Source organism: Trachemys scripta, chromosome 10 (genome assembly GCF_013100865.1).
Source record: "Trachemys scripta elegans isolate TJP31775 chromosome 10, CAS_Tse_1.0, whole genome shotgun sequence".
In the NCBI taxonomy this organism is placed as follows: Eukaryota; Metazoa; Chordata; order Testudines; family Emydidae; genus Trachemys; species Trachemys scripta.
In genome coordinates, this window is record NC_048307.1 from 8,472,529 (window position 1) to 8,540,716 (window position 68,188).

A 68,188-nucleotide genomic window follows, 5' to 3' on the forward strand; every position below is an offset into this window, starting at 1 on the left:
TAAATAAAGTGGGGAGGGATGAAATGAAACTTCTACAGCAGCAAAGCCATGTTTGCCAGCTGACACTTCCAACCATGATGGTGAAAGTCTAAATAAGCAAGGGAGAGTACATGGTTGTCACTTAAAGAAGCACAGCTTCGATAGACTCGGGACCACCTACATTAACAAAACACATCAGTAAGTAATGATGCTACTGTTCAGAAGGATGCAGGGGCCAGTTCTTTATGGATGAATTACAAGAGGCTGTTTGTCTAAAGCTAACAGTGATAAGAGTGTTTGATAACAGCTGTTAATGGTGTACAGAGGCCACTGCCTATTAAGAACCTGGTTAGAATAAAGGTCTTGCTGGAGGATGGCAGGGGGCACTTCTGTGTTCAGCAGTATTATAAAGATGAAATTACTGTCTGGCTTGAAAAAGCTTCCACCAGCTGACCATACTCTCAAGCAGATAAGCTTTAGTTCACTAAGTGTAGACAGGGGTAGTTGCTTAGAGATGCACAGTCTCTAACAGCCCTGTGCTGGAAGCACAAACACAGGTTTGGCACTTGTTTATAGACTTCAGGGACAGAAGTCTTGATGTGTGTGTTCTGAAAAATGCAGAATGAGCAATGCTAGTCAGCCAACTTACAGCTGTGGATTTAATTTTAACTTTTAAGCCTGAATATCCCACTGTGTACTTACTAAAAGGAGTATCAGTAAGTACAGCTTCTTCTACAATTTTTTTTAAAATCAACAGTCCTGTGTAATCGTTTAAACCAACACAGGGTCCTATCGCTTCCTAGGCATACATTACCCTTTTCCTGAAAAATCACAACCTAAGTTTCACAGAAAACTTTAAAAGAGGAAGGAAAAAACAACGGCAGATAAGCACATGTAGATAGATGCTCGAGACTAGAAAAGGCTCACATATTCCAGATGCAACAGATGGGTTGTTTTTTTTTTTAAATTCTCTTTGTCATCATTTCAAAGGACCAAAGTCTTACAAAATTAAGGTGTTTTGGCTTGGAAAAACATGCTCCTACGAGGATACTCTAACACTCAGAGTCCAATTTAAAAGCAATCTCAAGAATATATAGTTCCATTATTTGTTTCGAGAGCCTGTGAAGATACTTGTGCAATTGACTGCTTGTGGGAATGCCAACTAACTTCATCTGTTGGTATCCATATAGTGTTACACCTTCAAAGCTACTTCAGGTCTGAGTTCAGGGTTGCCATGGTGAGAACAGACCTGCGCCTCTTCTACAGCCAATGCTTTTGTGATTTCAGCTAAAACCATAAATGTACGTTCATTCCCCTACAAGTGGTTTTCACATACAAGGACCAACTTCTCACCCCGCAGAACAGCAAAGGGGAAAATGCTTCCGGCCAAAGCATACAAACTTTTATTGCAGTTGGACAAATACTTTACATCTTGGTACACCACATGTTATGTGAGCCATCAGGTTAAGAAACCTCCGATTGAATAAGGGAACATGGGGCCTCCTTTCAAGAGCTGCATGACAAGCTCCATCACTGAAGTGGGAGGCATTTCAAGTACTAGTTCTTCCAGTCTGTCTTCCTCCTTGAACAAGGATTGCTGAAAGGTTGGAGGTTCCCAAAGGCTATCCTTTACAGAAACACACTGGAGCAAGATGTGTATTATGCTGAATGTTGCGTTGGTGGGGATTTGCACATCTATTTGCCTTTAGATCTACCTCCCAGCTAGGCTCAGTGAAAGAAGGCAGAGGCCAAGATCTATTTTAAAAAGTTAAAACATAAAAAATTGGACAGTTACAAAAATGTTTATCAGCAGCCAGCCTCTGGCCACAGTTCTTTCACTAATGGCGTTTAAAAAAAAAACAAAACACCTGATCAATAGTTCAAGAAATAGTGCTAGGCGGAAACCTTTCCCCAGTGTAAAGAACCTCCTTGCACTCTCCTCCCTCTATGCTGTCTCACTGTCCGCTTAGAAAGGCCAGATGTCCTTTGGTGCATCTGTTGGCGTAATGTCCTTTTTCACCACACTAGGAAGGAAAAAAGGGAGGAGTTATTGTGGCTTTTCCCAACACTGCCTTTAACAAATCAACTGGCAAGTAGTTCTAGTTTGGAAGCAATGCCATTTGTACACGAGAGAAAATATTCAGCAAATTAATGCATTCTGTGCTATACCATAAATGAGATCCTTGCCACAGACCCTTTTGGGGCCACTTGACTGTTAGGACCAGAACTTGCCTGCCACTATAACCTGAAGACCCGGGTTCCATCTGAACACTGGGGTTCTTGGCACTACCAATGGGAAAGGGCTGCAATAGAGATACTCAAAGCCCTGAGGAGATTTAACTGCATTACTCCGCTGTAGAGAAAGGGGCTTTTTACCTGCTATATTTCAGCACCTGAAGTCTCAAGGACTCTGCTCTGACCAATGTGTATGATGAACATAAACGTTCAGATGAGTCTCCTTGTCAGCCACCCTGGACTAAAAGGGTAAAACTCAATCTGAACAAAAGATGCTTCCTATGCTCTATAACAGCTTTCTAAGCTGTGAAGCCATGACATATCGTAGTCTGACCCTCCTACTTTCTCCAGATGTGCAATTTATTTGAATTACTTCCTTAAATCCCAGCCTGATAGCACTCTTTTATTGATGACTATGCAGAGAAACTGCTTAGCCTTGGGTAGGGTAGTGACTTTTCAAAGCTTCAGCTGCAGAAAAATGGAAAGTCACGCATTGATAATAAAACCAAACAAATGCATGACAAGAGTCATGGGGTAACTAATTGAAATCAAAATATCTTTTATTTTCCAATAAAAAAATGACTAAAATGTTAGAACCTGTTAAACATACAATCTCGGTGCCTGGTGGGGAAGCTCTGTGGTGAGAGAGAGAACGGGGAAGGAGGGAGGGAGAAGAGAACTGCTGCTGCCCCTATATCCTCTTTTGTGCTGCTTTCCTGCTTTACCTTTGACAAAGGCAACAGCGTTGCATAGATTAGTCATAAAAGAGCATTGGAAGCATATGACTTCTCCCCTGCCCATTTCCCCCCCCCCCCCCCCCCCCATGACATACAACTAGCCCCAATTAGAGTTTCTGCTACAAAGGAAGTTAAGGGCAAGACTCACAAGGATAACTTTAGTGGGTAGGTTTAGGCCCTTTGCCTTCACTGAAACCCAAATCTTGCATTAAATTGGAGCCTTAGAGGTTCTCAGTTAAACTGATTTGGATGTTTATAATCATGTAGCCAGAATAAATGTCTAGTTATAGAAGATAATGGTGGAATGAGTCCAAAAAACAGTCTTAGTTGTATGTTTAGATTATTAAGAGACTTAGTTTTGAATAAAGAACCGTTTAGGTTCATTATTAATGCTAGTGCTCATCTTGGTCCGACTTACTGAAAAGAGTGGCTAAGAAGATCCTTTGCTACCTACAGTAGCATGTGGGGATGTTTCTGCAAAATGTTAATGGAAATTGAGGTTTCGGTTTAATGAGGAGCTGCCTGCACCACGAACTGAGAAATTTGGGTTTGATGTCTTGTTCCTCGGTTTGGCAGGAACTACGCATGCTGTGGCAGAACCATCTTCAGCCTTTCTGGATTTGACTGTGTATAGTCACTTTCCCCTGTTTGGGTGAGTTTTTCACACAGCAACAGGGGAGAAGCCTTTTTAAAAATAGGAAAATGCAAGGAGGAACATTCAGGGGCAGGGGTAACATCTGAAACTACTTCTAAGACGGTTTTTGAAATTGGCTCAATTTCGGGTTGACAATGTCCTTTTAACTGCCACTAGTGGGGTTTTCTGTGATTAGCAAGTGGATCAAGTGCATTGAACCATTTCATACAGGCCACCGAGGAGCCATCTGACAGTCATTGCCAACCCACAGACTAGGTAACTGGTAACCCACAGGCTCCATAGCGCAATACTAACTTCCTGATCCCAAGCTGCACCCACTATCCAAAATACATGTCTAATAACCAGTGCATACATTTCAATACTTTTCTTTACAATGTCAATGCTTCTTCACAGGCCCTGCTGCCCCAGCAACTCAGCCACCTGTTCCCTTTACTGCAATCTGCACCAAGTTGAAAAGCAATGTGACAGGTGACTAGCAGCACAAAGGATGCACTAGTCAGTTTAGGTGACTTTTACCTTGCATTTTTCAAATGCCAACACCCTCTGAGAGTTACCTTGTAACAGGTGACCTGCTCCAGTGGCCGGGGACCTCTGTTCCCCACATTGTTGCTTTGAGACTGCATAACTCCGATGACTTGTGGGGTCCTCTGCTGGTTGGGAGAAGAGTTCTGACTCGTTAACTGGATCAAGGATGATGACCTTTGTAATGGCGGATTGTTATTTTGCTGGGAGGGAAGAGAACATCCCACACATTGAATGATAACCTTCTAAATAAATTCATAGGAAAATTTATCTGCCAGCCCAAGCACCAGAGATGAAAGTTCAGAAACAATAGGGCATACAGGGCTTGACCTAGCAACCAAGACTTCCCTCACAAAACAGATCTACAGAGCTGGGCTAGCTTGCCAGATATGTCCATTAGAGCTCCATGACAGATGTCAAGCAGATTTATTTTTTTAAATCTGGCAGATGGTTGCTTGGAATAAAGAAAACACAGATGTATATGATATACTATGTAACATGGTAGTGCTCTGTGACCAAGGGCTTACACTGCAATATACGAGTGATCTTAGGACTTGTGCTTGTCAGTGTAGCAGAGCTCAGGTGCACTGCTTAATGCTTACACAGTGCCCACCTTCCAGACAGTCCACGGAACAGAACTGTCACTACTGGCCATGCATTTGCCCTCTCAGCTGAAGGAAGGTGGCAGCAGCAGAATGGTGACTGTGGAAGAGGGAAATCAGGGGTTCAGTTAGAAGAAAAAAAAACAACCCCAGAATGAAGGAGGCAGCAACTGTGATCAATGCCAGGAGTAAGAGAGGAGAGGAAAAGGATAATACTTTGCATTTTTATGGTGGATTTCCTCCAATGATCTCAAAGTTTTTTAAAAACTTTTGGTCAAGTTTCAATAGGGCTCTGAAATAGGAAAGGATTATCCCCATTTTACAGATGTTTTCCCAAGACACGATGAGTAGGATAAGAGTCCTGATGGCTCGTTCCTGTTCTAACCACATGCCCTCTTTAAAAAGAGAGTCAACTTTGTTTATCTATCTGAGCTGTGCTTCGAATGTGTTGTTTCTGGGAGAGGCAGGGAAGTCGTGTACCTTTTGCTGTGGTTGTGTCGGCTGAGGCAGTGGTGGTTGCTCTGTGGTTCCCATAGGCAGTTCAAATCGAGGACTGGTTTATAAACACACAAAGAGAAAAGACACATATAGAGAATTGAAACTCAAACCAGAAATTGGCATATACTACCAGCACAGCACTGAACTAATTCCTTAAGAGACAAATAACGGTCCAGAGAGCAAAGCAAACCTTTAGTTATTTAAACTGTGCTTCACAACAAGTGGACCTTCTCTCCTGCGTTCTGCTGCTTAGCCTTTATAAACTAAAGTGGTTGGGGAGGTACTGAGACAGTAAAGAGTATTTCTGTATGCAGCTGTGAAGCATTCTGGGATATATACTCATCGAATCTGCAGTTGTCCTCACAACCTTTGTTTGATGTCCCAGAGTTGTGTGTGTGTAAATATCTAAACAGCCACTTTAATCTGATATTTGGAAAATGCAATGCAATATAGTAAATGTCCATACCAATTTTGGCCACTGAATGAACTACTCATATGCAAGGATTAAAAAAAAATATACTATGAAATAAAACAGTTGTGTAGCTGAAAGCGTTGGAATAATGTGTCTAGAGTTAAGAGGATCAGATCAACTGTAATTAATTAAATTGCTTTGTACAAGTTGTATTGACCATGTAAGCATTGACTGACATTTTCAATGTCTTCTTGGGGAACATTGGTGTGATTTGCCCAATCTCTTTTAATCATCCTGACTACAAATTCTTTTCACTTTTAAGAGGTAAACTCAAATATGAACAAAACTTCAGATGTGTGGTACAGTACAGTTATTGCATCAGTGCTGCAAATGTTCTACACTGATGGGTGCAATATAGGTAAGATAGACCTGATGGGTAACTGATCAGAGAGGAAACTACGGATGACAGAAAAGACCCTAGAACATACTCACTGCATGAATTTACAAGCGGGCCCCTCCGGACAAAATCCCACCAGGTAATTCACACAAATGACTCTTCGAGTGTGTCTGTGTCTGCAGAGGGGACCTACAACATAAAACTTCATAGATCACATATATTACACACATACCCCAGCACCTACCAGTAGCACATATGGGAGGTGGATTACATTAGCCTCATTTTTATAGTCACAAAAGCAGCACCTATGCACCATACATACCGTGTTTACAGAAGCCTCTGTCATACCAGGGGCAGTCTTTGATCTTAGACTCCGGGTCAATGTGCAAGAACGGACATTCTTTGTTACTGCACTCTCCTGTACCAAAGCCAAACACACACTTTAGGAAACAGAGCATGTGTGAGGTAAAATCCCCTCCCAAAACAATTCCTAGGTCATCTAGTCCCAGCAAAACTGACATGAATATTTCTAAATCCAGGCACAAAATATATTTGCCTGCCCTTTACCAACAACAACAAATACTCACTGCAGGTGAGTAAGATTTTGCTAGATTGGGTTATTTAGATGTGCATTTAAAAATAAAGTATACTGGAAACGGAAGCAATTACAGCAAAACTAAACATTTAATGCAGCAAAAGTGTGGCGAAACTACAAATTACATGCTAACCTTGATCCAAGGAAACCTACAGGACTATAATTTTCTAACAAGTTGCCTCAATATGTTAATTTAATTTAGCCCAGGTCTCCAGAGCTGAAAGACTGAGGCATTCAATTTTTGGATCCTTGAGCCTCCTGTCACTCATCATCTGCTGAAAAATTAATTCATGTAGAGACCACCTATTCATCCAAATCAACTCTGATCCAAATCAGCATAACAGGTACAAAACCCATTAAAGTCATGGGTCAAAGAGTTCAAGTTAGGGACAATGAGACAAAACTTTAAATGTGCGAAGAGTTAAGGGGGTAAAATACAATGTGGAACTAAACAGATCTGATCAGAGCTCATAAATTACAATTTAACAAGCATCAGTATCAGACATAGAAGGGTAGAGAGAGCAGATGAAGCAGAGATGACAGGTATATACCAGGGTCCTCTTTGCCAATCATATTCCCACTCTAGCAAGTGAAGTCAATGAGAAACTACAACACCCCTTACCAAATTTGGAGTAGAAATAACACTCAGGCATCTTGGTCATGTCATACTCATGAAGGAACTCACACTGGTCTCCCTTCTTGCACAGCCCTCGGAGCCAGTGTTTGCAAACAACTGTCTTTTCTCCACTGATGTGTCGGAAAGGACACATGCCTCCTATGGGTGGAGAGGGGAGAAGTAAGAATGAACATTTGGAACTTTTAGTGCAAGAAGCTTCGTGCAGACCTACAGGGCAATAGTGGTCCTTTGTTTGAATCCTGGAAGAGGAGGAGTTTCAGAAGTCTTTACATTTGCATATGAATTTACCATTTAGCACCCCTGAACTGACAGCCCTAGAAAAGGGAGGTCTTCTGTTTATCCACATAGATGGCTAGAAGTTCAACAGCCAGATCCTCTGCACGGCAGTCTATGGGCTGGTCTACACTGGGGGGGGTGTGGGGGGAAGAGAGAGAATCAATCTAAGATACGCAACTTTATCTACGAGAATAGCGTAGCTGAAGTCGACGTATCTTAGATCGACTTACTTCCCGTCCTCACAGCGTGGGATCGATGGCCGTGGCTCCCCCGTCGACTCTGCTTCCACCTCTCGCCCTGGTGGAGTTCCGGAGTCGACGGGGAGCACGTTTGGGGATCGATTTATCGCGTCTAGATGAGACACGATAAATCGATCCCCGATAGATCGATTGCTACCCACCAATCCGGCGGGTAGTGAAGACGTACCCTAGTACTCAGTGCCTAGCACTACCACTGCCCAAACCCCTCAAAAGGGTTTGTATGTAATCAATTCAAGCCTCACCCTCCTGAATTTCTTAGTTCACACATCATCCACCTTATAGGGATCCCACCAATGCATCTTCACTTTGGAGAGCTCTAGTGCGTGAAACATAGTCCCTCTTGATCTCCATCTCACTGTTTCACTCCCCAACCCCTGCAATATAACTAGGGTATTATAAATTAAGATAATATAATTAATGAACTGCCAATACCCCTATTTGTCCTATTTTTGTTTCTGTCAGAATATAGTATTAGGGATGTCACTTGCCTTTTCCACAGGCAGCTCTTAAAAAAAATTCACAGACAGCAGCACCCGATTCTGTGGAGAAAAAAAATTCACAGTGAAGATTTCTGAAACTCTGCAGCCATGTTAAAAGTGTTTCCTTCCATCTAGAGATGAGCTAGCTCTGGGCATCAAAAGCAGTTGAGCAGTATTAAAAATCCCCCTGGCAAACTGCAATATATGAACTTTCTTGTGCTGGTCTCAGCCATTTGGCTCTTCAGAGTATTTTTTGTTACTTTTAAGTCAGTTTCACATTGGTGAAAGAACCTGTCCAGTCCTGGAGACTGAAATCTCATACAGTATTTATCCACCAAACAAGTACAGTGTGGTCAGCAGCACACTGCCCCTTGTTATGCTCGATGATCCCGACTTAGAGCATCTGCGGTGTGCAAGCAGAGTCAAACACAGGGACACTAGGCTAGCCAGCACATATTGTTAACCGACGCCTATCCTCCCACTACTGGCGTCAATCATCAGAACACAAGGTTTTGAGGCTCAGCCACGGACCTGGTGCGACCAGGGACAAGTCACTTCACCTCTCTGTCCAATTGTTTTCTCCATCAATAGGGTGGGCATACTGATGCTGACCTACCTCACAGTAATCTGGTCCCTAGTGTCCCTTAATTAATGAGATAAAGTCTGTTTTCAAGCAATAATCATGCAGATCAGACACCAAAATACAAAACACATTCCATTAGGCCATGAATGAGAACCTGTGGGGCCATCTGCCCAATGCTGGGGTTGGGGGGGGCGGGGGAAGTTAAAGGGATGAAGGAAGCATCTCCTCATGGCCTTGAGAGGAGCTTTCCCCTAGGAAGAAAGATATGGAGGAGTCTCTCACACAAGAGTGGGGTGAGAAAGGGAAGGAGGGAGTTTTCCCCATGAGGGGGGTGTTCCCTCCTCAGGACCATGAAGGGGGGGGTCTCCCAGGAGACGGGGGTGTTCCCCCCGGGACCATGGGGGGTCTCCGGAGGGGAGGGGGACTCCCCGCGGGGGCTGTGAGGGGGGAGGTCTCCCCAGAAGGAGGGGTGTCCCCCCCGGGACCATGGGGGGACTCTCCGCAGGGGAGGGGTGCTCCCCCCGGGGGCTGTGAGGGGGCAGGTCTCTGCAGGAGAGGGGTTCCCCCCCCGGGCCCCGGGGGGGGGTCTCTGCAGGAGAGGGGGGTGTCCCCCGGGACCATGGGGGGAGGTCTCCGCAGGAGAGGGGGGTTCCCCACGGGGGCTGTGAGGGGGGAGGTCTCCGCAGGAGAGGGGGGTGTCCGCAGGGGAGGGTGGCTCCCCCCCGGGGACCGGGGGGGGGGGTCTCCGCAGGAGAAGGGGGTGTCCCCCCGGGGGGCGATGGGGAGCGGACTCCCGGCCCCTCACGCACTGTCCATGCCGGGGAAGGGCAGGGGCTGCGCCCCCAGCTGCTGCTCCACCGCGATCTCCAGGTCGAACTTGATGTGGTCCACGCTGGCGATGAGCTCCTGCATGACGGCGGCGGGGAGGGGGCCTGGGCCGGGGACTCGCGGAGTTGGGGGCCCGGCGGGGCCACCGGCTCAGCCGCTCCGGACCGCCCGCCCGCGGGATGCTGGGATCTCAACCCTCACCCGCCGCCACCTCTGACCCCCCAGCTCCCAGCATGCACCGCGCGGGGCCGCCTCCGCCAATGGGGAGGGGAGCCTGCCATGACCCCGCCCCTGAGCGCGAGCTGAGGCGAGGGCTGCGGGTGAGTGGAAGGGGGTTGTGCCGCGCGCGCTCTGGGGCTGAGGGGTGGGAAGAACCATGCTCCCCTCCCCCCCCCCCCACCCTTCCCCCCCCCCACCGCAGCCCCCCCCCCTGGTTCCCGGTAGAGCCCCCCCCGGGGGCAGGGGCGCCTCGTGGGGCCTGGCCCCAGCAGGCCGGGGCTGGAGGGCGGGGAGAGCAGATCATAAGGGCATGGACACCCCTCCCCCCCCCGTGGGTCAGGGAGCAGCCAGGGGCTGGGACTAGCCCTGACAGCATGTGCAGGGTCCTGGACTTTCTCCACCCTCAGGGGAAAAGCCCTTCACCCCCCCCCGCCTTGCTAGTGCCTGTCCCTGGTGTGTCTCCCGCTCTCTCCGAGGGCTCCCCTCGCTGACCCCATTCGGGCTCCTCTCATCGGCTCTCTTTTCTGGTTGACTTTAGGAGATGGACGTTTAACCTCGTAGTGAAGGGGAGCGACACAAGAGGTGCATCATGAGGTTCACGCAGTTGGTGTCCCGCCAGCTCCCTGGAGGATTGTTCTCCCTGAAATGCTACTATCCCTTGGTGTGTCACAGTCGAATGTTTTGGGCAACGCCAAAGAGCTTTTCAGGGTGTCCCAAAAATATACCGAGTCTGCTCAGATTCCTGGGCCAGAGACTGCAGTGCATGAGGCTGAGGCCTTTCAGCTCATCACAGGGTCTCTGTAAGTTACACAACCGAGACTTGAAACCGATTGACCCTGCCAGCTCACCTGAAGCTGTCAAGAAACATGAAGAAGAATCAGAAGACGGTGATGCAGATGTAGGCTTTGGAACACTATCTGATAAATTTTCATCTAGAAAATATTTTCACAAAACAACATCAGAGTTGCAGAACTTAAGATTTCAAGCAGAAGAGGAGGAAAAAGTGTCAGAATGGAAACCTAGACGTGGTCCTAAGAACACACCATACTGGTACTTTTTGCGATGCAAGGCACTGATAAAGGAAGACAAGGTTGGTTTCTCAAGTCATGTAATCACTAGAGTAGTTAACAGCATTTGATAATTGAGGGGCAGTATGATCTATTAGATTGGTTGTGGGACTGGGAGAAAAAAATTCAGAAGTAGAATTAAAGCCCGGGACAGTCTGGCTACCTCCTTATAAGCCTCAGTTTTCCCAGGAGTAATATCTATCTATCTAATTCACAGGGGTGTTGGAGAGCATTAATTCATTAAAGAGTGATAATTGCTCTTAACCTCTGAGTGGGAAGGAGAGGGCCTCTCACTACTCACCCCTTTGGGCAAAGGAATTGTGATTACATTTCTGTGGCTTCATAAGAAATGGAGGGGTAGTGGTTTCCATCCCAAGATGAAATATAAACATGCACCCCTTGTCTCGTCATAGTGTGTCTCCATATTTATTTGTATATGTATCTGCTTTATTCAATGTTAGTTAAGGAACTGCTTCTCTTACCTTCTCATCTTTGTCTCTCCTGTCTGTAGCTGGCAGAGGCTCTGAAGCTGTTTGAGGTGCAGATGCTGAAGGAAGAGCGTCTGCAGCCAGAGGAGAGCAACTACACTGTTCTGATTGGTGGCTGTGGCAGAGTTGGCTATGTGAAGAAGGCATTCAGACTTTACAATGATGTAAATATTATAGCTGTTTCCCTAAGAAAGGGGCCAGGGTCACCGGCAGGTAGTACAATGGGGGTCTTTCATGAGTTAAAGTATACCCATTCGCGTTCTGTCCCATAGAAAGAGAGAATTCTGGAGATGCTTCCTCCAAAATGCCTTTCCATGGGTGTTTCCACTTTGCTTGGGGACTCAGAAGACTGGAGCTCAAGAATTTACTGTAGCCTTGAAGCTTACATGTTGTATCTAATTTATTTTAGGTTTTCCTAATGTGCCTATCGCCAAGATATCTGTACAAGGTGGAACTATTTTTTATCTTAATTCTGGGCTCTTTATTTAATATAATTTATTTCCTTAACTTTTTTTCCCCCTGAGAGTAGATGAAAAAGCGGGGTTTAATCCCCACAGACGCTACATACACAGCCCTCTTCAATGCCTGTGCTGAGTCGCCATGGAAAGATTCGGGTCTGCAGAGTGCGTTCAAACTACGGCAACAACTAAAGTGCAAAAATGTGGAGCTGAATCTGATAACATATCACGCTCTGCTGAAAGTATGTGCCATCTGCTCAGATCTCAGGACATGCTTTGATGTACTGAAGGTAAAGAGAGTATCTTCTTGTACTATACATATCTCCATCTCTAATCAAAGCACTTTAGGGGGAAGCATGTGGCTTTCCTTGCAGACAGGTTGTAATTATGCATTATTATATTAGCCTTTAAGCTTGGGGGAATAGATTGAAATTTTTTTTTTTTTTTTTTAAGGATCATTCTTGTGCTTGCGTTGAGTTATGCAATCATACTGGGTAGTTCGATATCTTAAGTATTCAGTTTAAACAGACAAGAACAGGATTTTGCAGGCTCAGACTTAGAGGTTTTGAAATTCTGCTCTCAAGTATTAAGTGTTGTGTAAAGGTCAGGTTTACGGTCCCTTTTTTACAAACATGTATTCATCTAAAGCGGTTGCTTTTGCCTCTACTGCAGCTCCCCCTTGAAAGGCTGACAGTGGAGCAGCTGAGCAGTTCCTTCCTATATCCCACCCAAATTTCCTACACTATTCCCTATAGCACCTTCTGCTGAGACAGGCTGAGATTGAAGTAGCTGTCAGATGTTGTTTTTTCTCTTTTCTGTAGCCATTATTCTGCTTAAAGTACTTGGAGTCCTTAGACCTCCCATGCAGTTTGCTGCAGATGTGTCTCAAAAAAGTGATTCCATTGAGCAGCAAGAAAGGCAGTACTTTCCATTAAGCAATCAGCTTCAGAATAAACTTCCTTGGTGTAACTGTCATCTTCCTTTTCCTTCTCTAGGAAATTGTGCATAAAGGCCATGCTGTCACCACAGAGACCTTCAGCTTCCTTCTCATGGGCTGCATAAAGGACAAAGAGAGTGGCCTCAGATATGCCTTGCAGGTCTAGTTCTATCCTGTTTTGCCATTCATGTAACTGTTGTATCTGTAACTTGGGATTGGAACCTGCGGGAGGGGCCTTTGGAGCTGATGGAGGTGGAAAGTGCTTAAACTGTAAGCTCCTCAGTCAGGCTTCTTATCTGATGCTCATAAAGTGCCATGTGCACTACAGGATTGTACTAATAATAGTTTGGATGGGTGTCCGGTCTGGGGTGTGGAGGTCTTTTCTGTTAAAGAAGTGTATTCGTTCCCATTTGTGCAGCTAGAAACCCTGATGGTGGGCACCTAAAATGTTACAATAAATTGGGTCTAAATATGACAGATTACTTCTAGCTAAAAATACCCCACTTCTTTAATGCTGTACACATTTCACATACATTAACTCTAGCTAAGCATCTCTACATTTTTTTTCCTTTTCAAAACAGGTTTGGCGACAAATGACTAAATTGGGAATTAAACCTGATGGTTACATTTACAATTTGATGCTCCATGCTGCAAGGGATTGTGGAATAGGTGACCCAGTTGTGGCTTCTGACTTGTTGCTAAGAAGCACAGATGAAAACCCTGCTCAAGTAAAGCTCATATCAGGTAGGCGGGGTCAAAAGGTGAAAAGTCAGAAAAGGAAGGAAGCAGACAGTGGAATTGCTACCCAGTTGGATGTGGAAACCATGGAAAAACAAATATTTCAAGAAGATTCCAGAGGAACTGAGGAACACTTAATCAACAATGAAGACAAAGACGTGAGTGAGGTTCAGACTGAGCCAGGAACTGGATTGGCTGGCCTCACTAATAAGACAGTAGAATGCAGTACGATTGGACACTTCAGAAGAAACCAGGCTATTTCAGATCCACCTCAAACAAACCGAGGTCAATTTGTTGAGCCTGCTTGCAACCTGCCCAATTTGTTGGACTTAAAAATCTCCAATAAGAACTTGGTTTCCTTAGGGACAGTAGCAACGCCCTCCGATAGGCTGGCTTTGATGGGGAACATGGAGGGGTTTTTGAATAAAATGGAAGAGGACAATGTGGCACCCAACATTAAGACTTTCACACTGTTGGCTGAGCTGATTGAACCTTTGAGCCAGTCAGAATCCTCTTTATTGACAGTCCTGGATGAACATAAAGTGAAAGTAGATGTGACCTTGTTTAATACTTTGTTGAGAAAGAGGAGTAAACAGGGAGACCTAGAAGGTGCAAAGGTAAGAATAAGAGCCCCTAAATGATGACTATACTGCAAACTTTTATCGTCATACTGGTGTCATGTTAGCTGCCTTTTAACCTTTGATGAGATCAACTCTCCATCACAGCAGAAGGCACAGAATCGTATATTCTCTTCCCCCTCCCATAAGGGACCCTTAAAGTACTTATTGGAGCTCTAAGGATTCTGTTGCATTCTCAGATAGCAGCCTTCTGTCTAAAGAGAACTAACTGGAACTTCTTTTGGAAACAGTCAGTGCTGCATCTTAAAATCATCTAGGATGGTCTGAGTACTCAAGTATTTGTGTTTTGCAGGGCATGCTGACCGCTCTAGTGCAGAGGGGAATATCACCCAACATACAGACGTTTTGTAACTTGGCAATAGCCTGCCGCAGAGAGAAAGATGGACTGCAGTTACTTTTGGACATGAAGGTACAAAAACTACAGCTCTGGCTACTAGAAAGTATTATTACTTTATTATTGGGACAGCAGTAACTGGGGGATTCCTACAGGCAGTGATCCTGTACCTTTCTCTACATGAGCTTTCACTGAGGCTAAAGTAACGGAACTCCCTCTAGTCAGATCTTCTGCAACTCCTCCTTTGTGGTACAGTAGTCTAGCTTAATGCATGGGTCATAGGAAGGAGGATTGGATTGTAAACTTCACTAGTACTGTACAGGTAACCAAAACCGTAACAGGAAAGGCAGCTGCACTCCCTAGGTAATGGGCCCTTCCCCCTTATCTGCAGTGGAGTTGTGACACACACGTCCCCCAAAGTGCGTGTTGGTAGGCAAAAGTATTTATGCTTCAGCTCTTGCACTCTTACCTTAAGTGGTGATGTGACTTGCCAGCACTGAGGTCAAATAATAACATTGGTCAAAGATCCTCAGTTAGGATGTGCTCATATCTCTCCGGCAGAAAGGTCTGCAGAGATCAGCTCTGTAGTAGATAGCAGGCACTAATAATTCGGACACTGATGTGTTTTCAGAACTCTGGGATTACTCCCAACACCCACATCTACAGCACCCTTATCAATGCAGCTGTGAAGCAGTTGAACTATACTTACCTCACAGAAATCCTACGAGACATGAGAAAGAACCAGGTCCCCCCAAACGAAGTTGTCATACGCCAGCTGGAGTTTGCAGCTCAGTATCCACCTCAGTTTGACAGGGTAAGTACCACAGTCATTTATTAGGACCAGGACCAATGTAACTGATTATGGCTGAAGTGAACATTGTAATGTGGAAAAGCACAGATGAGACTAAGCTGTTTTGGATAAGGACTGTGTGTTTAAATAATGCCTAGCAGGAGAGTGAAGTAATTTTTAAGATCTCTACCTTTCCTCCCTGCCCCAATAAAATTGTATCTTCCTCATCTACCACCTGTTTAAGCATTGGCTGAAATGGTGACAGTTAAGAGTACAGTGCAGCTGCCAAATATTTTCTGTAGCGGCTTAGTAGGAGTATTCGGTCTTCTTCCAATTTGCAGAATCAGAGCAGCCTAGTTACTCTTCCATAGAATAACACGGACTGTTGGGTTTTCACTTGCAGTATAAGTCAAAGAACACCTATCTGGAGAAGATTGATGGGTTCCGAGGCTACTATTTCCGCTGGCTAAAAGCAATGGTAGCAGAGGAGACTCCACACCCATGGGCAAAATACAGAACTAAGAATTCAGCAGCCAAGGGCAGTGCAGAGGACACGCAGCCCCAGGGCACCAGGGAACAGTAACTATTGAGAGCAAGTCACTATTCTCCATGTGTTGAATGTGCACGACGTCAGATGCTGGAACTACCTAGACAGAGGAATTTGGAGGGTTGTTTCCTTCAGGTGCCGTATAGCTGGCAGCACTGTACTTGTATGTTCTGACTGTTTAATAAAGTACCATCTCAACAGAAAGGAGAAATAAGAACTAAAAAGGACTAGGTGGTCATCAGCACAGCGTCGCTTCCCACTACTATTAATAGATGCTTTGTTAATAAGTGGCAAGCTTGTGTTTGATTTTGTAAGAGGTTTGAATTGCCAGAGCTGTTAGAAACAACTACTCAGTGGTTCTCTAATTCATCTTCAGAGGTAGTTCATAAGGCAGTTTTTGATTCCATCTGCCTCTCTGGGTCCAGGCATCACTGAAGAAAAGGGCCTTTAGAGCTGAACGGCAGCCAATGTCTGCTGGTCCCTAGGAGAGGAAACTAGCACCTTCTTAGGGAACTAACATCACCCCTAGAACACGAGTAACAAGTAAGAGGCTTCAGGGTAGCAGCCGTGTTAGTCTGTATCCTCAAAAAGAACAGGAGTACTTGTGGCACCTTAGAGACTAACAAATTTATGCTCTAATAAATTTGTTAGTCTCTAAGGTGCCATAAGTACTCCTGTTCTTTTTAAGTAAGAGGCTTATCTTTTTTTCAAAGGTCAAAACACTTAGTAGATGCGTCTGTAGAAAATTAATAAGAAAGCATTTGCATTTCTGGCTGTTTTTAGAAGGGCTACAATGTAATCACATGTGGCAGAGGAGATGGAGTATATGATAGTGTTAAGCATTTTAAGTTCCCAATCTAACAGCTGCTCATGGAATAGAGGTGCTAAGCATTTGTATCATTAATAACAACCTCAGGCCAGTTTTTGGCTCAAAGAGGAGACAATACACATTTGACCCTAGGTTACTTTCCTTTGTGTTTGCCAAATGGTACGATTATCCATGAAATTAAGTACTCAGTTTGTACCTCCATGCTGTCCCACTAAACTTACAATGCAATTCATATTAAGCAGTTTATTGAAAGGTACCTTCCCCTCCACCACAAGAAGTGTTCAGGGCTTGAAAGCTGGCAGTCTGGGACTTGCTAGATTTAGTAACAGACAACAATTCCAAACCCCAGGAACTCACTCCTAACAGAAAGCTGTAACCCAGGGGGAATGAGGAAGCTTGACTTTCCAATGGTACAACACCCAGCCAGGCCAGCTAGCTTCACTAGTACTGAAATTTGAAGTAACAGAAAACCTGTACATGAGTTTCTGTATACCTGCCTCACTATCTTGCTTTAGGGAGTCACTTTGTAAGTAGGACACTACTATTAAAGACAAAGGGATAATTGTACAGGGATAGCTTCCTGGATATGGCATAGAGTTGTCACTTGTTAAGGATTACATCCCATTCACAGGTGCCTCTGCTACTGACAATACAGCTCTGCTGCCAGGAGCCATATGCCATTGTGAATATGTGTAATCAATCTTTGAACTGCCTTGTCACAAGATTATGCCACTCCACTCTGGGGGGGACGTAAGATTTTATTTTAAAATAAAATGGTTATACAAGACTAGTCAAAATCATTCACTACTACATTTTATGATCTAGGTGGGCACGTTGCTGTTCAGACTGATAAAGAAAGCTTCACTCACTGCAGAGTTTATACAAGACAATTCTAGCAGGAATAGTCCATGATGTGAAATCAGCACTTTTTAGAACCCCAAAAGTGTCCAGTTTTTAAAGATTTCACCCAGAGCAGCCTCTGCATCCACAGTGCGTGCACTCAATGATTCTCCCCTATAAAGCAAAAACAAGCATTAGTCACCACATTCCGGATAAGAATACTTGTTCTTGATATAAAGTAACTTAATAAAAAGCTAGTGCAGTATGCTACATCTCAAACAGGGGAAGCCCTCTGAAGCTCCCATGGCTCCAAGTTTCCCACCACCACTTTACGCAACATTATGCAGAGGCTACGCAAGCCCCACCTTCCCTCTGGGGGTGAAGCAAGAATCAGGCATTACTATAAAACCAAATGGAAGTGAATATTCCACCACGAAAGATTATGGAATCCTACAGAACTAGATTTGGCCAAGAAGTGCATCAGTAAGACTCTGCTGTCTGGAACTATGAATAGAACATTCGAGGGACAGTCATGGGACCAATTAACATCTAGGATTATCAGTTTTCCTTCCTACTATTACAAATTTTTATCTAAAGCAGTGGGAACTTCTGCACTATAGCTATGTTACAAGCTCAAGTTATTAAGAAGAAAGGGAACACATCAGAAACTAGACAGTTGTATTTCCTTTTGGGTATTTAAAATTCCTTTCACTGTACTTTGCCACAGTCAAATCCCTCTCAAAAATTCCTCAGTCTGACTTTCAGGAGACAAGGACCATTCTTTGTTCTGTGTTTGTGCAGTGCCTAGCACAATCAGGTCCTGGTCTATGACTAGGGCACTTAGATGCCACAGTAATACATGTAATTAGGCTCAAGGCACTATGTATAGGAAGTCAGTGCTCTGGTCTAAGTGTTGTTCTAGCACCCTAAACACTGCACCAGAATTTTAGTTGGCTAAGTGTGAAGGTAACTGGGACAAGTCTATATTAGCCCCTTAATGTCATTTTCATGGGCAAATGCTTCAGGAAACAGGAAAAACAGAGGCTGGCCACTTAATAGCAGAATCCAGTGGTAAGGAAAACTAGAAATTGATACTATTGTCAAAGGTAGCAGAGGAAATACAATTATGGTAAGTCATAACTGCTGGCTCAAAATTCAAGCAAGGAAAATAGCATCAGAGCAAATAAAAAATTCATACCACTTCCAGCTTGCTTTTTGGGACCCTGCAAATGCAGTTAGTTCCAAAGTTGGTATCCCGAGTCTGGATACAGCGCAGGCAGCAAAGGTTCTCATAACCCTGTTTCTTCCACTTTGCAATCAGGTTTTTGTCAGCGTATCCTTCTCTGATACAGTACTCATACAGTTCTGCACGAGAGAGGTGACTGGTGAGCACCACAGAATTCTCATTGGGGCAGATAAATGAACAGTTTATTTAAAAAGTTTTAGTCTTTCCACTGAATCTAGTTCTCATTGCTAGTTCCACTTGCTAGCAAATACAGACAGAGGGAAAGTCACTTTTTTTTTTTTTTTTTTTTTTTAAGAACAATTATTTAATCCTTTCCCATCAATAATCTAATTCTGGTTTACACTCACTGGCTAATGATTCAGACACTCCGTATGGAAACTGTGATCTCTTCACCACAAGAGCAAATATTTAAGCTTTTTACCTCTGCTAATAGCTTTTCTCTTATAGAAGAGATCAAAGATGTAGCGCGTTTTCTGATGATGAATTCTGAAGATGGGCCAGAGGGATTCCACCTTCCTCTTCCCTTCATGAGGCTCAGTCTCCGCTGAGGGAAGAGGGCACAGAAATCAGATTTCACTTGCAGTGGCCTATAAGTTATTACAGCACTATATATACTAAAAAAGCACAATTGTTCTGAGAAAAAAAAATGAAGTTTTAAAAGGGTGTGGGGAGATAGTCAAAAACAAAATTCACTGGAGTAAAAATACACACAGAAGGTCTTTAACTCTCATGCACTCCCTTTGGAAAGGAAGTCAGCGCGCTAAAGAGATGATGGTAAGGAAAATGCAGGTATAATGATTGGATAGGACAGGCACATCTGAGTACCAAGAGTGACAGCACAGACTAGAACCAAACACTGCTGGCCTTTGCAATGCAAGCTTCCCCCTGCACATAATTATACCAGCATGCTTCAACCCTGGCCTACAGTAGTCCTTAGAGCTTGGGTGGAGTACTATGGACTCAGAACAATATTCATTTCATTTGCAAGTTAAGCCATAGATCCAGAGATGATCCACGTAACTCATTCTGCCATGTCCCAATTCCATGTGTCCTAACTTAGAATTAGGAATTTGTCTTCTAGGGGTAACTTTTAATGCAGGAAATTAACACACTAAGTTATCATCATCAAAATGTTTCATCTTCATTATTAGCCCCTAATGAAAACAGATTTAAAAACCCACACTTGCTGTCCTTTTATAAAACGTGTATCCTGAAGCTCTTAAGGACTATACAATCATAGGGTCACATGCTAACCAGTATCTGGCTTCATAACTTACCTTCTCTCATTTTTTGATCCAGCTCATCCAATGTTGGTTCGATCAATTCCCAGCCATCCGGAGGAGCTTTCCTGCTTCTCTTTACTTTGGGCATCTTCTCAAAAAAGGCTGTTATAGGGATAAATGCAGGTCAAGTTTCAATAGTACTTATGTTTCCAGATATCATAAGGTCATCATGCACCCCCACCCCTCCAAAAAAAAAAAGCATAAGGAAGCCCTTGAGATTTTTCAGCATTATTTTGAGTCCCTTGCAGTCATGACCCCTTTTTCAATGATAAAGATAGAGGTGGGTTTTTTATTTATTTATTTAGAGATAAATGAAACTAAGGAACAAACAAATTACAAGTTTTTTGGGGGGGTTTGTTTTGTTTTGTTTTAAACAATGAATAAGTGTTTAACATGTTATCAGTGTATACGAGGGAGGGAGCCTTTCCTAATTCCCGTTTTAATTCATAACATATTCCTTCACTTTTGAGGGCCGGTTTCCCAGTTAATAGTACTTTACCCTTCTCTAATGTCTTAAATCCAAAGACCTATCTATTATGCATCACAAACTACTGAGAGATACATAGGCATCATAACTGCCATTGTAAAGACCAGGCAGCCAAATATCACCCAGCAAGTCAGTGACAAAGCTGGGAATCGCCGACTCTTAGCTCCCCTCACATTTGCTTTTAACCACAGACTATGGCCGTAACCATTATACACAGATATTGTGAAACCACCTAGCCAAGTCAAGGAAAACCTGAGTTTAAACATCCTGGGCTGGGCTGAAAGCTGGCAATATTGACCCGTAGTTGCTGCGTGTAGCTAGGGGACTATCTCTGTACGAGACCCAGACCAGACACCCCGAGGGATGGTCGAAGCGGGCTGGCTGGAATAAGGTGCAGGCCAGGCGCAGGTCTCTCGTTGCTAGACTCTAAGGGAGAACACGCCACCTCTCACAATAGCCTGCCTGTGGCCTAGTACCCCCTGCCCTACTCTCACCCCGCCCAGCGGCGTGTCGGGCAGTGCAATGCGACCCACCGCCGCCCCGGGGAATATCGCTCTCCCGGAAAGAAAGGAGCTCACCTGCCGGGAGAGAAAAAGACGATCACTATTTACAGCTTCCGCCTTTTCAAATCCGTCGCTCCCCTATGGCGTCACAAGCAGCTGGGGTCCTTCCGCTGCCTAGTCGCTTTAATGACTAAATTCACTCGCCGTTTTCTGGGTGGGGAGCGCGAGTTTCACCGCAATCCTCGCGTGCATTTGGTGTCCCTTGTAATGCCTGTAAGGAATTTCCCTCTCCTCCCCCGCCCCGGGTGCGGAAGGAAGGAGCAGGGACAGGCCTCACCACTGGTGCCGTGAGTGAGGGGCAATGGGAAGGTAGCGGCTCGGTTTGTACTCAGGCAGTGCTGCGGTTAGCCCTTGTGCTGGGGGCCTCGTGCTCCAGGGCCAGGCTTGGTGACTGGGCTGAGGAGGGAGCCGCGCGCTGGGGCTGCTGTTTGCGGCTTCCGCTTCCGGGTCGAGGAGTGGGGGACTCGCTGCAGCTGCTGCCGGAGCCGCCATCACCGCCGCTATGCCGAAAGGAGGTGAGGGAGGGGCGGATGAGAGGAAACAGGCCCCAGGAACGGTGGGGCTAAGGAGCGGGGCCCCAAGCCCTAAATCCCCGGGGGGGGGATATAAGCCCCCCCCAGGAGCGGTGGGGTGGGGGGGGGCAAGCCCTAGGTCCCTGGGGGAGGGGTATAAGCTCCCCAGGAGCAGTGGGGTTTGTCGGGGCAAGCCTTAGGGCTCTGGGGAAGGGGTGTAAGCCCCACAGGAGTGATAGGATCAAGGGGGGGCAAGCCCTAAGTCCCTGGGGGAGGGGTATAAACCCCCTGGAGCGATTGGGTTGAGAGGAAGATGCAAGCCCAGGGGAATGGAGTGATGGGTTATGGGGAGGTGCAAGCCCCCATGGACCGATGGCAGGTTCAGGGGAGTACCAGCTTGAAGCCCCTGGGGGTGATGGGAGAAGCATGAGGGGGCAGAAGCCCCTGGGAACTAAGGGGTGTGTGCAAGTTGTAGGGGTACTGTGTGCAGGGGAAAAGTAGTGGGACTGGTGGCCCATAGCAGATCTAGTGCCAGGTGATGGGTTTTGTTCTGCACTGGGGAGGAGGCTGGCATCTGTTGAGCATGGAGTGTATGATTGGTGTTGTACAGAATACATGAGGCACTGAGATCACAAGCTAAATCGGGCACAGAATGCAGTTCACATGTACCCAATGTACTGACTGATGGGGCCTGTTTCAAAGGGATGCTGATGGCATGTGGTTCTTTAAGATTCTTCCTTCCGTGGATTAGAGGCCTCTGGGGATAAGTAGAAAGGATCTAAATCAGGGGTTCTCAAACTGGGGGTTGGAACCCCTCAGGGGGTCGCAAGCTTATTACATGGGGGGGTCGTGAGCTGTCAGCCTCCACCCCAAACCCTGCTTTGCCTCCAGCATTTATAATGGAGTTAAATATATAAAAAAGTGTTTTTAATGTATAAGGGGGGGGTCACACTCAGAGGCTTGCTATTAGTACAAAAGTCTGAGAACTACTGATCTAAATGAAGAGAAGGTGGTTACTTGCTGTATAAGAGACAGTCAGTACAGAAGAAGACACAAAGATGACTTTTAATGTCTCATTTTAGAGTTTTTAGTGGCTCTAAACCCACCACCATAATAGCTTCACTCACAGCATCTTGCAGTTATGCAGTGGGTACCAACCTGCCTGCATGTGGTACAGGAGAGCTAATGAGGGAATGAGAGTCCATCAAGTCTGAGCTGGGTCTACCCAGATCATTCTCTAGATTCACTAAATCTGTCCACATAATTGGCTCTTTCATGCTTTCTATGGAATCAAATCTTACTATGTTAATGTAAATTATTATTCCCCATTCTACCCTTCCTGTAGTCTCTGCCAATTTACTTTATTAGTGTCCATTAACTGAGTTTGTGAACTGTTGCCAGACTGTTAGAGAATTCTTTAGGCATCAAATACAGTATTTCCCCCCCCCCCCCGCCCTCCACGGTCTTTAATATCATAAGATTTGTTTCCCAGTTTTTTAATACAGGTTCTTTGATATCTTGATCTAGGCCAGACATCCTTCATACCAGTTTGTACTATATAAAACTATTGCTAGACCTAGGAAAAGGCTCCAGACTTATTTATATTGATGCTCACAATTATTTTTGTAATGAAAGCTCAATAAATTCAATTTTTCCTATTCCAAATTCATCACACAATTTTAAACATACCCCTCTCAAGTTTGTCTGTGGCTTTGCAGGGTGAAATCCTGGCCCCAATGAAATCAATGGGTGTTTTGCCATTGACTTCAGGGGGGCCAGGGTTTTGCCTGCAGTGTTTGGTAGCACACTTGGATTTAATCCTGTCAATAATTAAAAAAAACAAAACCCGCAGCTGCATATATTACAAATACATCTTGCTCCAAAAGGATCCAGTCGGTGAATGCTCTTCTCTTTTCTGTAAGGTGTGTGTGTAATTTTTTTATAATCTATGTTCTGTAAAGAAATAGTGCTATTGAAGAAGTAGTTCATAATGTGTTGGGAGAGAAACCCTTTCTGCTGCACAAATATGAGCTTGTCTGCTAATACAGAACAAGTGTTTCTGAAGTACTTTTTGATTTTCTGTTTAGAGGCTGTCAAAACCCGTTTTCCCAAGGTTTTTTTTTAAATTCATAGCTCCATAAAATTCTTCTAAGCTTAAATTCACATTAATAGTAATACTCTTATAGACTGAAATAAATATGTATTTAAAAACATGCCTATCTTAGTCTGTGTGCCTTTACCATAATTTAAAAATACAATCATCTGTGGGTTTCAAAGTGCTTTGCAAAGGAGGATAAGACTCATTATCCCTATTTTACAGATGGGGAAACTGAGGCACAGAGGTGAAGTGACTTGCCCAACGTAATGCAGCAGGTCAGTGGCAGAGCTAGGAATAGAACTCAGGTTGCATAACGCATAACTCACAGCCCAAAGCCCCTTACAGTCCTGCCTCCTTACCATGAGCAAAAGGCCTTCCCTATGCCCTCCTTGATTAAATATCTGCATACTAATGTGACTCAAGTCTCATCTCGTTCTAGTTGATGAGATGATGGTAAAAGTATTGAGCGGTACAATACTTAATTCTTTGGTGCAGGCTTCAGTGTAGAATGGGTAAAACTTAGAACTAATAAGCTTTGCTCTTCGTATCTATTGCTTTTGACAACACCTAATGTGAAGACCAAAGGGGGTTACAGGCTAGTTTTATTTTTTGAAAAAGTACGTTGAAAACTGCTGTTATAAGCTGACCTGACACATAAAGAAAACAAATGCCTGAAAATGCATCTGCCAGACACCAAAGAGCCTAGTTACCCTGGTAGTATTGTAGCAGATCATTGTTTTAGATCATGTAGCCCTTCATGGGGTAGAATAATGCATAAAGTTTACAGCATAGTAGTTACTTTGTACCTGTATCAGTCATGCCACACTTTTTTTAAATAAGTAACCAATTTTGAATTGTAACGCTACTCTGGCATCTCTATAAGCTGTGAGAAAAAAGAGTGGTTTACTGGGGTAGATAAGTCCTTTAATGTACAGCACCATCTATCAGTGGCTGCAGACACTGTAGTTGAAATCACAACTGAAAATCTATCCCATGCTTTTTGAAGGCGGCAGGCACATGTAAGTTCTTTGAGTGACTATCCCCTTTCAAGGCCACTAGTGTACAGAACCTCACCTCCCATGTTAGAAAACGAAGAAATGCAGAGGTGAAGGGGCCGTGAGGCTTCTTAAGATTTGTGGGGAGGTGGCTCATTGAGCTCCCCAAGATTGGCTGGGAATTCTCCCTTCAAGCCTCCTGCTTTTTTCATTCCCCCCCCCCTTCAGATCTTCTAAGAACTGCATGTTCAAAGTTCCCTTCCTAGAGACATTAGAAAATCAGCAGTGATAAACAGTGTGAGGAAAGAGGACGAGGGGAGCGGGGGAGGAGGTATGTTGGAGCTACTGAGCTATTGAGAGCCCTCCTCATGAACAGTTGTGCCCCCGTAGGTTCCTCAAAACAACTCCACCCACAGTCACAGTAAGTGGCTCAGCTCTGATCAAGAAAACGGGTTGCCTGCCTCTGCTGGACCAACGTACTAATGCTGGTTGACAAACTTACAGCCAAAAAAGGGACAATTTTTTCATGAACATTTTCCAATTATTCAACCAGCTCAACAAATTAGGTTAGTTGGGCACTACTGAACCTCTGCAGGGGACCTGGTGCTCTCCTCTCATACAGATCTCAGGAAGAGTGTTCCCTTGATCTCTCGCCCCCAACCCCTTGCCCCCAAGGCTACCTACTGACATCAGGGAATAAACGGGGGGCGGGGGGGGGAGGTAAAAGAGGTCAAAGGGATGTCCCATGGCTCCTGCCAGTGGCCCTCCTGAGATCTGCAGGAGGAGAGAACCCCCTCATGAACTGTTTGGCAAAAAAATAATTGCAAAGTACTTTTAGTGGTCAGATTGTACTTTGAGCTCTGTGTCTGCAGGGAAAGGGGTAGAGACTGCTTAAAAAAGAAAGCTCAGGTCTCCAGCAGTCCTTGGATGTCTTGTGCCGAGACAACTGGAGCTGCCATTCTTCAGGAAACATTAATAGTTTCAGTGATTTCACATCAATCAATTTAAGTTTGGCGATAGGTATTAAAGTTTGGTGGTAGGTACCGGATCTCAGCTAGGGCAATGCATCCAGGGAAACTGATTTCATCTCTCATTTTTCTGGATATGTGTGTAGGGGCGGCGGGCAGTCAGGAAAAATCAGGGTTATAGTAGAAATTCACTTACAATTGCTGTCACTCCCTAGTGTTTCTGTGGCAGCATAGTTAGAGCGCAGCTTCCTGCTGTGTAGTAAATGCAGAGTAGGGAGTGGTTGTGGGATTTATATTTGGTTGCCAACCCAGGAAGTGAATCAGAGGCAACTGTGGATGGAAGGGAAGGATGGTGTCATTCCACTATCTGAGCCCTTGGAAGCGTAATTCTCCTCATCCTTCTATAGCCTGACAGAACCGTGCTGCAATGCCTGGTGTCTGTAGTAGCTGAGCGATGGAAACAGTAGTACCTACCTTGAGGAGTGGTGAGAACATCCCTAGTGAACTACAGGAAAAGTTGAAATTGATCAGCGCTTTTATTTGCTAACATGATGTAGAGAATCTTATGGAGATGATGGGCTATGTTCTTTTCTGGTGATGCCAGGTATAACTGGGCCCTCTCAAATACAGACCATTGGATTAGATGGTCCAACTGGCGCAGGCTTCCCTAGAAACTGGAGGGGTTAAGCTAAGTCTGAAAGTTTTTCTCTGAACACTTTTGTGGTTCAATAACAGTTCTCTGTGTATTTATCTAAGGGCTCGAAGTGCTTGACTAAGGTTGGTGAATTATTGGGCTACTTCTGCGTTCTTTTACTGGAAGAAGAACTGGTCTGTACTATGCACAACTACAGCCAAGAGAGAATGGGGGACAGGCTTTTGAGTTTGTGGAAACATCTCACTAAATCAGCTACTGACTTAATTTCTCATGCAGGTAGAAAAGGAGGCCACAAAGGCCGAGCAAGACAGTACACAAGCCCTGAAGAGATCGATGCACAGCTCCAAGCAGAAAAACAAAAGGCCAGGGTATGTGTTCTGTCTGGTCACGTGCTTAGCGAGATAAACTGCGGCTCTTATACTCAATTATTTTGCAGTTCATGAGCAAAGGCAGCTTAGAGTCAAGTGTTGTAAATCATTCTGTCACCTGAATTACAATATGTGGAAACGCTTCTATGTTGGGTTTGATAATCTGCAATTCTCCAGATTTTCTGTTGGTGACATAGAGTTTTAGAGCTGGATCTAATTCGTAGTAATGTTTAGGCAGTTTCTATCAAAATCAATGGGGTATCGAGCACTTGAAACCAAAGTCAGAATGTGTCCCTGATTCTCTTCCTCTGTGGGAGGTAAAATGTGAAACTCAGACCTGGTCCACACTAACCCCCCATTTCGAACTAAGGTACGCAAATTCAGCTACGTTAATAATGTGGCTGAATTCGAAGTACCTTAGTTTCAACTTACCACGGGTCCAGACGCGGCAGGCAGGCTCCCCCGTCGATGCCGCATACTCCTCTCGCCGAGCTAGAGTACCGGCGTCGATGGCGAGCACTGCCGGGATCGATTTATCGCGTCTAGACAAGACGCGATAAATTGATCCCAGAAGATCGATTGCTTACCGCCGGACCCGGAGGTAAGTGTAGACCTACCCATAGAATATGGTGATCAAGTTACCTAGCAATGGATATCATATTGTATATAGAAAGCAGTGGAGTCTCTTATTGAGGACCCTGTTAATGCAGGTGATGTGACTAATGGGACACATTTAGGGGACAACATGTATCTTGCTCTTGAATGCAATAAAAATAAAATTGATTATAGGAGACATACCAATAATACTGACATTCTCGGCCATGCAGTTGTATCCCTTGCCTATTAATGTTTTCACTGTGCTTACTTCTTTTAAAGAGTCGTTGCTAGAGGTTGCAATTTCATCAGTTTACATTTTTTCTTAATCTCCTGTAAACGCATAGGAAGAGGAGGAGCAAGAAGAAGGGGGAGAGGGGGCAATAGGAGATCCCAAAAAAGAGAAGAAATCCTTAGATTCAGACGAGAGTGACGAAGATGACGAGGACTATCAGGTACCGTAACTCCCAATGCATTTAACGTAGATGAACACCCCACATTCTCAAGGCACAACCAACCTGCTAATCCTTGATTTTTATTTTCCCCATGTATTTGTGGGCTCCTGAGCCCAGATTTATAAGGATGGTGGGATTTTTTTAAAGTTAAACGTAGTGTGTGTCTCCTCCCAGTTAATCTTCACTCCATTAATAATTTGTTCATTGCTGTATGCTGAAGTGGAAGAAACAGAAGTGGTAACGTTCACTGTTAACAGTGGGGTTGAAAACACATGGTAAAGTAAAATATGATGTGGCAGCAGATATATTCCCTGGTAATAAGAATTTTTTTAGTGTCTGTCTAGGTTTGGTTTCAGAGGTAATGACCACATGAGTGAACTTTCTCCACTAGGATGCATGTGAAGAAGACTCTTTGAGCCTTGACAGCTACAGAACTCATTGATAACATGCATGTCCTTTGTTTCTAAACTCCAGCAAAAGCGCAAAGGCGTGGAAGGGTTGATAGACATAGAGAATCCCAATCGAGTTGTTCAGACAGCCAAAAAAGTAACTCAGCTGGATCTGGATGGACCCAAGGAGCTGTCGCGGAGAGAGCGGTAACAATCCCCATTCTCTCTTATAGCTTGGAGAGATGTGTGTTCTGTGTTTGTTCCTAGAATAATGTTCTGCCCCCTGCAATGGCCAAGCCACGTAGTGCCAGTAAATCTGACCTGCTGGGAGGGAAGTTGCCGTCTCAGTGAGGTCCTTTATTTATTTGAGCCCACCGTCACAGTAGGTGTGAAGATAATTGTCAGGATTCACTTTGGATCCCAATTTCATTGGGTAGGAACTTACATGGTTAAGTAGAGCCAGCCTATGTTGGTGGCAGCCATCCTTCATGTGTTAACTACTGATGCTAAACAATCTGTAGTTAGCTGTGACACTCTGAGCACCTTTCCCAGACCTGAAGAAGAGCTCTGTATAAGCTTGGAAGCTTGTCCCTTTCACCAGCAGAAGTTGGTCCAATAAAAGATATTACCTCACCCACATTGTCATCCTAAAGTCAGGCAGCTTTGCGAAACGCATTGAGACGGGCATAAGTGTTTTTTCCTCTGCTAATTATTATAATGGTTATTAATTATTTGTGTTAAGCACCTATTAGCCCTAGTCATGGACGCTGGCTATCTAGTTTTCCTTTCTAAAAGCCTGATGTCAATAATCAGAAATAACTGCCCCTGTGCATTAGTGCGTAGTGGCAGAAAAATACCATGCCAAGGGTCACCCTGTTAAGTTCCTGGTGTGGCAGGAGCCCTAGTATTGATGGGAGTGCGTTTTCCAGATTCCTGGGGTCAGAGTGAAGTTACTTGCCCCAGTGGACACTTAGATTTTGTTTTCAGTCTTGAACTCAGTTGCCATTTCACACGAGAGTTTTTAGAGAGAAAAGTGCGAGTTTGATTCAATACCGATTCCTACAGCTGAAGGGTGGCTTTTGGGTAGGGCACTAGACTGGGAAGCAGGAGGACTATGCTCTGGTTTGACACTGTCCTGTTGTGGGATATGAGGCTAAGGCCTGGGCTATACTAGCGGGGGGGGTTCGAACTAAGAGACACAACTTCAGCTACGCTATTCGCATAGTTGAAGTCGAAGTATCTTAGTTCGACTTACCTGGCCGTCCTCACGGCGGCAAGTCGACTGCCGTGGCTCCCCCCGTCGACTCAGCTTACTCCTCCTGCCGAGGTGGAGTACGGGCGTCGATTCGCGGATCGATTTGTCTCGTCTGGACGAGACACGATAAATCGATCCCCGATACATGGAACGCTATCCGGCGGGTAGTATAGACGTACCCTAAGTCACTTAACTCTTTGTGCCAGAGTTTTCCCTGGCACAGTGGGAACAGAAACAATCCCTAATTCACTGGGCTACTGTGAGGCACTTGGATGTGGTGATGATGAATATTAGAAAGAAGCCTTTATTTAGGTAGCTTTTCAAGCCAGAAGCCATCTTCAGCATGGCTTTTCCCAAGCCCCGTGACTGCTCTGAAAAGGATTTAAACATTATTTTGATCTTCAACCTCCTTGAATTGCTCGATTGCTAACATGCTAATTAGAGATTGAAATGACTGCGCATTTGTGCTCCAAGATCAGAGGTCGATGCTGCTCGAGATCACGCCTTCTCTTAATCCCCTTTCTAACGCTAATGATACCTGTGTGTTAATTTGGATACCATGACGACTAGTGTATTTCACTCAAACAGAGAAGAAATAGAGAAGCAGAAAGCAAAAGAAAGATACATGAAAATGCATCTAGCTGGTAAAACGGAACAGGCAAAGGCAGATCTTGCTCGACTAGCCATCATCCGGAAACAGAGGGAAGAAGCTGCCAAAAAGAAAGAGGAGGAAAGAAAAGGTAAGGCTGTTACAAAACAGTTCCTCATTCAGTCCACCCCTAACTGTCCTCGCCGGCAGTCAGACCTCCAGGAGCTGTGATCTCAGTTTCATAAGCGAAGTAGCCATAGTATTCCCTTTCTACCAGTGCTGTTACTGTGTGCTGTTAAACAGCTATTCTGTTCAACCCTAGAGTCAGCTTTGTTTCATCCTCTGCTTTATGCTGCATCATAAAGGGGTAGATTAGTTAGGCAGTGAGCAGGCAAAGTAAGGAGGGAATTGCTCTCTACACCTCCAGCGCTTCAGCTGAACAGGCAAAGGTAGTGGATTTTTGTACATGTTCGCACCAGCAGTTCAGTGAATTCCCTGCAAACAGCTTGGGTATTGTTCATCAGAAGTACATATGGGGTGGGGCCTAAACAGCTCAGGGAATTGGTAATAGGATATAGAGCTTTGCACCTCTAGGTCACAGGCTGACCCTTAATTCAGCTGAAGTATCTAGTGAACCAAAGTGGTGATGGGGGTTTGGTCTCACTCCATTTTGCACTGCACAGATCTCTCCACAGTTGGCACCAATGACTGAGGCCAGGGTCAGAATGGACCGTAGAGATGGCATTCTCCTTTCACTCTGGACGTGGGCCCACCAGGAATTTTAGCATCTAAGCAGGGGGGTGGCAGAGGGACACTTGCTAAGCTGTTATACGTCTAGTGTGGCTAAATGGAGCTCTGTCTCTAGGGCCACCGAGACAGCACCAATTCCCCACCTGCATCTGGAAACATTGACCAGTCTCTCTTTTCTTTCTCCCCTCCCACTCCCACAGCAAAAGATGACGCGTCTGTGGCAGGCAAAAGACTGCAATCACTATCCCTTAACAAATAAGCACAGGACATGCAGGAGGAAGAATTCCAGGGAACTCTGCCTGGTGCCTGCCAGGAACTCTGCCATGTTGCATACCACATAGGGTGTACTGCAACATCGAAGTCAAATTCACCTCCAAGAGACACTGACAGTGTGTTCGTCTTCATCTTGGCACAGAATTCCATTTTGGGTTGGGGGGGCAGCTGCTATCTTCAGGGCAGAACCGTGCTGAACAGCTCTTCTCTGTGTAACAGTTTGGAAACCTGAATGTTTTTGCTGTTTTTAGGACTGAGAACACATTAGGGGCAGGGTAGGGGAGCAAGGTGGGAGGGGAAATGCTTCATATATTAGATCACAAAACCTAGATTTTTCTGTCAGCTTGGGGGTGGGGCATGGGGTCAGTAATCTTGATGAAAACCCAAAGGTCGGGGGTGTGTATCGTAAGGATCCACTTCTGCAAACAGCCCGTGAAATTGAGCTGCAGAGTGTTGTAAGAATAGTCTGGAAGCCTAACTTCAGGGCTGTTTTTCTGGAGTGCTGTTCATTCCCATTTTCACCCTCCACCCCCCACCCTTTTCCCTCCTTTTTTCTCTCCTCTGACTAGGGATAGTGTCAGTTTTTAACCACATCATCCTTTGTTTAAAGCAAAGCCTTCATTGATTGTACCAAAACCCAGGTAAAAAGAAAAACTCAATAAATTAAAAACAAACCAACCCAAACTTGTATATTTGGCTGATTAAAATTTAAATTATCGTAAACGCTTTGCCCTTGTCTTTTGTGCATGTCAGCATGAAATCTCATGGGCACCGGGTGTGCTTCTGTGGGGTTTCCGGTTACAACAACTTGTGGGAGATGCCCCGTACCTGTGAGCTATGATGGTGACTTGCTATTTCAGGTCTCTGTTTTGCTCTGCTTTCCTGGCACTTTGTGCCACTTGCACTGTCAAAATGGAGCCAATAGGACAAGTCTGACTGGAGCATCTGGACTGTACCAACAGCTACAGCCTGAAGGTAACGTGCTTTCCCTGCTTGGGTCTGGTGGACATCTCATTAAATCTGCTCTACACACACAGTTGGCTAGCCTAGTGGAAGGGGATAATTGTCCTCTAACTTCTTTCAATCCATGTCCTCTTCAATGTGGATAGAGCTAACCCTGGACTGTTACACCTTTCAGAATTGGGAGGGTTAGTGTGAGGTTTCTGGGAGGAGGGAAAAGAGGGCGTATTTATCATGGAAAGCTCTGACTTGAATGTTTGTATCCATAAAGGTTTGATCAGTGTCTGATAATCTGATCTACACCGAGTCTCCCATGTTAAACACCTTTCTCATAAGTGTGTCTCAGAACCGCCTGTGATCACACACAGTGGGGATGTAAACTCCAACAATCAAAAATGCCACTGTGCTACCGGGAGAGAGTTGTCCCCTAACTGGGCGCCAGAACGTGATCCTTGGAAGTCTGTATAAATGAGAAGGAGACATTTAGAAGTGGACACGACTGGTTAAAATCCAATGGGAACGATCTTTTTTTCTTCCATCTTTATCCCCTTGTATCTTTAAGGGTTTTGGAAAGATAAGGTGCCACACACCATGGCTTATTACTTGCATCTTTGAAAAGCCCCCACCTGTCTGGAAGCTGCGCTGAACTCAACCACGAGGATGGCACCGTGGAGGTGCAAGCTTTGGGTCCCATGTTTGCAGGTAGAGTTATGAAACCAGGGCAGCAACATCGCAGGTTGGGAAACCTGCTTCTCTTGGAGCAGACTGGGTGGGGCTGTACATGGCTGAGGCAGGCATGGGCAGAACCCCTCCCAGGCAAAAGCTGTTTCTGTTCTGGCAATAAAGGGTGCCAGGCCTTAGTGCAGCAATTGTTTGAAACAGGAAGTGGTTCTGAGGTGTGAAACAGATGCAGAGACAGCACTAGGAGACTCCCCCATGATATCTGCTACCTTGGGGAGAACTTAACAGTGACACTGACCTCAATATATATTCGAAAGAAAGCAGCCGCTGGATTTACATGAAAAAGACACTTTATTTTCTGTTTCTTTAAGCAATTTATGACCAGCATAGGTGCATTGTTTTAAAATGTAAAAAAGTCTTAAAAATACTACTTAATTTCTTTGTACTTAATTTACTTCAGCTGACAAGTCTCCCAAGTGCCTTTGAGCCCAGGCAGTTGTACCGCTGCCAGGGGAGATGTGTATCTGCAACTATCCGTCGTCTTGATCTGAACTCAACATCTTACAGAAAAAAAAGCAAGCAGAATTGGAATAAGAGAGCGAGGCTGGCGGTGCTGCAAATGGCCTTTCCCGACAGGCTCCGTCACTTGATCTTGAGATCCTTCAGTGCGGACTCCAGGCTCTACAAGGAAAACAACAGAGATTTCCAACAAGCACTTTTCTCCGGGTGTGTGAGAGCACAGTCTGGGCAGCCTGGCCACTGCAAATTAGGGAGCTGGCTTGCTCGGCCAGAGTGCAAGCACAAGCCATGGAAATATGCCTGCTTCTTGCAGCAGACTCCTTGCCTCTCAACCAGTCACCTCTCTAAGGGCTGGTCCCCACTTAGTCCGGACTTCGGACTAAGGTACGCAAATTCAGCTACGTTAATAACGTAGCTGAATTCGAAGTACCTTAGTCCGGACTTACCGCAGTCCACACGCGGCCGGAAGTCTCCCCCCGTCGACGCCGCGTACTCCTCTCGGCGAGCTGGAGTACCGGCGCCGACTGTGAGCACTTCCGGGATCGATTTATCGCGTCTTAACCAGACGCGATAAATCGATCCCAGAACATCGATGGCGTGCCGCCGGACCAGCCGGTAAGTGAAGACTAGGCCTAATGCAGGGCCCTCTGTGACCTCATCTCGTAAGCCTTGTCGACCCACACAAGAGCTGCTGCTTTAACGGTATTGCTAGAGTTAGTGTTACAACACCACCCGCTAATGTAGACACAGTTGTCCCGGTGTAACTGATTCCAGATGGGAAGGGGACTGAGCCACATTTCTGTAGAACATCTTTTTACCACTAAGGGTGTGATTTGGTGTGGACATGCCGAAACTGCAAAAACTGGATGTAGACCACAGCTGGTATTTGTTTTATGCTGGGGGGGGGGGAATAGATAGACATTGTGTCCAGCCAGGCCGGCTCCAGGCACCAGCCCACCAAGCATGTGCTTGGGGCGGGGCCGCGACTGGGCTCGCCGCCCTCCCTGCGGCGCTCCGGCCGCCAGGGAGAGCGGAGCTGTGGTGGGCTCGCCGCCCTCCCCCTGGCGCTCTGGCCAGTCCGAGAGAGCAGGGCCCCGGCCGGGTTCGGCGCCCTCCCCTGCCACGCTCCCCGTGGAGGGGAGGGCGGGGGGGGGGGGGCAGTGGGAGGCTTTTTTGCCTGGGGTGGCAAAAAAGCCAGAGCCGGCCCTGTGTCCAGCCATGTAAAAATACAAGCTAGTATGCATTTAGCATTCCCCAAGCAGCCCCTACTTTACCCCCTCCCCCCACCCCAGCAAGAGGACATGGCATGCTTTTCTGTGGCGCTTAGCGTTTACAGCTCTCCATTGCTCCAAAGGGCTGTTCAAGTCAACTGTCTGACAGAGCTAGTTGGGTGTGTCCATTTCTTTTGCAGGATCCTCTAATCAGAGGGGCTAGTCTCGGGTTCTAAATTTCCCTTTGATCAGGCTGAATTTTAAAAATACCATCCCGGGAATATTCCCCCCTAGCCTGGAGAACTATCTGGGTAGGTCAAAGCATGGACAGAATGTCTCTGCCGAATGTTACTAGCTGTGACGGAATGGGTGGAGTCGCACAAGGTGAGCCAAGGGCTCGGCGGCATGTCTGATCCCATTCCAAGCAGCGTTTATTACACAAGGACTCAATCTGTGCTCATGTGAGTGGCTGTGATGGGCGCAGCACCGGCGTGGAACACTCCCTCGGGCATGCTGAATAGCTTTCAACAGAAGAAAAGGTTGAAAAGCTGATCCGGGTTCTGGGGTATGAAGGTGAGGAAATAGCCTCCTGTGGACACACATCCCCCTGGAGCTAGCCAATGGCAGCAGAGAGTGGCAATAACAATGAGTAGCGATATGCCTGCACCAGCAAACAGCCAGCGTTCAGTGCCGTCAGCTCCCAGCACTGCCTTGGGGAACCGCGCGTGGCTTTGTGAGTCTGGATAGTGTAGTGCTAGGTAAAGGTATGTGCTCTCAGTACCAGGACTGGCCTGCAAGCAGTGTCCGGTGCTGAGCGGTAGCTCCCAGGCATTTGGGGGTCGCAGAACTGCAAATCAGTGGGACGCTGGGGACGCGAGCGTGACGTGAAATGGAAGCTTTTGTTACAATATAACGTTTCCCAAGCACCTTCCAACAGAGAGAACCCAGCTGTCTCCTTGCTGTCTCCATGTAATCAGGCACAAGGCTTCTGAGCTACTAAGTCCTTCCCAGTAGTGTGAATTTTGTTACCTGCTGCTAATCAGCGGCCAGCAGGCGTAATAAAAGCAACTAGAAAGCACAATCAGGGCAGAGATTAGCTTTGTTAGCAGCCTCATAACTGTAGTGGGGGCGGCTCCCAAAGAAGTCAGTTGAAATGTCTGGGAAGGCTTCCCCTTCTGTTTGGGTCTTTCGTGAGGACAGTTTGAAAACAACCCCGGTAAATAAAAACCCTGCTTGGTTAAGGGCGGAGGGTGGGCCTGGGAGCAGCTAGGCCAAGGCCAGGTGCTTTTGAGAATCCCTCCCCCAGTGGCTGCAGAAGCACCACTCCCCAGAGCCAGCAATCCCCTCGTGTAGAAGGGCTGCGGGGCCACGTTGTATTTTCCTTTACAGCTGGCTGCAAGGGAGGTGCTGACGCTAGTGGAACTGCGAGCAGGGCCTGGCACTCAGGCTGTGATCTGAGGTGATCCAAGGAAGCCCCATAACTTGCAAACACGTCTCCAGTCACTGCTGGGGTTGTTTACCTTGATATCCCAGATGCTCAGCCCCCCGTCCATTCCTGTGGTGCAGAACTGGGTACACTTGGCTTTGCCGCCGGCAATCACGGAAATCTGGCTGGAGAGCACAGACGGACACTGGAAAGTCAGCTGCCCTTTGGCTTCCCTGGCCTCAGCATTTGACAGAGTCTTTCTAAGGTGGCGTGTTCGACTCAGAGTTTATTAAGCTCCGGGTTATTTTACCACCTGCCACACGGGAAGGCTGGCTCCAACAGGAGAGCTTTGCCCAAGTTTCTGTCTCGTGCAACCCAACTCACCACCTTCAGTTGTGAAGGCCACCAGCAGGGGCTCTCCCAGCTAACAAGGCTGCATGGAGCAAGTGAGCTCTAGCAAGGGGAGGCAGGTTGTCCCTGCAGAACGGCCAGGGAGATGCTCTGCAGTGCAAACCTCCGCTTCAGCCAGTCCCACACTAACGTGGTCAGACTGGAAGCCGAACCTCCTCGAAGTGAGGAGACAGCTCTGGGATTTGGGTTTGGCTGGACTTAGCTCCATCCCCCACCGTCTCCGGGACTAACGTGCGGCGGGGTCCCTCCCAGTGCCCCACCCGGCACTTGCCTGATGCTGTTCTTGTGCAGCGTTTCCAGCGTGACGTTGTTGGTCTCGGTGCTGGCTTTCTTATCCAGGTTCTGGAAGCGCTCGCGAGCGGTCAGGCCACGCTGGGAGCTCTGCTTGGGGACGTCCAGCTTCCCGCCAAAGGTCAGCGAGCCCTGGCTCTCATCGTAGGTGAAGAGCATCGGGTAGCAGTCGTGGCCCTGGGGAAACACCAACAGTGTGTTCGGCTCAAAGCCGCCAGGCACCAGAGCAGCCGCTCAGCTTCCCGGCGCGAGCCGTAGACTTACCGCTGCCACCAGGCTGTTCTCGGTAATGAAGGTGACCGCTAGGAACGGCAGAGTCTCCACAGACAACGAGGTGACACTAGGCAGGGAGAAGCAGCCAAGAGTGGTTAGCACCTCTGAGCAGCGTTCTGGCTTCACATCACATCCTCCTTGGAACCACCAGGGAACGCAACAGGCCCCCCAGATTTCCAGAGCGCGAGCAATGAGCCAGCCTGCAACCAGGGTTAGCCGGCTCTTGCGAGGGCTGAGCGCATCCTGGTCTCCAGCACCGTGGGGTGAGCAAGGGAAAGGGGCCAATTTAGCAGGAGGATTGTGACGGGTGGTCCCTTCCTCGCCCAGGCAGCCGGGCACGGCTGATCGGGCTGGGTCGGTAGGTGGCTGGGAGAGCGGCAGGAGATGGCGTTGGATTCAGTCTTTGCATGCTGCCCTAGGCTAGTCTCGAGTGTCGCTGGGCACTGGCCAGCTGTGCCACTTTTTGCCCCCAGAGGTGGCCGCAGCAGCAACAGAGGCTAGAAGTGCAGACGGCTCAGCAGTCAGCCCCGGCGCTCCCAACCCTCGCTGCTCGTTCCCAGACCTCTGCCGGCAGAGCCCCTGTATCCCCGAGGGTCGATCAGCGGACGGGGCTGAGCAAGGCCCTCAACCCCCGGCCGCTCCAGCGTCCAGGCTACCTGCAGCCAGCTCAGCCCTTCACAGTGAGGTTCTCCCTGCTCTGTGCGGACAAGGGCTTCTCCCCCGAGCTGGGGTTTGCCCCACTGGAGATGCAAGTGTGCTGGCACGTGCTGCTCAGTTAAAGAAAACAGTCCCACTTACGCCGTTTTCTTGTTGGCGTCCCAGAGGCAGACGGTGCTGTCGTGGCCGACCCACGCCACGCGGTTGCCGCTTTCAGAGAAGCAGATGCTGTGGACCCAGCCGCAGCTGCTGCTCGACTCAAACATCAGCTCCCCAAAGGGCATCTTGGAGCCCCACGGCGTGGGGGACGGCCTCTCCTCCACTTCCTTAATGTAGGCCGAGAAAATCCTACAGGGAACCGAGGCACAGCTCTAGGCTGCTGCATGCGCTGGCTGAACGGTGGCTACGGTGCTGGTAGCCCGAGAAGCAGCCGAGTCCAGCAGCCTGGACCCTGGCTGAAGAGCTAGGCGACCAGGTTTGTAATGCTGGTGGGTGTGACCTCAAGCGAGTCCCTTGGCCCTCTCCAGAGAGGTGCCGAGTGTTGTTAGAACCCAGAAGGGGGAGTTACTCTTCTCTCCCGCCCCCGACATGCCTCACTCATTCCTGATCAAGGCCCAGTTGTGTTATGAAGGGCCACGGACGACAGAGCTTTTGCCAGGGAGCTGGGCTGGGCCACATCGCTAATGAGACACCCCTAGGGTGGGGAACAACAAATCAGAAGCTCCCTGATGGATGCTTACAGCAGGAAATCACTCCACGATATCATCAGCCAGGGAGGCGCTGCTGCCACATGGAGACTCCCCTCACGCCACCCAGGTCCTGAACGACACTCCGACCCCTGGAGGGCCCAGTCCTGCCTAGATCTGGCGCAGGGCCGGCTTTAGGCCAATTCCACCAATTCCCCCGAATCGGGCCCCGCGCCTAAGAGGGCCCCGCACCCAGTGGCAGGGCCACCAGGGTGGGGGCAAGTGGCCGAGAATCCCTTCCCTGGCTAGAGGCTCCTTTTTAATTTTTACTCACCCGGCAGTGCTCCAGGTCTTCGGCGGCACTTCAGCGGCAGGTCCTTCACTCGCTCTGGGTCTTCGACAGCACTTCGGCAGCAGGTCCTTCAGTGCCACCAAAGACCCGGAGCGAGTGAAGGACAAACCGCCGAAGACTATGAGTGCCACCCGGTGAGAACAAGCCCCACATGTTTTTTTACGTGTTTTTTTTTATTTTCAGTCATCCCTGCCGGGGCCCCGTCAAAACTGTTCGAATCGGGCCCCGCACTTCCTAAAGCCGGCTCTGATCTGGCGAACCCGACCTCTCAGCTTCTCCCTGGATCTTTATTTTAGTCCCATGATCGTCCCTTGTTACTCTCACATGAGCGGCTTTGCTGTTTGCCCAGCGGCCGTTTCTGGTTCTGAAGAGCCAGCGATGGGCCTGAGCTGCACAGCTGGGATCCAGTCGAGGGTCAGGGCTTCCCCAGAGCTTGGGGTGCTCTGATCTAGGGCCCACTTCTAGTCAGAAATAAACAGGGGAAGAGGGTGACGCCAGCGTTCCCCGAGGAAAGTGACGGGGCACGGCAAAGGGAGAGGCAGTTCTGTGCAAGCCCAAACCCCAACAGGGCCCCATTTCTAACCTTGGAGCGCCAAAGAACATGTCAGTCCAGCCAGGGCGAAGGCTCCCCGCTAGAGAGCAGCCTTCCTGCTCCTTTCCAGAACCCCCTGTTCCTTACCATCCCCGGGTCTCAGCGTTTTCTCAGGGACTCTTAATTCACCTGCATTTGAAGTCGCAGGCGCCGGCGGCCAGCAGGACGTTATTGGGGTGCCAGTCCAGGCTGAGGACGGTCGAGCGAATGGGCTTCTTGATGTGCTTGCAAACCCACCTAGGGCACAAGACAAGCAGGTCACACGCTGCCTGACTGACAGCAGCAGGGCAGAGGCGCCCTACCCCCTGGGAGCATGTTCCCCTAGAGGCTGGCGCACCAAAGGGCCAGGACTCACCAGTCGTTCTCCTGCTCGAAATAGCAGATGGAGATGACCCTGGAGCCGCTACCCACAGCAAACTTGTTCTCCTTGGGGGACCACTTCACGCAGCGGGCGGCGCGGTTGATCCTCAGGATAACCAGGGTGGGTTTCCAGACATTGCCCTTTAGGGTCCACACGTAGGCGTTCCGGTCGGTCCCGCAGGTCACGATGCGGTTGCTATCGGGGGCCCAGTCAATGCCTGAAACACAGAGAGCCGTGTGGGTAGGGCGTGGGCTGGGGCAGGGAATGCTGGGGGAGGGTCCCTGGTCTGTGCTTTGCCGGAGGGCAGCCTAGATGACATCATGGTTCCTTCTGGCCTGAAGATCTATGAGTCTATGCTCCCAAACTCCTTTCTCCCCGGCTCTTCGAGCCCCTCCCCAGTCACCACATTCACAGCTGGGGTGTTTGGTGCCAGGGCTTTGGGTCAGGCCCATCGCCAGCATCAGTTTACTGCCCCCCCCGGAAAGCTGGTGAGAAGAAACCAACAAAATGGCCAGCAGGGGGCACCATTGCCCTTTCCTTCCCCCTCCTGCTGCCAGCCTCCACTTCCAAATCTCCCCCCGCCTTTCACTAGTGCCATTTCACGTTCAGTGCCCCAGGCTGCCACGCCGGATCTGGGGTTCCTGCTACAGAGCCACAACCTCCTAGAATGAGTCAGCCAGGCAGCCTTTCAAAGCACAGATCTTTGGGGGCGGGAAGCTGCAAGTTGATTGATTTTGAGGAAGTGGATCAATCCCCCCCCCACCCGCCCACAGAAGGCCTACCAGGGGCGGGACAGGGATGGATGCTGTTCTAATTGGAGACTGTTCATGCCACTCCAAGCCTCTGTCTCTCCCAGTCCTTGCAGTGACAGAGTGGTGAGGCCCTGAACGCCAATGTGCTGCCACTAGCCAGTCCCTGCCCCAGCTCAGCTTTAATGATGGCTTAAAGCGGTCTCTCCTGTTAGCTGCAACTCCCATCTCAATTTATACCTTGGGGAGGCCCTTTCAGCTGCTTCTGCCCTCAGCTGGCTAACAGCAAAAGCTTAGATTTTCCCTGTTCCTTTCACAAGATCCCTCACTGCTTAACAATTTATATACATTCCTTCACTCCCCCCTGAAATGCAGCCACCTCTGGGTGGAACATGGCAGCTGTTTGACAGCAGACAGCAACACAACAGTTTAGTACAGGGGGTGAAGAATGAGACCAATGGGGAATTCAGCCAGTACAAGAACTGTGGTGGAAAGCGCCCTGGGATTTTGATGCCCCTGGGTCAGGATCTCCCTTGCACATCTCCTCTGAAAGACAGCACAGCGCCCCCTACCACCGCGCTAGGCCTCTGGGCTCAGTAGTGACAAGGGGAAGAGCGCCACCTACTGACTCATACACCACCACCTCCTGCAGCACTACTGTGTTCCATGGATGGCTCCTATCTAAGGGCTGAGCCAGCCCAACCCTGCTTAGTTAGCAAGATGCCCAAGTGCAGCCTGAGGGGTTCTGGCTGCGGCTGAGACAAGATCTCCAGGACACCCGTCCCCCACGGCAGATACAAGCACGTCCTTCTGAGTGCATTACCAAGCAGGGAGCCCTCCCATTAGCCGGGGATCTGCCCCCTCCAGCCCCGTCTCTTGCGGGCGGCTGTGTCTAGGAGCCGTGTTCCCTGGCTGCTTTCAGCGACGAGAGGGACCCTTGGCCCTATGACGCGTTGTCTCACCTGTCACCTGCCCGTTGTGCTCCTTCAGCTCATGGACCTTGTTCCACTTTTCCCCAGCTTTCTTGTAGATGTGGACCTCGTGGTTGTTGGGGCAGATGGCAAGCTCTGGGGAACAATAACAGCGGTTACGTGACCCGCCAGCGGGGGCGGGGTTAAGTACCGCGGCTGGGGGTCCTATGACGAGCAGGAGCAGCTGATGCCCATGAATACAGCATGTCTAAGCATGTACAGTCAGGCTAAGCTCATGGTGAGACAGGCCAGTCTCAAGCTTCAGGGTGTTCACTTATGGCCCACGAGGGTCAGGCAGGAAAGCCTCTACCCTGACTAGTGCTGGGGGGGAGGAGGGCGGGGGGTTGTCTAAGCAACAGCTGCCAGTTGCAGCTAGCAGCCGAATACCAGAGCCAATGGAACCGTTCTACACTTCAAAGGGGCTCGCGCTGAGCGACCCCAGCTCTTCCTCGTTCAACCTTCCCCTGCTGCCTGCTCGGTGGCCCTGAGTCTGGAGCCAGAGCCCAGCTTGTAGCGCACAGTCAGCGGACACAGAGTTCGCTGTTGTGGGAAAGCTACTAAAAGCAACATCCCTCTTGCCTTGTGACGAGGGGCTGGGTGATCCCTGTGCACAGTGACAAAGAGAGGTGCTAGGAGAGAAACTTCACACGTGCTGGTGCGCTGACGCCGACTCCGTGGGTGCTCCAGCCCTGGTGCAGCCATGGGAAAAAAATGGTGGGTGCTCAGCACCCACTGGCAGCCCCTCTATCAGCTCCTCCCCCACCCCTCAGCGCCTCCCAGCCACCAGCAGGCCCCACCCATCAGGGCCTCCCCCTTCCTCCCACCGCCTCCTGCCCACTGTGGATCAGCTGTTTCGCGGCGTGCAGGAGGAGAGGGGGAGGAACAAGGGCAGGGCGTGCTCGGGTTGGGGGGGAGAGGGACAGGAAGAGGCGGGGCGGAGGCTTGGGGGAAGGAGTACCGTGGGGGCGGGACCTGGGGCGGAGCGGGAAAGTCGGCGCCTGTGTGTTGGTGAACCTGACATTAGCATGTGGTGGGCAGGGGCCTCTACGCAGGAAGGTGGAGGTTATAAAAGGGACACGAAGGGGAGTCTGAGGCCTTGATTCAAGCATAGCTTAGATCTTGTGCCTTCCGTTGCTCAGGCCTCAACTATGTGAGGGGAGCAGCACAAGGGGAAGAGGCAGCTGGGTGAAGCTAGGCGAGACTTAGTGCTGGAGGGGAGCAGCTGAATGTGAATTGTCCCAGCCAAGCTCCTCTGACCCACCCATCCATGCCACACTCTGCCACTGCTGTGCAGCCCCCGGCGTTGAGTTTCAGCTCCAAGTTAAACTGGCAAGTGGGAGGAAGGTCCCGCCCACTACCAGAAGAGGCCCCACCCACTACCAGAAGAGGCTCCGCCCACCTCGGGTGAGCCATTCTGCTGGGAGGTTCCCTATGGAATGCCAGCTGTCGAGGGGTGGCCCCCTGGCAGGCACTCTTCCTGTGCCCGCCCCATCCTGCCTACAGCCAGCCACATGGCCCATTCCCCCCTGCCCCTAAAGAAAGTGCTTTTTGTTCTGGTGAGCCACTCCGTGGTCACTGCAGCCCTTTTATACCCTCCACCCCAGGGCGCCACGGCGTCACTCACCGTCAATCGCCCAGGGGCTTTGCTGGCAGGCCACAAGGGCAGCTCAGATTGACTTGAAATGTATTTATCTGTGATACTAACAGTAACAACCTCGATTCTGCCCATTGCTGCACCATGGGGGCTGGGCCCCCCCACAACACATCGCATATGGTGCACCTGGCCCCAAGTAAAGGGGCTGCAGGATCGTCTCTTTGAGCTGGCGGGGCTGGGCTGAGTCTCCACCTACACGACCCCAATCTCCTGGTAGGAAGCCATGGGGGAGGCGAGGAGTGGGAGCTTGCTGGAACACCTCCCCAGATGTGTTACCCACTTGCTCCTGGGCGTTATCCCTCTGTACAAACTGCTTCAGAGACGGGACATAAGCAAACTCCAGGATCCGTCCCCCCAGCTCCAAGCTAGCTGCGTGTTCAGAACTGGGACCTGGACCTTGGAAATGGCCTCCTCTCTCTGTTAGGGTCCTGGATTTGAAAACCCCTCTGCCGAGTTTGAGGCGCTCAGAACCTGGATGAACGTTGTCTCTTCTTTCTGATGAATAGCATGACTAGGTCATAGGCCCAGGCCAGTATGTCATTGCACTTGGCAAAGCCAGATGCAAGGGGTTTCCACAGCCTGCACATCTGGGGGGAGCTGGCAGCTGGGGAGAACATGGGAAGCAGTCTTGTGAGCCAGCCCTGAAGGGAAGCCAATGTGGCCGGCTCAGCACTATCTGCACTCTGAGGCTGGGTCCTGGGAAATGGGACCTTTACCAGTGCAGCATGTTCCATGCATACCATGGGCCAGTTCTGCTAACTCAGTTATATCCGCGTAACCTGTTTTCACTCCACAGTGCTGGTGCGCCTGGAGGAGAAGGGATTTGTACACTTACGGGTTCTGTCCTTATTCCAGGAGTGGCAGCTGATGGGTTCAAGCAGGAAGCTGTGGTAGGCCATGGCGTTTCAGCTGGAACGAAAGTGAAAAGGCAGAGATGTAAGAGCCAGGTTAAAAGAGGGCCCTCGTCAGCCACATCTAAAGGAAATAGCCACCAAAGGGAGCAAGCCTCTACAAGGCCGGTAAACTGGAATCTGCTCCTTGGTCACCCAATCATTGCCTGACTCGGTAGATTCATGGTGATTCTCACGCTGGTATTCAATGACAACTGAAACCAAAGGCCAGCTCCTCAGTTGATGTAAATCTGCATAGCGCCATTGACTTCAATTGGCTTTCATAGAATCATTTAAATGTAACGCTGGAAGGGACCCTGAGAGGTCATCTAGTCCAGCCCGCTCTACTGAGGTAGGCCAAGTCCACCTAGACCAGTGTTAGGCCAACCTGTTCTTAAAAACCTCCAATGAGAGGGATCCCACAACCTCCCTTGGAACTCTCTTCCAGAGCGTAATTATCCTAACAGACACGTTTCCCTAACAGCTCAGCTAAATCTCCCCTGCTGCAGATTGAATTGATTACTTCTTGCCCTACCTTCAGTGGAGACGAAGAACAATCGATGACAGGTCTCTTTATAACAGCCCTGAACATATTTGAAGCCTATTACTAAGGTGCCCGTTAGTCTTCTTTTCTCAAGACTAAACATACCAATTTTTTAAATATTTCTTCAGAGGGCAGGTTCCCTAAACCTTTTATCGTTTGTGTTGCTCTCCTCTGGACTCCCTCCACTTTGTTCGCATCTTTCCGAAAGCCTGGTGCCCACAATTGGACACAGAACTCCAGCTGAGGCTTCACCAGTGCTGAGTAGACAATTATCTCCTGTGTCTTACCCAGGGCCGGCTCTGGCTTTTTGGCCACCCCAAGCAAAAAAAAAAACCTGTGGCGTGGCTGGAGCACAGGTGCAGGGGGACCGGCTTGTGGGGGGAGGGAGCGGGCGGGAGAGAGAGAGAAGGGGGCGGCCAGGGCTACAGCGGGGGCGCTGCCAAGCGGCCCCTCCCGCCGCGCCGCCTCCTGCCGCGAGGGCTCTGCTCCGGTCGGCGGGGAGGGAAGGAAGAGAACTGCCCTGCAGGGCGCTCTGGTTCTCCGCGCTGCCGCCCCCTACAGGGCGGCCAGAGCGGAACAAGAACAACAACAACAAAAAAGCGGCTGTGCCGCCCTAGGATTGGTCAGAATGCCGCCTCCAACAATCTGCCGCCCCAAGCACCAGCTTGCTCAGCTGGTGCCTGGAGCCGGCCCTGGTCTTACCTACAACCCTCTTGTTACTACACCCCAGAATGATATTAGCCTTTTTTGCCACTGTATGTTCATATTCAATTTGTGATCCACTATCACTCCCGGCTCCTTTTCAGTAGCACTCCTGCCTAGCCAGTTATTCCCCACTTTATATTTGTGCATTTTATTTTTCCTTCCTAACTGTAGTACTTTGCACTTATCTCTGTTGAATTTCAGATTTGATTTCAGACCAGTTCAACTAATCATGACCTGTGTAGTTGTTTGGGCCACTAGGAACTAGGAGGAGGGCCCATCAATTCATCATTAACCTAGGGCTGGATTTGAAGCCAGATCTCCAACCGATGAAAAGCCAGGAAGTCACACACTCCTCTGTCTGTGGCCAGCCCTTTAGAGTCAGTAACCCCAAGCCTTTCTTAAGACTGTCTGATTCTCGCACGTCAGCACTGGAATGCGTTACTAATTCAGTCTGATAAATTACTCCCCTTATGCCTTTGGTGGAGGGAGATTGGTGGTGCAAAATGAGAAGAGACTAGGCCAAGGCCTCATGGTCCAGCCCACAAGATGGACCCGGCGCTCTGGCAATGATCTTACCATCCAGTCGAGCCTTATTGCTGGAAGGACACAGCGAGGCCTCCCCCAGTTCCCTTTTCAAGTCTTCCTGGAATGGCCCTTTGGCAGCAACCTGTCACAGTCAGGGCATTGAAAGGAAACAAGAAGGTCCAGATAACCTTAAAAAACAGGAAGCTGGCTCAGAATGTTAAGGGACTTTCTAATCACTCATGAACCTTCTTGGCGCTGGTTCCTGCTCCTGAAGCGAACAGACTCCGCCCACAAGCATGGTTTTACAGGAGGGGATTGGAGCAGGCTAAACACAAAGTCGCTTGTGATCTCAATCCGTTCTTGTGGCTACTCTGATGCTCTCATCGAAATCAGCTGCATTGTTATTACTTCTTTGCACGGCTGTAGCCCCTGGGGGCCTCAATCAGGGCAGTGCATTGCTCCTTGTTGAGCAGACACGTACCTAGGACAGTCCCTGCCCCAAAGCTCGCAGTGTAGGGTGGATAAAGTCAAGATGCAACCAGTGGAAGGAGATAAAAAGGGGGGAGGATGCGGTGACAGTCAAATGGACGCATTAGGCAGGATTTCTGGTTTCTGCAATGTGTATAAACATCAGGGAAGCTCTCAGCATTCGGGGCAGAGGAGATAAGAATTCTGCAGAAAGGCCAGGACCAAAACCACTTGGAACTGCTCCATCCAAATGGACACATATGTTCTTGGCTTATGGGAAAGTCTGCGGTACTGGTGCGGGGGTGCAGGAAATCATTCTGTTCCATGGCCTCTTAACCCAGGTGACTGGCACGTAACTATCGGTCAGCAGATCACTTCAGCAGGGCCCTTCAGTCCACTTCACATGGACGGTCCGGCCTGGCCCCTGCATGAAGGGGAGGGAGGAGAGGTGATCTATCTGGTGAACCAAGCCCAGAATTGGGGTTCCTTGCAGATGAATGAAGTGCAAAATTCTTCAAGTTCGTAGGGTCAGAGGAACTGCTGCCTGCCTTGCCAGCCTCCCTTCTTCCTGGCCAGGATCTTCAGTGTGATCCCAGAGAGCCACTAACCTCCACCAGCTGGAGCACAGAGCAGCTGGCTGCTAACCCCTCCCCTGTCCTTGTGCCTTAGATCCGCCCCCACCCCCCCACCCTTCGCATGCCTGTCACATTCCTCAGATGCCCCTGCTGCGTGCAGCAGAACGGAGCAGAGCCGGAATGAACAACAGCGGGCCTGGGAATTAAGTGCACTGGGAAGAGCCTGCCCCATCTGGGAGTCCTCAGTGTCTCCAAACACTTAGTCACCTCCTTGCTGCGGCTGGGAATCTTCTCTTCCCCATGGCTCAGGTTCCTTCCTGACCTACCCCCTCAACGCCACAGGCAGTTGGACAGGCACCTACTGGGTGCCGTGTCCCCACCAAGCCTCCATGGAGGGGGTGAATTCAGTGCTGGGTTGACTGCCCTAGAGAGGCGAGGCCTCCCTTTATTTATAGAAGGGGGAAGGGCGGGAGCTTCAGACCCAGTGCAAACCTCCCCTACATTGCCCCAGCCCGGGCAAGATCAGACACCTGGAGGGAATGGTACCAAGACAGGGAGCATCAAATGGCTCACAGCCAATGAACAAATGGCAGCAGAGAAAAGTTTTCTGTCACTACCAACCATGACTAGATGCAAGCTGGCGCCCGAGTGGTGAAATGCTCCGTGTCCCCATCCCCTGAGCCAGGCAGTCCCCAACGGATCGCCTTCCAGTTCACTATTCCCCATCACTGGTGCTAGAATCATGGGATCCATTCCCTCCAACACCGCCCTGAATGGAGCAGGGGGCTGTACCAGCTACCCTGGCTAGATTGGAGGCATTCCAGTATTAAAGAGGCTGACCTCAGATCCAAAGTGTGTCCTGCTGAATCAGACCAGTGGCCCATCGAGCCTGGCTTCCTGCCTCCAGCTGGGGCCACTGCAGGATGTTGCAAAAGAAGGAACCGCTGTCTGGCTGCTGGGAGGTACCTCTCTGAGATGCCGTCAGCCAAGTCAGAGCTGGTAGCTCGTGTAGATGCGCTTGCTCGAGCTTTGTCTAATGGTAGGCGTTGCCCACTTTAAGCGTCCATCCAATCCCCAGCAACACACTGCCTCGTTCCGTCCACATTCACTATGCTGCATGTTTTAGTCCAGCTTCCAATTTAGTCCATACTAATGACACTGGTTTTAATCTGGCTAACGCTCAGCTGTTCCGTTAAACATCCCAAACAAAACAGAGGGTGTGGCAAAGGCTGAGGGGCTGGGCACGCATGTGCCTCAAGATGCTTCCGTACCGAAATCAACCAAGATCAAAAATTCTCTTAGCAAAATTAACCATGAGTGTCTTAGCAAGTCAGAGAACCTTTCAAACGAGAAGTTGTCCCCTTCTAGAAACTATCTTGCCGACACTGTGTAACAGACAGCGTGCAATCTCTCGGCCTGCTTGGTTGCTTCATCTTAGTTTCCTCACTTTGGTTCCTCTGCGAGTTCCTTCCTCTTTAGACACAACTCAACTTTTATGGTTAAAACGTTCTTTTCTCTTCACCTCCCCGCAGCAACCAATCTACATTTCTATTAAGCACAAGCTGGCTGTTCAACCCCAGTGTAGATCATGACTAATATCTTCCACTAGCTTAGCTCACCGCTGGCTTTTGCCAGGGTACAGAATTCATAATGAAAGAACCATTGTGGTGCTGCTTGAAATACTCAGTGTTGGAGTGGGAGGGGATATTTTTACAGTTTGTTTTTTTTTAATTAACCCACCCTTGCCTTTTAAACAGGCCTCGGCCAACTCTATGGAAGATACGGGAACCATCAGACAAGGAACAGACCCCGGTTTGCTGAGCAGGGCTGCACTGAACCTAGAAGCCAATTTCATGAGGAGCACTCAGAAATTGCCACGATTCTCTGTGCCGCCAGCCAGGATGTTAATTGCAGTGTTTGCTGCTTGTTATTATTGGAGGCAAAAAAGCCAAGTCTCTAATAACAGATTCCAGCCTCCTAGGCCTGTGAAGAGCAAGAGAAACAGGGCCCCACACACAGGAATTAGCAAAAACCAATGCCTAGTGGTTTGAGTCCCAGCAAAGCTCAGATCCACCGCACATAATGTGCCAACTACCCGGGCCTTAAACAGCTGTAACATCCAGCCCCGCCCTCCAAGGAATTGCTCATGAGACTACGTGGAGATGGTGGAGGACATAGGACTTACCACAGCAGATCAAACCAATGATCCTACTAACCCCGGTGCAAGCAGTGCTGCAGACTGGCTGATGTGCACACAGCTGTAAGACCCGTAATAAATCTAAGAGCACAATGCGGCCTGTGACAGATCTGGCCATTTCCTGCACGCTCCTTCACAAACCTTATTGAATGAAGCTTAAGTAGCTTTGGAGGCCGTTGTATTAAAAATGCAAAGGGTCTGTATTATTGCGGGATTGTGTGCATCATCTGCAAGGGGGAAATGTGACCAGTGGCAACCCTGGGAAGTGTTATGAGCAGCAAAGGACTATGCTAGAATCCCATCAAAGTGTCAATGAGGTTACAGGGGGGATTCGTTTGACCCAGTGAACCAGACCGTATATATTTCAGTGATCACCGCGCAGTGCTGCCGCTGTCCTGAAACCTGCTACAGCACATCCCATTGACACGGCTGGCGTGAGATACACAGGAAGCGAGTGCCCCAGGAGGCCTGGCTGAATAAAACTGGCTGCAAATAGTAGTCTGGGCCCAGCTCCTCAAAGCTATTTAAGTGCCTAACGCCCATTGAAAGCAGGGTGTTTTGGAGGGGCTGGGCCTGGCTGCTAATGTGAGGGACAGCCTGGAGCAGAAAACATGTGAAGTCACTAACCAGAATTGAGCGGCTGATGTTGCTTTAGGAGAGAGATGGGTTTGGGGGAAGGGTGCATTTTTACTGCATCTCTGTCCTTTTTAACAGAGAAGGAGAAAAGGGGAGTTGTGTCCCCATTCCCTTCTTTTTGATGCATCAACACAGCCTGAAAGGTTTAAAATAATATCAGGAGGGGGGAAGCTTTGCTTAATTTTGCCTTGGGAATATCAAGTTCTGCCTTCCCTCTTTTGCAGGGGGACTCGTTGGCTGCCTTCCTCACCCTCCGTGGAAGGCGCTGGGTGCTGAATGGTTAAAAATGGAGATGCTTTGCTGCCAGCACCCAAGTGTTTTAAGCAATCTGAATAACCATCACTTCCCCTCCTAGGTTAGGTTTCACTTGCTTGGCATCTGATTTCACAGATCCACTATTCGTTTTCCAGGCAGACTATACAAGAGCTGAAGTTGTAATGCAAGGACAAAGCAGGACATCGGTTAATAAAACAAGCTTTCCGGTCACCTTTATGCACAGTAAAGAACCAAAAAAGGGTCCAGAAAAATTCTCCCCTTTGCTCGTCACCTTTCATTCTATACTAACATCCACTCCAACAGCCGGTCCCATTCATCTCCTGAATCCGCTGGCTCCACATCCCCTCCCGCCCCGGAACAATCAGATACCTGCTCTCTCAAGTAAAACAAAGGTAAGTTTCAGGGGGCAGCCGTGTTAGTTTGTAGCCACAAAAACAACAAGGAGTCTGGTGGCACCTTAAAGACTAACGGATTTATTTGGGCATAAGCTTTCGTGGGTAAAAAGTTCAGTTTGAGGATCGTTGCCTGCCTGAGACAGATGAGTTGATCCCCAGCGGGGAGATGGCTTAGAATTGGATACCTTCCTCGGGTTTCACTCCTTTTCTGCCCAGGCTCAAGGCCTCACCAATGAAGAGACAGGCTGGGGGAAGTAACTGAACGCTGGATCCAGAGCTGGGCCATTTCTTTCCCCCCCAGCTAAGGAAGTTGCTCAGTAGGAAGGGCCTTGATTGCAAATTTTGTGGGGAGCGTTGAATTTGGTCAGAAACAGGCAAAATGCTGGATCAGCCTCTCTGCTGTCACTGCCTTCCCGGAAATTGTATTTAGCACATGCAGCTTAATATAGTCCTCCGCCCCGCCCCAAGCCAGGCAGGTCGTCCGTGTTAACCCCTGCCCCTGGACAGTCAAGCAGTTAATATGGGAGGGGGCTCTATTGCTAGACTAGACAGAATCAATGTTCCCTTGGGAGTCCAGCCAGGCTCCTCCGGCCCTTTCCAGGGGGAGGTGGCACTAGGGGAGCTGAGATGCTCTGCACTAAGGTGACCAGACAGCAAGTGTGCAAAACCAGGGCAGGAGGTGGGGGTAATAGGCGCCTGCATCAGACAAAGCCCCAAATATCAGGACTGTCCCTATACAATCGGGACATCTGATCACCCTGCTCTGCACAGGGGTCAAGTTTGCATCTCCACTGCCCTGCTTCAGCCTGGGGGGAGAGAGATCCAGGCCAGGGATGGGACCGAGTCTGTCCCAAAGCCTTTTACGGTCAGGCCACCGTCCCAGCCCCGTATTACTGACGGTGCCCTCGGGCCTCAGTGGTCAATCCCATCAACTCCAGCAACAGCTGCAGGGAGGGGGAGGCAGAGTTGTGCACCCCCCCGGCCCGGGCCCTGCTTTCTACCCATCCGCTCCATCCATCTGCTCTTTCCTTTCCTCCTCTCCAGCCAACCCAGCAGGGTGACACAATCCAAAGTACCTCTGTGATTTAGGAGCCTGCGACCCATTGATTTCCCCTGGGAGTCAGGCGAGGCGCTTTCGCTGTGACAGAGTGCCCCTAACCCCACCTCGGGAGAGGGACCCAGTAGGAGCCCATTGCTGAGTATGACAATGGCTCCACCGGCCAGGGTTTTCTCTTCCTTCTTCCAAATGAACTGATTTAACTGAAGGCACCCTGCCCCCGCCCCAGGCTATCAGAGATCACCACAGCCCAGGCAGTTCCTCTATGATAGACACAGCAGATTAGAGACGGGAGGAGCTCTCTGTCTGCCCACTGCAGCTAGGTCTCGGCTCCGAGAGCAAAGCCTGATGTTTTAATCCATCAGCACACGGTTCTGAGATCCCCCGACACACTTCCATCTTCGCTTGCCCACGCTGTTACGCAGAAATCCACGCAGGCTCGTCCCTTTGGCTGGAAAGAGAGCACTCCTAGCCGGTTCCGGGCAGATGTGCCAAGAGACACCTTTGCATCGAGTGTCAGTGTCAGGATTAGAGGGGAAAAAATCAAGGAGGGGACAGCGCAAACGTGAACCAGAGGCCCTGATTCTCCTCTCACTCCCACTGGTGTAACTCAGAAGTAACTGCCAAATGGAGCAGCGTAAGCAAGGGGAGAGTCAGACCCAGCGTGCACACGGAGGGGATCCCTGGGGAGGGATCTGGGAACAGCAGCAGGGCTAACGGGCCTGTGGTCCAGCACACCGTTTTCATTAATTTCTGTGGTATCCCTGCTCAGGGATCTGTTCCAAATCAGTGGCGCTTTCAGGCCTCCTAGGGGGAAAAAATGCTACAATGGAAAAGAAACGTTTTAAAGGGGGGGGGGGAGCCAACAGCTCTGAGGACCTATTGATTCAAAGGGGAAGTTCATTCCAATCCCAGTGCCGTTCTTGTAGCTCCGGATCTGTTCTGCTCAAGTAAAAGGAACAAAGGTTTTTCTTTTGGTGGCACGCTCCGGGGTTAAACACACGGCCAGTCACTCCGCTAGGAGCCGAGGACGAGCCTCCCCTTCCCCTGTGGTAAAAGAGAAGAAACTCCTGCCAACTTACCTTCAAGAGAAGATGAGGAAAGCAGGGTGAAAAAATCTCTCTGTCCAAAGCGGGTTCGCTAGTTCATGGACTCTGGGCAGTCGACACGAACTGCAGCTGAACCAGCCCCGAATGAAAGGCAGAAGTTGAGTTCTCGCTCTGAAGTAGCCTGACTTCCCTTTTCCTCTCTGAGAAATGTAACCACTTCCTTGCGTGGGCGTGTGGGGACTGCAGAAAGCTGCACAGGCTGCCTCCAGCTGAAGCAGCAGCCGCAGCAGCCTTGGGTTGTCTGCACGAGCCCTGGCTCAGTTCTCCGGGCCTGTGTGCAAGGCTCCGGGGCCGACACGTGGAAGTGCCGGAGTCTGGAAAGAGCTTCCCTCGCTAGAAGCTTGGCAGATGCCCTTGGAGCTCATGGGATCGCTGCTGTGCTCGGCCATCGATCGCGTTCGCATCTGGCCCAGAAACCTGGCAGATTCGAGGTGCCTGGGCTCAAGAGGAGACTTGGCTGCGAAAGGCCAAAGGGAAGGGGCAGAGAGAGGTGGCTGCAACAGGAAAAGTTCCTGCTCTGCTCCCCAGTTTGACAGTTTCATAGCTGGAAGGGACAGGCTGGTGGCCCTGGAGGCCCAATCCTGGACTCCCCGATGCCTGGGAGTAACAGCATTTACACCTGAGATCAGCAGGGCTGCTCACGAGGGCAGTTACTCGCAGAAGCGTGTGCAGGATCAGACCCAAAGCATCCTCGTTTACAACAGAGAATAGCCACCCTCTTTTTCTTCTGAGCAAAATCGTTACTGCTCTCCCTGTTCTGGCATGCCAGCCCAGGGTAGCCCAGTGGAGTTTGATGCTATGGGCCTAGTTATGGCTTTCCAGTGCTGGCAGGTTGGAGAGAGGAAGGAAGGATCAAAATGTCCTTAACAGCTTCCCAGCATGGCACGGTGACACTGGTTTCATGGTGGGCTCAGTCGTGCTAGCAGGGCCAGACTCCCCCACACTCGCAGGTGTAACTGCAGGGAGATGAATGGGGCGGAGATCGGAATCCGGCCCTCGGAGGGCAATGCTGCGCCAGCTCATCGCAGCGTGAAAGGGGAGCTGCAAAGTTTGCTAACCCAAGTCTGTGTTACGATTCAGGGTCCTGGGCAGATTGATCCCTGGGCCAGTTCAGAGCCTGGCACGGGGCCAGAGAGGCCTGTGGCCCAGCTCAGCCCCGCAGTGCTGGGTAGGGCAGCACCGACTTCCAGTCCAGCTGCCACAACCCTACAGACCTGGTGGCACCTTGGGGAAGGAGCAGGCCCTTGCTCTGGAACCAGGGCCGGCTCCAGGCACCAGCTTGTCAAGCAGGTGCTTGGGGCGGCCGCTCCGGAGGGGGGCGGCACGTCCAGGTATTCGGCGGCAATTCGGCGGACGGTCTCTCACTCCGCCTGGGAGCGAAGGACCTCCCGCCGAACTGCCGCCGCAGATCGTGATCACGGCTTTTTGTTTGTTTGTTTGGCTGCTTGGGGTGGCCAAAACCCTGGAGCCGGCCCTGTCTGGAACTGCCCCATGCTGGGGGGCGGGGTGTTCTCCAACCGTTCCTTGTGCTCTCTGGATGCTACTGTGGGCCAGTGTCGCTGGTAGAACACGACCACGGTGCAGGAGGGAATTCTCCCCCCCCAAATAAAATCTTAAAAGCAAAGTAATTAAGAACTATGTCTTCTGGCTCCCACTTGCCAAGACCTCCACACACGGCGACGGTCATTGCCGAGTGTGCCAGGAACGCAGCCCTCGCACAGCAGCCGTGCCAACCCAGGAACCAGGGACGCCTGAGCTCAGCTTTTCACTTCACCTCTAGATTTGGAGTGTGGATTATTTGACGGTATTTCTGCCTCCTTCAATGGACACTATCAATAGTTTTGCAACTGGCCAGGCTAGATGGAGGCTGGCTACCCCTTTAAAGACACATGTGGCCTGGACTCAGCCAGCCCCCTTTAGAGAGTATGTCCTGAAGGTGTTTTAAAATTCCATTAACAACTGAGGAGGGGGGTTCTGTAATCATTCCCCCCCGCCCGCTTTTTCCCCCCCAGTGTCACTTTAGCAAGGAAGAAACCTAGGGTGACCAGATGTCCCAATTTGATAGGGACAGTCCTGATTTTGGGGACTTTTTCTTATATAGGCTCCTATTACCCCCCAGCCCCATCCTGATTTTTTACACTTGCTGTCTGGTGACCCTAAAGAAACCGTGACAGTGACTCTACACAACTGTGGTCAAATGCCCACAGTAAACAAGCTAATCAATTTTTTCTACTACGTCCATGCAGCTGCAGTAACTTTAGGTGTCACTTGAAGGTAGAGACCGTTTAAAGTTTCTAGACAAAAACTCACCAACAGAAGTTGGTCCAGTAAAAGATATTACCTGACCCACTTTGTCCCGTTAATACCCTGGGACCAATAAGGTTACAATTACACTGCCTAAACCCAGGATTGGCATATTGATAGGGTCCTTTTAAGTAGATACCCTGCAGCCTACTTTATCTAGTTTCCTCACACCATGAATAGGTTGACTATTTACTAATTTAATACGTATTTCTAAGGCAACCAGCACCATAGCAGCGAGGGACCAACCTTTGTCAATCTCTGGAGAAGTGCTAAGTGTTAATATTCATGGGCATTGCTGGGGGGAGGATGAGTAGCTGAAATGACTGCATAAAGGCCCGATCCAAAAAGGCTTTGACAGCTTTACCTTTCACATATTCCTGTGCCGATTTCCGGCTTAACTGGCTAGTCCGGATTCCTGCAGCATGCAAGGAGGGTTGTTCTCAGAGCGTCCCTAGAAGCCTGTACGAGTCTAAGCAGGAGTCTTTAGGTCAGGGGTGGCCAACCTGAGCCTGAGAAGGAGCCAGAATTTACCAATGGACATTGCCAAAGAGCCACAGTAATACGTCAGCAGCCCTGCATCAGTTCCCCAGCCCCACTCCCAGGGCCTCCCACCCACTGGCAGCCCCACTGATCAGCACCTCCTACTCCTTCCCCACACCTCCAGATCAGCTGTCTTGTGGCGTGCAGGAGGCACGGACGAGTGAGGGCACAGCAGGCTCAGGGGAGGGGGCAAGAAGGGGTGGAGTGAGGGGCAGGGCCTGTGGTAGACATAGGGGTTGAGCAGTGAGCACCCCCTGGCCCATTGGAAAGTTGGCGCCTGTAGCTCCAGCCCTGGAGTCGGTACCTATACAAGGAGCTGCATATTAACTTCTGAAGAGCTGCATGTGGCTCCGGAGCCACAGGTTGGCCACTGCTGCTTTAGGTGCTGGGAGGGCTAGGGTGACCAGACAGAAAGTGTGCAAAATCAGGACTAGGCATGGGTGGGTAATAGGTGCCTATATAAGAAAGCTCCAAATATCGGGAGTGTCCCTATACAATCAGGACATCTGGTCACCCTAGGGAGGGCTGAAGGTAACAGAGGATGATACGGCAGGAAAATACGTCTCTTAAAAATCAGGCAAAAGGCCTAACTCTAAGCTTTGAAAGGGGAGATGCAAAGTCCACCAAGGCAACTTGGCAGGTGTAACCACTCCTTGTCCCTCATTGGGTGACCTGGCTAACAAGGCACCTGCTACAGGCTTCTTAGAGCTGAAAGCTGTAGCTTAGCAGAGGTTTGATTTCCTACCCTGTGCATCTCATGTCCTCAGCCCAAGCAAACCAGTTCTCCCTTCAGGCTACTGGTGGCTAGAAGCTGCTGTGATCTCAGCAATGCCGATCTCGGCCAGGGATCCTTTCCTGAAGCCATCAGTATATTGACTCTTTCATTGTAATCAGTAGGCCTGATGGCAGAAGAATACTGCCACTGATCACTGGCCCCAGAGAGACCTGACAGAGTGAACACAGGTTTACTTCACTGCAGAACAAAAAGATTCTCCCCTCCAGGCTACGTGAAGACATTCAGCTGCCTGGAGCACTCCACTCCCACTCACTGCTAGTACCTGTTAAGACTGTGAATTAATTATAGGTCAGCTTCATTTCTGGGGGAAGGAACCCTTACCTTACTAAACAGAGAGCTTGGACTGAAAACCCAGCAGCGTCCCCTGCAAAGCAGTTCCCTATTAGCTACTGCACTTCCTCTTTGCTTCGGGCTGAGGGGTGGCTGCTGTTCAGATGTGTTGTAATTAACAAGGACAGAAAGAAGTTGGTACTGAACATGTGCAGCTCTTGCAGAGATCTGGCTTGCGTGTTTCTCTAGTCTAGAGTATGATGCCAATGTATCCCCTGCAAAAGAGTAATCGGACACTGCTGCCTAGGACTGGTCTCAGGACTCCTGGGTTCTATTCCCAGCTCTGCCACAGTGGTGGCTCCCTGTTCACTTCCAGAGGCAGGTAAGGCATTGGTTACACTCCAGCGTCATCCTGAAAGCTTTAGGGGCTGGGTTCTTCTTAGCCAGGTCCCACTTGCTGTTGCTGGGGTGAAACTCTCTTGGCTATCACAGGGTTTCCACACAGTGCTTCTCACAAGTGTACCTAAGGGCCCAAGACCCCATTGTGCTAGGCCCTGTACAAACACAGAACAAAGCCAATCCCTGCCTAAAGAGCTTACAATCTAAGGTACCTACACGATGGGCACTATTGTAGATCTTTCTAAAGTAGGGTTCTAAGTTGGCCTGGTCCAAAAAATATATATTTTAAAACATGTTTCTGCTCAAACCACATGATCTGATACATTGAATGCAGCAGGCCTGGGCAACCCTACAGCTCCTTCAGAGCCCATGAGCTTCCTCCCATAATTATTCCTGCTGGCAAAAACTAAAATGAAGCCAAAGCAAAAGGTTCCTTGCTTCAAACAAATGAGTTCCCTCGGGAGAAAAAGACATTTGTTAAAAGCAACTCTACAGTTTTGCTTCCCCCACTTTATGTTCCACATAAAGCAGGCAGCAGGTGAGGATCAACTTACAAGAGGGAGAATCATTGAGCACAGGAAGAGAGCCAGATTTTAAAATGAATTAGGACCATAAGATCGTCCAGCTTGCAAGGACCTAGAACAGCCCGATGTGACAGAGAACGCAAGCTGCTCCTTACCCTCTGGCTAGCGTAGAACATACTAGCTTGTGGAACTGAAAGTGAATTGAATTGAAAACAGAATTCTTTGACAATGGTGCTAATTCTTCACTGTAAGGAACCTCAAGACCAGCTGAAAAGAGGACAAGACTTTTGTCTTATGCATCGTTTGACTTATGATTTACCTGACATGCAATGGACAACTTGCACGGATTTCCATTGCCAAGTCTCAAGAAGGCATATGCACAGTAATGACGTGAAATGCTACACAGAGAATTTGTATGCTCACGACACCCAAGAAAGCCCTCGATGACCTAAACCCAGCTCAGCATAAGTGCTGACAACTAAGTAGGATGTAGACCTGACTGTGCTGCAATTGTCCAATTGTCTTAAAGCAGGATTGGAGTGAAGACTGCTAGAAAAAACAGTAAGATTGCTTGTTCCCATAGAATTAAGATGGCAGCTATGAGTTTTATTGGTTAGGAATACAGCTCTCTACGCCCTTGTCTACACGACAAACTTATGTCAGTATAACTACATCGCTTCATCACTGACCGAACCCCCAGTGTAGACAGTGCTATGTCTCCCATCAACATAGCTACCACCTCTCGGGGAGAAGCTTTCCTGTCGGCTGTCACTAAGCGCTACAGCTGCACCGTAAGTGTAGACAAGACACCCCTGACCAAACTGGGTGCGTAGTCTGGCGCTGCAGCTGGCTAACACATACCAGCTGATTCTTACCAAAGCAAGATACAAAGAACTCCCCTTGGCCTCCTTAAAAGGTGGGAAATCAGGGCAAGGAGACTGCTTGACTCAGCCAGGCACCGTACAGACCTTCAGTTTGGTTTAAGGGAGAGGAAAGATGGTCATGTGATAAATGCAAAGGGTAGAGGAAAAGCTATTCCCGATGAGACCAGTGATCCCCATCTCTGAGAGTTGCCTCAACCGGATGCTGCAGAGCAAGGAGCAAGAAACCCTGCACTGGACCAGCATATAACAACCTGCCTATAGGGGAAGTTTATTTTTCATCCCAAGCAGCTGTTAGTTGAATTATGCCTTAAAGGATGTTGTTTTATATCCCTTAACTTCATAGTTTTATCCTTTCTTAATCTAACTGTGAATGTGTTCATTCCCCATACGTGTTTAATCCATTTTGAATCCCACTAAGTTTCTGGCATACACATTTTTGTGGCGATAAGTCACACAGCTTGTGTTATGTCAAGGAGTTTGGAAATTGCTGATTTTTGCAGTTGTGTGTTATGCCTTCTCAGTTTGGAATTTGCTGGGTTTGCCTTTTTTGTACTAAGGACAACAGAGTTGTTTAACTTCTGTAGACCATTTATTTCATATGCTTCCATTCTACTCTCGTCTCTGCATGTAACACGCCCACTTTTTACTCTTCCAGCAGTACTCTTCTCTTTCTGCCTCTGCTCATTCTTGCCACCTATTTCTGAACCCCCGTTTCTGCTACTGTCTTTTTGAGATGGGAATAAAAATTTCAAAAGCATCCGCACAACTTAGGGGACTAACTACCACTGACTTCAAACGGAACAGACACTTCTGAAAATTTTACCCCAGGTGACCAGAATTCAGCAGTATTTGAGACATTCCATTATGATGTGTAATAGTTCTATTTTCTATCCTCTTCCTACCTGATTATTTTTGACTGGCACTAGTCTACCCCTGAACAGGGCTCTCCTTACAGTGATGCTTAATTCTTTTTTCTGAGTGGTTTCAGTTAACTTAGGTCCCAGCAATATGTAGTCGTAGTTCAAATATTCCTCTACAGGGTATATAGCAATAATGAATTTAGAGATGGTGCTGCCTCCGTGCACAAGGCTAAAAAAAGGTTCTCCGGAGTTTCTCAGTCTTCTCTGGCTTTGAGGAGCCAAAATAACTCATCTGACTGGCTCCCCCCCCTTTTCCAGATGATTAATATACTTAACACTGGTCCAAATATAGAACTTTGGGACATTCCATTGTTACATTTTTGCCATGTTTGGAATGGACCATTTGTTATCCTAAACTGTTTCAAAAACAGTTTCTTATTCATGACATTCCCTGACTCCATCACTATCTTAGGGTACATCTATACTTACCTCCGGGTTCGGCGGTAAGCAATCCATCTTCTGGGATCGATTTATCGCGTCTTGTCTAGACGTGATAAATCGATCCCGGAAGTGCTCGCTGTCAACGCTGGTACTCCTGCTCCGCGAGAGGAGTAGGCGGAGTCGACGGGGGAGCCTGCCTGCCGCATGTGGACCTTTGGTAAGTACCTTTAAGTTTGAACTAAGGTACTTCGACTTCAGCTACGTTATTCACGTAGCTGAAGTTGTGTATCTTAGTTCGAACTGGGGGGTTAGTGTGGACCAGCCCTTAATGTCTCTAATAGCTTCTTGTGACAGGTTTTAGCCAAGGGGATATTCTCCTAGCTCTGGAACAGGGAGGGAGATAATACCTATGCAATAGCAGCCTAAGAGGTTTAATTCACTACTGTTTCAAGCACACACAGCCTCACATGGAACATACAAGGAAATGCCCTGTATTATTACGGATGAAATCAGTCACAGTACTTTGCAGATCATTGCACTAGATGGTGAATGAGAGGTTCATTGCAGCCCCACTGATTCTATGCTCTTGAGATGAAGGAAAAACTGCAAAATGTTGACTTCCCTCCCCACACTTCTGGAAACCAGAAACAAGAGGAATTGGAAAATAATCATTTTTCTGTGTTTCACAGACACCTTACCTGAAAAAGGATGAGTCTTGGAGTTGCGGGTAGCTTGTTTTTTAGACATGCACGAGAGACCCAATGCCTTGTGGGTTCCCTCTCACCCTTCTTTTCAAACCAAAGGGGAGCAATAAGTAGTGTATCGAGTTACATGCTGGTTTCAGAGGAAGTGGTAAATATAGACAGTGGTTCTCCCCCCCCCCCCCCCCGTTCATTTCTTGTGTTTAAAATGCAACACTCAAACCTGAGACACAATGCAAACTGTCCTTAGCCAGATAATCCCCTCTAATGACTGCCAACCTCAAGGCATGCAGTAAGATTCAACAGTCACCTTACATGGCCATATGGACAACGTTATTCATAACTGCTTCTGAGTTATCAGGGGGTCAGAAATGAACTCCAGCAAGTATGACCGGTCCACCATTACTTTTTACGTCTCTGGAGAAGCTGGTCTGTGCTCTCTGTGCTGCTAAACAAGCTGCACTCCTCCAGCAGTCACAATAAAGTAGAATGTTCTACACCATGCCTAGAAGGTCATGGTCTCACTTGTCCTACTAGACTCTAGCGCAGCATTAATTATGCTTCAATTCCAGTATGCAGTCTCCATCCCATATCATAGATACTTTGAGCTAATGCTATTTGAGGAGGTGCTCCGTGCAAGCCTCAAAGCATTACAGATAATCCTGGTCATTTAATTTGCCTTTAGCGAACCAAGTCTGAGCTGATAATGAGAGGACTTTCAGTTTTAATTTGCTACTATTAGACGGTGAACTGCTAAAGCAGAGAGGACTAATCACTCTGGAAATAATCATTGAGACAAGTCTCCCTCATCATTACAGCTTTCCATGACCAGGCTCTTCCTTCAGAAGAAGTCTGGTTGGATTTACCCTCACTCTTGAGATTGTAAAGAACTTTTAGCTGAGAAGACGAACTTCCTCCTCTTGATATAGAAGAACACATTAAAAGTTTTTTTCTTTCCCATGCACTCACTACTGATTAGATCATCATTAACAAGGAACCAAACTACAAACACATTCTGTATCTTTTATTTCTAGCAGACAATTTACATAAAATTCCCCTTTTAAGTTAGTGATCCATAACTTCCTGCAATATACTACTAACGGAGCAGCTTTGGTAAAGAATGGAATGAAACAACCAATCAAAACGAAAGAGACAATCACAGCTGATTTTGAAACCAACACATTTCACCAAGTATGTATTTAAAAGAAAATCTGCCAAGCCATATCTTCTCAGTGCTTCCAAACGATCCAGCTTACTCATCCCTTTTCAGGTCTGTGTGGAGGCTGGAGCTGCATGCTGTCAAGCAGTCTGTCATGCTAGATAATGGAGATCCATCTTTACATGATTCGTAGACCTTGGATAGAAGACTCTAAGGTCTTGAGAGAGAAAACATTTATCAGTACTACTACAGTATCTTGTATGGAACATAGTCAACCCCTACAGCAAAACTAAGTGATAGAACAAAACAGATGAAACGTGAGACAGGTCCAGCTCTCTAACTTGGCCCCAACACTGGTTGGGGCTGGTACATGCTACCAGATTATAAAGCAGCCAACAGTTCTCTTGCAAAAATTGTGTACAGTACAACCTCAGAGTTATGAACACCAGAGTTACGAACTGACTGGTCAACCACACACTTCATTCGGAACCAGAAGTACACAATCAGGCAGCCGCAGAGACAAAAAAATAAAATTAAAAACCAAATACACTGCAGTACTGTGTTAAACTACTAAAAAATAAAGGGAACAATTCTGCATCGTAAAGTTTAAAGCTGTATTAAGTCAATGTTCAGTTGTAAACGTTTGAAAGAACAACCATAATGTTTTCTTCAGAGTTGTGAACCACCTCCATTCCTGAGGTGTTCGTAACTCTGTGGTTCTACTGTATTCCACAGCTCAACAGAAAAGTCGGGGGGTCTACAGAGACACCTGCTGGCCAATGTGCAGCAACACATGCAATCTGGTCTGGAGGAAATTCTGAGAGAGACTTTGCATAGGGCACGTGTAGGCTTTCACAAAGATGGATCCTGAGATCCTAGATATATCCCAATTATGGTTGGGTTTTTTTAAAGCACCAAGTAGGGCACCCTGCCATAGGAGTGTCAAGCAGTAGTCTTTTGCTGGAATTTTAAACTATGAATCCTAGTTTGCAGGGTGAATGACCTAGTCTGTTTTGACATCAAGATGAATCTAGTAAAAAGTCAGCCTAGACTCCTTTAAACATTTAAATCCATTTAGGTTTCTTGTTTGAGCTTCCATGCATTTTGGACCTCACTGTAGACGCTTTTTTGCTACTTTTAAAAAAAAATAGTCAAGAAAGTCTCTGAAGAGCCTGGGTCCTGCCAAGACAGTAAGCTCAGTCCCTAGAGGAAGGAGAAAGATAACAGTGGCCAAGATGCACAAAGGTATTTAGGCTCCTAACTTCCACTGATTTCAATGGCAGTTATAAGCCTAATTACCTTTGTAGACCTGTGCCAGAGTCCCTTTCATTGCTCCAGTGACAATTCTGGTCTCCTGAGCCAGCATGGTTGTGGCAAAAAAAAAAAAAAAAAAAAAAAAAAAAAAAGAAGGGGATTGGAGGAGGAAGAAGAGGATTAACAAGATTCCTACAGGGACCTGAGTGATCCCATTAAAACATTAGTCTGGATTAGTACCATCTGCTAAGCAAATACATCTGTGATTATGTTGAGTCTTGGATCTGTCCTCTCGAAAGAGTTCACTAAGAGTCCTAACTATCCCGAGTCTACATTCCCTAATGCTAATACAATTTACATTAGGGCTGAATCCCAGGTTCCGATGCCCAGAGATTAACAAATCACAGTCAGTTCACAAGTGAGGCTAAGATTTTGTCATGGTTATTTTTAGTAAAAATCAGGGACAGCTGATGGGCAATAAACAAAAATTCACAGAAGTCTGTGACCTGTCCCTGACTTTTACAAAAAAGAGCTGTGACAAAATGGGGAACAGGGGAGCCAGCACCCACTGCTGCTGCTCAGAGCAGCTGGGAGCTGCAGTGACCCTGCTGCCTGCAGAGGCCGGAGCTCGAGGACTGGCGGCTGGGAGCTGCGGGGCCCCCAGCCGCCGCTCAGAACTCCAGGTCCCCTGCTGCCTGCGGTGGCTGGGAGCTCCGGGGGCTGCCCTTCACCGATGGGATCTCCCGGTGGCAGCTGAGAGGGCCCCGCCACCTGGGCACTCCGGGAACCCCCGCCGCAGCTCAGAACTCCAGGGCCTGCAGCGGCTACAAGCTCCGGGGCCCCCCCCCCCCCCGCAGTGGCTTGGAGCTCCAGGCCAGCAGCTGGGAGCTGCGGGGGCCTAAGTTCCCTGTAAGTTGCGTGGCCGCGCAACAGCCTACTTAGCGCTGCGCAGGTGCTCAGGGAACCCGCCCAGGGACCTGCTGGGGCGCCCCTCCCCCAGCCCCAACTCAGCCTGTGGCCCGGACCTGCTGGTGCACGCAGCCGGAGCAGCCCGGGTTGACCCCAGCCTGGCCCACCCTGGATCCAGCTACAGGCAGAGCTGCCCAGACTCGGGCGCAGCTGGGGTGATCCTCCCTGCCCAGGGCTGGCGTGCCTATCCTGCAGCTCCAGAGCTCCCGTGGTGGGGAGAGGTGCCTCTCCCCCTCCCCCCCCCAGCAGCACCTGGGCTGGGGGGGGGGGGGGGGGGGCCCCCCCCCCCCCCCCCCCCCCCCCCCGCCCGGGCGGGGGGGGGGGGGGGGAGTCCTCTCTCCCCGCCACAGCCCCAGAGCACCCTCCTGCACCCCAAACCCCTCATCCCCGGCCCCACCCCAGAGCCCTCACCCTCTGCACCCAACCCTCTGCCCCATCCCAGAGCACACACCCCCTGCACCAGCCCTGATCCCCTCATTCCCGGCATCGCCCCAGAGCCCACACCCCCAGCCAGAGCCCTCACACCCCTGCACCCCAACCCTCTGCCCCAGCCCTGAGCCCCCTCCCACTCTCCAAACCACTTGGCCCCACCCCCACCACATGAATTTTGTTATGTGCACCAATACGAAGTGTTGACACATCACCTCCATATTGGTGCACATAACAAAATTCTCCGCACATGGGTGGGAAAAATTAGAGGGAACACTGGGGTGGGGGAGGAGGAAGGGGAGGCGGGGAGAAGAGCTGCCCCTGCACGCTGGTTGGGAGCTGCAGTGGCCCCACAGCTGAGATCTCTAGGGTCCTCTGGCTGACAGCTCCAGCCCTGCAGCCCAGGGGCTGAAGCAGAAAATGTCACGGAGGTCTCTGGAAGTCACAGATTCCGTGACTTCCATGACATAATCTTAGCCTTACTCATAAGCAAAGTAGTAAATGCATACCTTGAAATCCCAGATGGTCATTGCTCCATCAATGCCAGTGGTGCAGAACTTGCGACAATCTCGCTTGTCTACCTCATAAATAGACACTTGGCTGAAAACAGAGAGTGACAGCTGTAAGAGCTAAAAATACCAGAGAGCCACAAGTAGTGGAGACATGGTTGAGTAGACTTTAAAGCACTGGATATTACTGGCTTTGTAAGAACTCCAGAAGGTTCAATCCCTATTCTCCCAAAGGAAGAGAGTGACATGATTGTAATTTGTACCTTCTGCCTGATTTTCAGTATGCCACTTAAGAATAAAGCAAGCATCATATTTGGAGGATGCTGGAGAGTCTGCTTGAAACCTCTCCATCTTTCATTAGCTGTGCTATCAAGTAAAGATTTCAAAACACAACCCCACCTCATGCATCTTCAAGGAGTAAGAATGATGAAGTATTTCTGCCAATGTAAGAACTTGGGAGGCAGCCTCCAAGGCAGACAAGGAAAGTCATCCAGCATTATTATAAAAAGCTTATAATTTAAAGAGGGACCAACTTTACTTTAAAAGTGTTAGTGTATTTTGTGCACATGGAGTACTGGAGCAAACAGGAACATCTCACATGATTAACTTGTATTCACTCATTCCAAAACAGGTCTGAATGATGAATACTGAAATAAATTTGTAAATGTGAGGGTGAAAGGAGAATTAGCTTTTCAGGTGAATTCTGTTTACTGGATTTAGTGGCTTTGGTAAGTGTTCCCGGTCCCACTTACAGTATCAAGTCCTAGTTACACAGTGTCTGTTCAGGTCTGAATGATGGAACACATTAAATATGACTTTACCCAGAAGCAAAGGGAGATACACATGTGTAACTATCAATGTTAATTATTATCTTTTATCAGGTTCCAAACAAAACGGGAGCAATTAAATCTCCTTATTCAGGGTATCAGACAACATCCCAAGGGGTCAGGAAGGAATTCCATGTCTCCCTTTCCAATAGCTAACATCTATGCACAAAATCGCTAAATTGGCTAGGTCCCTGGGGCAAGGCATTCTTGCCTTTCTATGAAACACCAGGAATAAGCAACTGTCAGTGAAAGGGTAAGTTTTCTGATATGGCAAATCCAAGGTTGAAGGGTCTCAGATATGTCCTGCAATACACAAGGTGCAAAGGAGCGCTCCTCGTCACATGTCCTGAGCGTGGTGGCACTCACGTGATGCTGTTTTGATGCAGTGTCTCCAAAGTAGTGTTACGATCCTCTGTAGTGGCTCTCTTGTCCATGTTGCGGAAGCGTTCCATGGCAGAAATATTGCGCTGGATGCTCTGCTTTGGAATGTCTAGTTTGGAAACGAAGGTCAGCGAGCCACGGTCATCACAGTTAAAGAGCATTGGGCAGCAATCATGGCCCTGCAACAAGACATCATCAAGGCAAAAAAAACGAGCTAATTAGGAGCAGCATCTTTGCTTTTTATACCTCACTCGGCTGCAGAACAGCTCATGCTGGTGCTTCTGAAGAGGTATTTTATTATTGACTAATTTCACAATGTGTGTGTTATCCTCTCACTGAAGCACTACAACATTCTACAAGAGGAAAGAAGGGACACTTACAGCTGCCACAACGCTGTTCTCAGAGACAAATGACACACTCAGGAATGGGAGGTACTCTGTTTTCAGCTGTGAAACCCTAAACACAAGAACAATTGTTAAAGAAGGGCCTCACTGAAACCTCTTATCTTTTGTTTCAACAGAATAGGACAAAAGGGCCCATTCTCAGACAGCGCTACTAGTACAAAAGCTAGTATAGCCCAGTTACTATAATATGGTGCCTTCAAGTGACCCAAGTAGATTGTGACTTACATGAAAGTAAGTATAGCTTAGTGCGAATGCCCTGTGAAATCTATTTTTATTTTAAATCCTGTGGCATGTCCCCAAGAAATTAAGGAAGAGACAATAGTCAATGTTTATAAAAATCCTACAATATTTTATACTGGGCTGCTGAGCAGGCAGTAGAGGGCGCCATTAACCAGAAAACGGTTCCTGGCTATATGCTGACCTTATAGAGCATTCTGTACACAAGTGGTGACACACATTTAAAAAGATTACACATTCCAGCATTACTGATATTTACCAATTTGGGCCTTTGCTGCTTGGTAAGACAAAAAGGTAGGTCTCTAGAAGGTTACAAAAATAATGTAAAACACTCCAGTACTTAAAGTACTTGTCTGCATCCTTTTAAGACACAATAGCTGGCCATTTACATCAATACTAAATGATCTCATCATTCAAGTTATTACAACAATACCAAGGAAATTAATGAACAGGTCAGGATTTCAAAGATGGCCCTAGATCATCTGTATTATTTAATGATCTCTCTAGCTAAGTATACATTCTGCATTTCTCCCCAGATCTGTGTGTGTCACAATTAAACACAGCTGTGCTCAGATGGCCCTCTCCTCTCCCCACATCCCTGGAACAATGTCACCTCTCCCCATTCCCAAGAGAAGAGAGGCGGGGGCACTACAGGAGGGTAGTGAAATATTTCTACCATGGTTGAAGGATATAATTTAAAACCTTGCAACAGGTAAGATGGTGAAGAGGACAAGTGTGGAATTGAGTTTTCATGGAATGAACAGTTTATTCTCCAGTCCCTAGTTAACACTATCAAATCAGGGACTAGATGTAAAAGAACTGGACATGCTCTCACAGAAGTCTCCTATAGCTATTCCACAGGAGAATGTAGTTTCCCAATAGCAGAACTAAACACACTGTTAGTTTCAAAAACAAAACGTATTTTTCAAAAACCATTAATTTACTCCAGATTGGCTTTATTTATCCAAACTTCCCAAGAGCCAATCTGAATAGACACAAGTCTTCTAAACTTTAAATGGATTGCTTGTACCCCACAGCATAACTGGCAGAGCTGGACACAACACTTCTGGAAATACCAGCTTTGTACTTCCTTGTTGCAAACAATATTCCACGTGCCGTGCTTGCCCTTCCCTTCTCGTATCGCAGGGTTAATAAATACACAGACAACAAAAAGAAAATACTTGCATCATATTTTTTGAGGCATCAGCAACTGACACAGTACTATCATGGCTGACCCAGGCTAGGCGGTTACCACTGGCAGAAAAACTGACGCTGTGCACCCATCCGCCACTTCCAGGACCACCAAACTCTGACATCAGCTGCCCAAAGGGCATCTTTGAGCCCCATGGTGTGCTGGCTGGCTTTTCATCCACTTCCTTAATGTAAGCAGAAAACACTCTGCAAATAAAAAAACCCACCAAAATGATAATGGAAAGAAAACCAGACACTTTAACTGCATAAAAATCTCACGTTACATTAATTGTGCCATGCTAAGGTGCCATTTTTTGAGCTTCCTTTGACAGCAGACTTCTGTGTGCTGTGGGAAAACATCAGCACTCAGCAGCATTATGCATAAAACGTACACAGTCTTCTTATCGCAAATGCAACCTTCTGTCTCTTTCCTTTTTGCCAGAGGCTGGCTATGGAAATGTATACTGCACTTACAAAATTTCTCTATCACATTAAGATTTTTGTTTCTTCCTTTCACAGCACTAACAACCCTGGCAATCAAAGTTCAGAGAGAATCTGAGAAGTGCAATATGTAACAGCCAGCTAACACAAATCCTTACAAAGATTCCAAATCTCAATCTAGAGAATGGGTAAGAGAGACTGTCACATTCGGACTAACTGCTGGAAGAGTGCATCAAAACATATTAAACTGTCACTATTTTTCTGCATCTCTTTTCCCAGCACTGCTATTTATCAAAATGTGTTAAATAAAAAGTCTTCCCCCTATAATCATAGGTTCCTTTTGTGAGATTCAGGGGTGGCACAATATGGCACCCATAAATGCTACCATGGAAGTTATTATGTCGTCACAGGCATAGGATTAACAGCAGCAGTTAATC

At 48.3% G+C, this 68,188-nt stretch overlaps 6 protein-coding genes across 8 annotated transcripts in view; 2 read left to right on the forward strand and 4 right to left on the reverse strand.

Annotated features, from left to right (window-relative positions):
• Positions 1-1,359: 1,359 nt before the first annotated feature.
• CPSF4 (cleavage and polyadenylation specific factor 4) lies at positions 1,360-9,919 on the reverse strand. Of its 2 annotated transcripts, XM_034784623.1 has the most exons (8): positions 9,677-9,913; positions 8,294-8,344; positions 7,255-7,407; positions 6,360-6,455; positions 6,133-6,226; positions 5,211-5,283; positions 4,161-4,331; positions 1,360-2,003 (listed from the first exon to the last, which is right to left on the reverse strand). In XM_034784623.1, exons 1-8 carry the CDS (start codon positions 9,777-9,779, stop codon positions 1,935-1,937), a joined length of 810 nt encoding a protein of 269 aa, XP_034640514.1. In that variant the 5' UTR covers positions 9,780-9,913; the 3' UTR covers positions 1,360-1,934. The 2 variants fall into 2 exon arrangements, with proteins under 2 accessions (XP_034640514.1, XP_034640515.1); XM_034784624.1 differs by lacking the exons at positions 1,360-2,003; positions 4,161-4,331 and adding an exon at positions 4,345-4,830 and having other exon boundaries at positions 9,677-9,919.
• Positions 9,920-9,922: 3 nt separating this feature from the next.
• Positions 9,923-17,530, forward strand: PTCD1 (pentatricopeptide repeat domain 1). The gene is made up of 9 exons (XM_034784621.1): positions 9,923-10,015; positions 10,453-11,004; positions 11,493-11,633; positions 11,999-12,217; positions 12,923-13,024; positions 13,446-14,219; positions 14,533-14,649; positions 15,206-15,388; positions 15,768-17,530. Exons 2-9 carry the CDS (start codon positions 10,504-10,506, stop codon positions 15,945-15,947), a joined length of 2,217 nt encoding a protein of 738 aa, XP_034640512.1. The 5' UTR covers positions 9,923-10,015; positions 10,453-10,503; the 3' UTR covers positions 15,948-17,530.
• On the reverse strand, positions 17,481-21,290 carry BUD31 (BUD31 homolog). 2 transcript variants are annotated; one of them, XM_034784626.1, is made up of 5 exons: positions 21,175-21,290; positions 20,104-20,211; positions 19,248-19,370; positions 18,779-18,945; positions 17,481-17,754 (listed from the first exon to the last, which is right to left on the reverse strand). In XM_034784626.1, the coding sequence occupies exons 2-5, from the start codon at positions 20,195-20,197 to the stop codon at positions 17,704-17,706; spliced, it is 435 nt and encodes a 144-aa protein (XP_034640517.1). In that variant the 5' UTR covers positions 20,198-20,211; positions 21,175-21,290; the 3' UTR covers positions 17,481-17,703. The 2 variants fall into 2 exon arrangements, with proteins under 2 accessions (XP_034640517.1, XP_034640518.1); XM_034784627.1 differs by having other exon boundaries at positions 21,179-21,276.
• A 232-nt stretch (positions 21,291-21,522) lies between these two features.
• Positions 21,523-31,783, forward strand: PDAP1 (PDGFA associated protein 1). Its single transcript, XM_034784625.1, has 6 exons — positions 21,523-21,674; positions 26,664-26,755; positions 27,697-27,804; positions 28,279-28,400; positions 30,037-30,188; positions 30,988-31,783. The coding sequence occupies exons 1-6, from the start codon at positions 21,662-21,664 to the stop codon at positions 31,044-31,046; spliced, it is 546 nt and encodes a 181-aa protein (XP_034640516.1). The 5' UTR covers positions 21,523-21,661; the 3' UTR covers positions 31,047-31,783.
• A 1,250-nt stretch (positions 31,784-33,033) lies between these two features.
• On the reverse strand, positions 33,034-52,362 carry ARPC1B (actin related protein 2/3 complex subunit 1B). The gene is made up of 10 exons (XM_034784800.1): positions 52,205-52,362; positions 43,690-43,763; positions 41,192-41,296; positions 39,475-39,697; positions 39,249-39,356; positions 37,631-37,837; positions 36,824-36,899; positions 36,540-36,736; positions 35,952-36,042; positions 33,034-33,382 (listed from the first exon to the last, which is right to left on the reverse strand). Exons 2-10 carry the CDS (start codon positions 43,751-43,753, stop codon positions 33,344-33,346), a joined length of 1,110 nt encoding a protein of 369 aa, XP_034640691.1. The 5' UTR covers positions 43,754-43,763; positions 52,205-52,362; the 3' UTR covers positions 33,034-33,343.
• Positions 52,363-60,959: 8,597 nt separating this feature from the next.
• ARPC1A (actin related protein 2/3 complex subunit 1A) overlaps positions 60,960-68,188 on the reverse strand; it is a 19,923-nt gene continuing 12,694 nt past the window's right edge. Inside the window, exons 6-10 of the mRNA XM_034784799.1 lie at positions 67,305-67,517; positions 65,859-65,934; positions 65,464-65,657; positions 64,271-64,361; positions 60,960-61,326 (exon numbers count right to left, since the gene is read on the reverse strand). Coding sequence (XP_034640690.1) covers positions 61,288-61,326; positions 64,271-64,361; positions 65,464-65,657; positions 65,859-65,934; positions 67,305-67,517 — 613 coding nt within the window. The 3' untranslated portion in view covers positions 60,960-61,287. The remainder of the gene's footprint in view (positions 61,327-64,270; positions 64,362-65,463; positions 65,658-65,858; positions 65,935-67,304; positions 67,518-68,188) is intronic.

Coding starts and splice junctions, on each gene's coding strand:
- CPSF4 (XM_034784623.1), bottom strand. CDS start 9,779: ATGCAGGAGCTCATCGCCAGCGTGGACCACATCAAGTTCGACCTGGAG. Junction 7,408..8,293: donor AAGAGCTGCCTGTGGAAAAG/GCAAGTGACATC, acceptor CTCCACCCATAG/GAGGCATGTGTCCTTTCCGA. Junction 5,284..6,132: donor CCCGCTTGTAAATTCATGCA/GTGAGTATGTTC, acceptor TTTATAAACCAG/TCCTCGATTTGAACTGCCTA.
- PTCD1 (XM_034784621.1), top strand. CDS start 10,504: ATGAGGTTCACGCAGTTGGTGTCCCGCCAGCTCCCTGGAGGATTGTTC. Junction 12,218..12,922: donor CATGCTTTGATGTACTGAAG/GTAAAGAGAGTA, acceptor TTCCTTCTCTAG/GAAATTGTGCATAAAGGCCA. Junction 14,220..14,532: donor GAGACCTAGAAGGTGCAAAG/GTAAGAATAAGA, acceptor TGTGTTTTGCAG/GGCATGCTGACCGCTCTAGT.
- BUD31 (XM_034784626.1), bottom strand. CDS start 20,197: ATGCCCAAAGTAAAGAGAAGCAGGAAAGCTCCTCCGGATGGCTGGGAA. Junction 18,946..19,247: donor GAGAAAAGCTATTAGCAGAG/GTAAAAAGCTTA, acceptor TCTCTCGTGCAG/AACTGTATGAGTACTGTATC. Junction 17,755..18,778: donor CAAAAAGCAAGCTGGAAGTG/GTATGAATTTTT, acceptor TTTGCTTTATAG/GGGAGAATCATTGAGTGCAC.
- PDAP1 (XM_034784625.1), top strand. Junction 26,756..27,696: donor CAGAAAAACAAAAGGCCAGG/GTATGTGTTCTG, acceptor GTAAACGCATAG/GAAGAGGAGGAGCAAGAAGA. Junction 28,401..30,036: donor GAGCTGTCGCGGAGAGAGCG/GTAACAATCCCC, acceptor TCACTCAAACAG/AGAAGAAATAGAGAAGCAGA.
- ARPC1B (XM_034784800.1), bottom strand. CDS start 43,753: ATGGCCTACCACAGCTTCCTGCTTGAACCCATCAGCTGCCACTCCTGG. Junction 41,297..43,689: donor CTGGAATAAGGACAGAACCC/GTAAGTGTACAA, acceptor ATTGTTCCCCAG/AGCTTGCCATCTGCCCCAAC. Junction 36,900..37,630: donor GACGCCAACAAGAAAACGGC/GTAAGTGGGACT, acceptor CTCCCTGCCTAG/TGTCACCTCGTTGTCTGTGG.